At 45.5% G+C, this 68,137-nt stretch overlaps 5 protein-coding genes and 2 long non-coding RNA genes across 15 annotated transcripts; 4 read left to right on the top strand and 3 right to left on the bottom strand.

The window, feature by feature from the left end:
* Positions 1 to 562: 562 nt before the first annotated feature.
* On the bottom strand, positions 563 to 2,327 carry LOC100844101 (cytochrome P450 89A2). The gene has a single exon (XM_003575852.4). The coding sequence runs from the start codon at positions 2,255 to 2,257 to the stop codon at positions 692 to 694; it is 1,566 nt and encodes a 521-aa protein (XP_003575900.1). The 5' UTR covers positions 2,258 to 2,327; the 3' UTR covers positions 563 to 691.
* Positions 2,328 to 9,869: 7,542 nt separating this feature from the next.
* On the top strand, positions 9,870 to 17,107 carry LOC112268642. Its single transcript, XM_024454553.1, has 13 exons — positions 9,870 to 10,982; positions 11,110 to 11,208; positions 11,311 to 11,480; positions 11,601 to 11,650; positions 12,094 to 12,215; positions 13,556 to 13,683; positions 13,755 to 13,967; positions 14,755 to 15,027; positions 15,149 to 15,281; positions 15,623 to 15,756; positions 15,846 to 16,348; positions 16,555 to 16,641; positions 16,739 to 17,107. The coding sequence occupies exons 1-3, from the start codon at positions 9,870 to 9,872 to the stop codon at positions 11,416 to 11,418; spliced, it is 1,320 nt and encodes a 439-aa protein (XP_024310321.1). The 3' UTR covers positions 11,419 to 11,480; positions 11,601 to 11,650; positions 12,094 to 12,215; positions 13,556 to 13,683; positions 13,755 to 13,967; positions 14,755 to 15,027; positions 15,149 to 15,281; positions 15,623 to 15,756; positions 15,846 to 16,348; positions 16,555 to 16,641; positions 16,739 to 17,107.
* Positions 17,108 to 35,716: 18,609 nt separating this feature from the next.
* LOC100844818 (UDP-glycosyltransferase 72B1) lies at positions 35,717 to 37,628 on the top strand. Its single transcript, XM_003577342.4, has one exon. The coding sequence runs from the start codon at positions 35,896 to 35,898 to the stop codon at positions 37,357 to 37,359; it is 1,464 nt and encodes a 487-aa protein (XP_003577390.2). The 5' UTR covers positions 35,717 to 35,895; the 3' UTR covers positions 37,360 to 37,628.
* A 2,371-nt stretch (positions 37,629 to 39,999) lies between these two features.
* Positions 40,000 to 41,571, top strand: LOC112272522. The gene is made up of 3 exons (XR_002966491.1): positions 40,000 to 40,055; positions 40,266 to 41,122; positions 41,235 to 41,571. It is a non-coding gene; the product is annotated as an uncharacterized LOC112272522 (long non-coding RNA).
* Positions 41,572 to 45,365: 3,794 nt separating this feature from the next.
* LOC106866854 lies at positions 45,366 to 48,553 on the bottom strand. Of its 2 annotated transcripts, none has more exons than XR_002966490.1 (3): positions 48,010 to 48,553; positions 45,609 to 47,941; positions 45,366 to 45,539 (listed from the first exon to the last, which is right to left on the bottom strand). It is a non-coding gene; the product is annotated as an uncharacterized LOC106866854 (long non-coding RNA). The 2 variants fall into 2 exon arrangements; XR_001407909.2 differs by having other exon boundaries at positions 48,028 to 48,550.
* Positions 48,554 to 50,211: 1,658 nt separating this feature from the next.
* Positions 50,212 to 55,600, top strand: LOC100844508 (DEAD-box ATP-dependent RNA helicase 52C). Its single transcript, XM_003577341.4, has 6 exons — positions 50,212 to 51,067; positions 51,163 to 51,246; positions 52,304 to 52,546; positions 53,696 to 53,863; positions 53,992 to 54,105; positions 54,442 to 55,600. The coding sequence occupies exons 1-6, from the start codon at positions 50,360 to 50,362 to the stop codon at positions 54,952 to 54,954; spliced, it is 1,830 nt and encodes a 609-aa protein (XP_003577389.1). The 5' UTR covers positions 50,212 to 50,359; the 3' UTR covers positions 54,955 to 55,600.
* A 6,132-nt stretch (positions 55,601 to 61,732) lies between these two features.
* LOC100843492 lies at positions 61,733 to 64,276 on the bottom strand. 8 transcript variants are annotated; one of them, XR_002966489.1, is made up of 5 exons: positions 63,957 to 64,276; positions 63,355 to 63,406; positions 63,136 to 63,219; positions 62,668 to 62,710; positions 61,733 to 62,145 (listed from the first exon to the last, which is right to left on the bottom strand). XR_002966489.1 is itself a non-coding variant. In XM_024463606.1 (3 exons), the coding sequence occupies exons 1-3, from the start codon at positions 64,249 to 64,251 to the stop codon at positions 62,070 to 62,072; spliced, it is 414 nt and encodes a 137-aa protein (XP_024319374.1). In that variant the 5' UTR covers positions 64,252 to 64,271; the 3' UTR covers positions 61,733 to 62,069. The 8 variants fall into 8 exon arrangements, 2 of the variants coding, with proteins under 2 accessions (XP_024319374.1, XP_024319373.1); XR_002966487.1 differs by having other exon boundaries at positions 62,653 to 62,710; positions 63,957 to 64,275; XR_002966486.1 differs by having other exon boundaries at positions 62,653 to 62,710; positions 63,156 to 63,219; positions 63,957 to 64,275.
* Positions 64,277 to 68,137: the final 3,861 nt, after the last annotated feature.

Genomic DNA, 68,137 nt, shown 5'->3' with positions numbered 1-68,137 from the left:
AAAGAGCGCTCATTCGTCAAGCGTGCGGTTCTAGGACTGATGGCAGGGTAACATCAGTGCTACAGGCAAAAAAAACAAAGACACCTTAGGGCATCCACAGTCTTTAGAGTTAATAATACCTCTAAGCTAGGACCCACCTCTTGCCTCTAACCTTATCACCAAATGCTGCAGTCTTTAGAAGCAATTTCATCTTTAAGATGGACCCCACGTATCAGTACAAAGTACTATGATGCTCTCACATAATCTTTTTTCTTGCTTATTCTATTGGACTTTTATGGCATAGAGGCTGCCTCCAAAAAAAATAGGCATTTCTCATCTCAGATTCTTAGAGGTAGGAGATTGCAATGCTTAGAGGTTGCCTCTAATGGTTAGATACATCTATAGAGGTAGAAAAGCTAAAGATTGTGGATGCTTTTAGATGGTCATCGCTGCTCAAATAACACGCCCGGTAAAAACGGACGGAGGGAGTATTTGGCATTTGACACGCCGCGGAGGTCTTGCCCGGCAAAATTTGGTATTCCGCGACATGATCGATAAGCGGCAGGTGCAATAAGTCAAGGCGTGCATAAAGCGAGCCCAACTGTCGGCAGTGCAAACAGATGGGTCGAGTTTATTAATCGTGAGCATGCAAATGCAATGCATGCATAGGTACACAGCGGATGTTTCAACTTACACAAGGTAACGTAGAGTCTTACACCAAGCTGGTGTGCCTCCCCTGACATGGCACGAGGCGAGCACGCAAGGGGCGCTTCATGACAGTGAAGAACCCAAAATGCGGGCGAAGATCAACAGCCATTTCCCCCTCGGCATCCTTCCACTCGAACTCCCTCACCAGGTTAGCCACGTAGTACCCCATGTGGAGCATGGCCATGCCCATGCCGGGACACACCCTCCTGCCGGCCCCGAACGGCATCATCTTCATCACCTCCCCGCCGCACCCCGCCGCCGCCTCGAGGCTCACGCTCTCCCCACCCTCGCACGCCAGGAACCGCTCCGGCCTGAACTCCCCCGGCTCATCCCACGCCGTCTCGTCCTTGGCCAGAGACTCCAGCGGGAACATCACGTTGGTGCCCGCCGGGACACGGCGCCCGTTGTGAACCACGTCGTCTTCCTTTGATACTTGCCTGAGCACCAGGGTCGCCGTCGGGTACAGCCGGAGCACCTCCATGACGACCGCGTTGAGGTACTCCAGCTTGGGGAGAACCTCGTCGCTGACTTCCTCGGCGTTGGAGTCAACGGCGGCGTCGATCTCCCGACGGAGGGAGTCCTGTATCTGCGGGCGCTTCACGAGGTTCGCCATGGTCCACTGCAGCGCCGCGGCCACGGTCTCCGTCCCGGCGCCCAGGAACTCCGAGCACATGCCCACCATCTCGCCGTCCGTGAGCTTACGCTGCCGGGTTCGCTTCTGGGTACTAGTATTATTATTTCTTCTGTTGCCGTTGTTGTAGTTGTCGTCAGGGACGCGGAGGTCGATGAGCGTGTCCACGTAAGCCGGCGGCTCATCCCCGGGTTGCCGTTGCCGGCCGCGGCGCGCGTGGATGAGCGGCAGGTACATCTCCTCCTGCCTCCTCCGCAGCGCCACGAGCTTCCCCCACCGTTTCCAGTGGATCAGCCTCGCCACGCCTGGCAGCCTCGCGAAGACGCGGAGCTCCGGGAAGAACTGGACGAGGTCGTGCTGCGCGTCGGCCATGGCGCTTACGAGGCCCGGGTCGACCCCGTCACCGAAGCACATGGCTACGAGCAGGCCGAACATGGCGGCCCGGATGCTCTCCGCCGCGAGGACTAGGCCCAGTGGGCCGCCGGCATCTGGGCCGTCGGACGCGCACTGGTGGCGGCCCAGGTCGGAGACGAGCCCACGGAGAGCTTCGCGGCGGGCGGCGGCGTAGCGGTGGAGGCGGAGCGGGTGGAGGACCTCGGAGGTGAGGTTGCGGCGGGTGACGCGCCAGAAGGGGCCGTAGGGGGCCGAGGTGAGGTTGTGGAAGCGGCGGTGCGAGAGGACGGCGCTGGGCGCCATGGACGGAGGGCGGTCGGAGAAGGCGCCCCCCGCGCTGCCGCGGACCAGGAGCCGGTGCGCCGTGGCACGGTCCCGGATGACTATGGCTGGCTGCCGGAGCCACCGCGCAAGGGCCGACCGGACGCTCCCGGCCACGCGCGTGTACACCGGCAACACCGCCTTGCTTGGCGATGAGTGCCGAAGGAAGACGGCCATGGCCGCAGCCAAGAGGAGCGTCGAGGTGAGCATGAGTAGGTCTTGCATGTCTGATGGCCTTGAGGAACGGCTTGAGGAGCTGCCGCCTGCCGCAGTTGCTTTGCCTGCTCTCTGGAAATTGTGTGTGCCAGCCTATTTGTAGGCCTGGGCCGGGGTGCCGCTGTTACTGTCAGCACGCTAAGCACGCATCTTTGTTCTGTAGTGATAGTGGAGTATTTTGTTTGTTGCCGCTTGCTACTGCCAGTGATTGTGATGATTGTTATTATAGCCTCAAACAACTAGAGCAAATCATCACGGTATAAATTACGTTTCTTCTTATCGACGGATGAACTAACGGGCGTATCCCACGCTTTCGCTTGCAGTAGATTGTAGATCGGACGGCTTAGAGAGGAGATGTGCGCCCCAGTGTGATGCGCATTGCTTTGTGTTCAAGGAAGAAATATTGATTTAGACATTCTACCTACATATCCTGGCTGGGTAGAATATCTGACTTTTTCGTAAAATTTAAGGAAATCCATTCGAACACTTTTTCTCGTTAGGCCTTGTTTGACACGGGTCATAGGCTTGGTAGATGGTGACAAACCGCACCTCACTCAAACCAAGCCAATACAATAATAAGACGAGACTACAGCCTTCAGACTTCAGCCGTATTAGCCTGAGCCGGCAAGGCAGCGGTGCATAGCAGGAAAATACAAAATTAAAGTGCATCAGTGCAATACATAGAACAAGCATCGTACATCAGTGCAAGCATCAAAACCAAAGTGCATCAGTGCTTTGTAGCTAGCTGTTCCTTCTCTACAAATCTCATGCCTAGATTCATCACATTGTGACATCTAACTAGATGAAAAAGAGCTTTTCAGAAGGTGACATGATTGCTGGTCACACCCATGATGCAGAGTTGTATCTTTTTCGTCTTCCATACATAACGGAAAGGACAAACCAGCTAGTAAATCATACATAGATCGAACAAAATACAAATAATTTAGCACAAATGACAGCAAAGGCTTCATCATCATCTTCTTCTTCCATCTTCCAAAAACCATCTCACCTGGTAATGGAAAAGGATAACCAATGAGAAGCATACAAAATATAAGTGAGAATATCACAACATTAACTGAAATATGATGATAAATTTCCAGCCGAAGACCTAATGCAGTGACGACAAATAGTCCTTGTCAAGCTAGAAAATGACAGCATAGATCAAGACTACTTGAACAGAAATCATACCACAACATTTCAATTTATGCCAGTTGTAGGTATATGTGCCTGAACAGATCAATTTCTCAACATAGAAACAAACTAAAGGGGCACCCAATTTATGGACAGTCTAGTTGATTAATTAAACCATCCGCAAGCAGACACTGTGCAGGTTGGATATTAACTATCCACATTCCAAGTCCCAACCAGATCTAACCATAGAGGAAGAAACCTACCAGACTCCCACCTTCGAACACGTAAGAAATGAAGTAGAGGGATAAAATCTGATTAAAAGTATAACACCAGCCTCTATGAGAAGATTAAATTTGTCATACTAGCTGTAACATACAAGAATAAGACAACACTTCCAAGATCTAAAGAAAACACAGTAAATAAAGGACCTGCCATATTATCCATCAGTATTGCAATGTGCCATCTTTGAATGAAAATTCACTAAACTGAACCGAAGCATATACTTTCCTACAACAGAAAATTCACTTCAGTGCACAGCAAGCAGATAGATCACACACTGATCAGTTGATCACACACACGGCTAATTAACTGCATTCTTTAAAGTGATACCTAATGAACAAATCTGGTGGCTTAATTTTGTTTGTTCTGACAACTGACAACAAAGATTGATAACTACTTTCAGCACAAATTAAGGTACATGTGAAGATGAAACTGAGCTTGAAGAAAGCAAACTGAACATCTTACAAACAAATTAAATCTGAAGAAAGAAAGACTGTTCACCTGAAACAAAAGATCTTACAATACAGGTTTAAGAGTTGCTCTTTAGGAGCCCCTTTATTCAAGGTTCAGCAAGAGAACTAGGCAAGCTAAATAATGATGATGTAATTAAGACTATGCAAGCTGGTTCAGCAAGAGAACTTCAATCATGTCCACAAAAAATATTCAATGATTATGACTACATAACAGGAAACTAATCATCATACTTACCCACAAGCCTACGGGTAAACATTGTCAGGCCATCTCACTCACCGACGCTTGGTCAGCCAGTCCTTTCCACATACAAGGGCCTCAAGACTATCAGGTTTTAGAGAGGCTCGTGTGTCCCCAAGGATGCGACCACCAAGACTGAATGCCGATTCTGACGAGACTGTACTTAGAGGTATTGTGAGGAAGTCTTTGGCCATTGCTGCAAGTACAGGGTATTTTACTGTGTTTTGCTCCCAAAATCCCAAGACATCAAAGTCCTTCACAGTATGCAAAGCTGGTTCCTCAAGATAAGCATCAAGCTCTGAACCGGGCTCCTTCCTCGCTCTTCTCCTAGCCTTGTACCTTATAAATTCCTCATCAAGTTTCCTTTTTCCTAGCATCGGTGAACCCAACAAAATTTCAGGTTGACAAGGCATTGACTTCTCAACGGTTCTCTTCACATTTTCTGCATACAAGTCATAGTACACATAATCCATCTTTTGTGTTGGATCCAGAATAGCAGCAATCACAAGCGTTGTGTTCATTGAAGCCTCAGCCCAGTACTTGCTGAATTTTGTAGCCATACTAACAACCAGATTGTTCAACACATGATCGGTTTGCCATGCTGCATCTAGTAAAGCATTTTTTATACACAACACCATATTCAAAAACATATGGGCTGATGGTTTCCTATCGGTTGATACTATAAGTGTAGCCTCTTCAAATGCTTTAAGGACTTTCTCAATTGACATTGCAGCAGCCCATTCTTCTTCAGTTAGTGCAGCCACTTCCTTAGTTTCATCTGCATAACTATTCAAAACATTTTTGTACGGATAAGCTTCTTCGATCATGTCAAAGGTAGAATTCCAGCGATGTGGAAGATCAAGAGTTAAACCGGCCTTCTTTGGTAGTCCCTTCAGATCAGCAATAGAATTGAATGTTTGCAGGCGAGAAGGTGAAGTTTCAATATGTCTATACAACTCCCTGATTTTCTTTATTGCTTCCTTAACATGAACTAACCCGTCTTGGACTAAAATGTTCAGAATATGTGCAGAACACCTCACATGAAAGTCTAGTCCATCTACCAAAAGACCATGATCTTCATTCTGTAAGTATGATGTCACTGCCTTGGTGTTGTTAGATGCATTGTCCAAAGTGATTGTGAGCAACTTCCTTTTGATCCTCCAATCTGCAACTAATCTTGAAAGTGCATCTTCAATAGCTAAACCGATATGAGGATACTTGACATTTTTGAAATAAATAATCTTCTTATGAAGCTTATAGTTTGCATCTATGTAATGTGCTGTTACACACATATATCCCAGCTTCTGGTTTGAAGTCCACAGATTGGAAGTGAGACTGAACGAGAATCAAGATTCTGAAATTCATTGCGTAAATCTTTCTTCATGTTCTCATACAATCTAATACAGTCATCTCTAACAACATGATGATCAGAGACAGAAAAGGTAGGCTGCATTGAGGCCATCAACTCTTGGAAATACGGATTGTTGAACTTGTTGAAGGAAATCTCACCATCTATACAAAACATGGCAATAAGCTCACGTGTTCTTTCTGGATTGAACACGAACACATCTGCTGATTGTTTCTTTATTGCTGCTAAGAATTTGTGTCTCTCAACATCTCCAATTTTAGGACATGACTCCCCAATGTGGTTTCTGAAACTACTAGTGCCTGACCTTGCAGTAGCTTTCATCTTTAGACCACAGTATTTGCAGACAGCCATCGGCACATCATTAACCATTACCAACTCTTCCTCAAAATGCTGCCAAGCTGTGGACTTTCTACCACGAGGTGTCTCTGGAAGAACACCCGTTGATTTAGCAACATCTGAGCTATCCCCCATCTGTAATGACATCTTAGCTACTTCTGTTCTCTTTATATATAGTGCAGGCTGGTATCAATCAAACATCATATGACATCAAGTTTAACTACAGTTGGTACTATCACCTCTGGAAGTTGAACTATAGGTTGTAACTGAATGCATAGTATATAAAAATGCTGCTACCAGTCCATAACTCATCACATTCTAACTAGAATAAGATATGCTGCTACCAAGTACTCTAATGGCATAACTAAAATCAATATTTAACTACATTCTTTAATTAAGTTGGAACGGCTTATTAGCTGAGAACAACTACTGTTGGTATATGAGCATGAACATGTGACGTCAGAACCTTATAATCAAGCATTTCCTCCATAGCAAATTGTGGTTTTGATAAGCCAATGATTTTTTTCTGTCTTTCATAATACGGTTAACCACTATGTTAACTAATCGATTACGAAAAATTGGATCGGAATTTCTAACGGATTCCTTGGTTCGGACCGACGAAGTAATGGCACTCGATTATTATCAACCTGACTGCAATCTTTTTCTGTCAGTAAGGATTGCACCAGAGCACCTTCTACTTCTAATAGGCCATGAACTATAGATAGAGAAGAATCATTCTGAGCGAGTCCATAAGAAGCGATCCACTTTTTTTCATGGGTTCCAGGGGAAGACCAAAGATCTTGCGCGGCAGGTCCGCCATAAAAACACAAAAGAGAAAGAAGTCTTGTACGAATTCTTAACTACAATTCAGGCTGCCACTATTCACCTATTCTGTCATAGCTAGCTTGGTATGGCTCAAACAATCAAGCAGTAGGGCTTCGCATAGCCAATATTCAAAAATTAATCTGAAACATTCGAATTGGAGATAGAAGAAACAAATATTCTATATATCTTCAGTTTCTTCAAAGAGTGGTTCTGTCATTTCATAATTCTTGTAACTCTACCTATATTTCTGTACAAGGTATTTTTCATTTTATTAACCACAACAGCAACCTTGTGTTGCCAATCTCAGTAAGCCAGCAAGGTACAGCTAGCTAGCAGGAACCTAATCAAAACAATGATTATGACTACATAGTAAACATTGGTCAACACAAGCCACAAAAAAAGTTTACAACCTTTTTTTGATCATCTTAGTTATCTTTCAACCAATGTTTGTTCTAGCAATTCCCTTCCAAGAAAGATCTATTGGACAAGAATTATTGCCGCCTGTCACATTATGAGTCCCAAATGGTTCCTAAGTACATCACGGATTCATGACGAAATCCAACAACAACAAGGGTCTAATCTAATAATTCTAGTTCCTAAGTACATCATTGATTCATGACAAGAACTTACAGTGAGAGCCGCCGCCTTCCTGCTCCGAGTCGTGCTCGCTCTGGAGGTCGAGGAGTGCGCCCAAGCTCGACGGGAGGCAGGAAAGGATGAGAATGCGGCGGCCTTCAAGTTGGGGGAGGATGGGAGCTCGAGCTTCTACTGGTGCGAAGGCGAGCCGGCGATGGCTGTGGAGTAGGGCCGGGAGGCGGTGACGGGGAAAGGAAGGAGGCGGAGATGGGGGAAGTCGGCGATGGAGGGACCGAGGGAGGCGGTGACGGGAAAGGGAAGGAGGCGGAGATGGGGGAAGGCGGCGATGGAGGGACTGGCGGCGGCAACAGGAGGAGAAGGAAGGGCGATGGAGGCACCTGGCGGCAGAGGGAGACTACAATGGGGAAGCCGGGAGACCACGATGGGGAAGGGCGACCACGGGGTGAAACCACAGGTTGAGCCCAATTGGATCATTGTGGGTCCAAACCAAACCACACCGAATCCAAACCTCTTTTGTATTGTTACCAATCCAGCCCAGCCCGTTTTTCTCTTCCAACCATTTGAACCCGCGCCATTCCAGCCCGTAGCAAACTCCACACCGAAAAAACTATTTAAGTCCACACCATTTACCAGGCCTACATGGGTGCAAGGTTTTGGTTACCGGACGGTAATTTTTGTTACCGCCTGGTAAACCGCATTTACCGCCCCCCACCGTAAATGGTCTTACCAACCAAAAAACGGATTTTTAAAAAATATTTGAATTTAAATGCTTAATGAACAAATATATAGGTTCCTATCATACCGCAAACAGGAAACATATTGTAGCGCACTAGTATACTTGCTGCTTGCCTATACTCCCGTTCAGATCGCGGGTTCGACTCCGCCTTCCTAAGGAATTTTCAGGGCTATGTAGTTTATTTTTGAATTAGAATTCCTATAATACCCTCAAAATCCCATGAAATTTACTATGCTAGGGACCAGATCCTCTATTGCTCTTCCTATTTTCTGTTCGTGACAGATGATTTATTTACAAGTAGAGAGTGGGAACATTGTGCCAAGTGTGCTGAGCATATTTCACCTCCTCTTCACGAACGACAACCGGCTCTTGTTGAAAGCTGAGCAACAACATGCGCATAAGGTCAAACATGTGATGCACTTATATTTAGCAATATACATGACAATCTGTTCTGGCAACCTTTAAGCCGGTTGGAGTAGTGTTTCTTTGAGCCACAACAGCCACTTTCTTCACCGCAGTAGAGCTCTCCTTTACCCGCCAGCTTATTTCGATATACCGGCCTATCTCATGTGTCTATTCATGAATCGGCCATAGCTTTGCGTTAGTGTAAGAATAGGTTAGGGCAAGTTTTGGCTACCGAACCGATTTTTCCCGATAAAGGGAGCTTTATCTCACCCCTCCTATTTAGGGAAGACAGCCTGCTCTCCTTGAAAGCCGAGAACAGCCACGCATGTATATATTAGCAAAGGCAGAATGGACGATGGAGATAGGGCCCTAATTTTTGGGCCCCAAAATTGAGGTAATTATATGTATTAATTAGCAGGCTGAATATTACGTGAAGAGGGGCATCAGTATAGCGCACCAAGCGCGTGAAGCCCTTTCAAGCTCACGACTAAAGGAAGCTAATGCATATGTATGTTTCGTAATCGCTTCTTCCTTTCACCTATTCGCCGGTTAAATCTCTAATCTAAGTTCTTCACCCACATCGGCCTACGCAACTCTCCCAAACCTGAAAATCAATCTAACGGACACCAATCTCTACTCACCAGTGTCTTTTTTAAATTTCCTTTTGATCATTAGGGGATCCCAAACATGGGGCCTCATTTTATGTTAGCGCCGCGGCCTCCAAATTCTAGAAATGGTCCGGCTACAGCATGCGCACAATTAAGGTCAAACAGGCGAAGAACTTATATTTAGCGATATGCAGGCCAATTTGTTGCGGCAACCTTTTAGCCTGTCGCCACGGCAGCCACTTTCCTGCCGCGACAGCTTATTTGAGCTAGCGGTTAAACATCTCATGAAACCGGCCATAGCTTGCTTTGTGCCAGATTAACATGGAATCATTTTTCTTCTCTGATCCCACAACAAATCTTCTCCTCGACGAACAGGAGAACAGCTGGCGCCAGCAGTAGCACCACCGCCTTCCAGAAGCTCGTATATATATCGCCTCCGCGCCGCTCCTCCCTTCCCCACCGAGAGACCAGAGACCCAAATCAAACGAAAACCACCCTGCCGTTGCGGCATTCCCGCAAACACCTCGCGCGCGCGCGCCCACACCCCACCGCCGCTTCCTCTTCCGTGCCGCACCGCGCCGTGGCGGTGATCCCACGGGACACCTTCTCCGCTCACGCTCAGCGATGGCCGAACCAGCTGCTGGCTATGGCGCTGGAGACGAGTCAGACGAGGAGGAGCTCGCGCTCGACGACGAGGAAGGGCCCACGGAACACCTGTTCGATTGGGGGCTCCTGAACGAGGAGGAGCTCGCGGCCGACGGCGCGGACGCGGCCAGACACCTCCACGTCGCGGCCTATAAGTACCGCGCCGCTGCCAAGCGCGCTAGAGCGGCGGGCGACGAGGAGGTCGCGGCGCGCCGCCTCGCCACCGCGCAGGATTACCTCGCCATGGTCAACCGGATCGTCCCCAACTGCATCGAGACCTCCATCCTCCTCGCCAATGTGCTGTTCTTGGCATCGAAAGACGACGAGGCGAAGAGCGAAGTCCTTCGGGCCATCGGAATCCCCAACCCCATCGTGTCTAGCGGCCTGCCCATCATGTCCAGCGGCGACCCGTTCGTGAGGAAGACCGAGGACCAGAGAGCGGAGAACTGCACGCAAAGGGCTCGCATCTCCCTCCGTGTCACTCTGGATTGGATTTGCAGCAACCGGCCGCGTGCTACCGACGCCGTCTGGAAGGTACTTCAGGGTTACTGGAACTCCATGACAAGCGAGAAGCGGGGCAGCTTCCTATCAGTGAGTCTCGATGAGCTGCATAAGTACTATGATGAAGTTTACCAAGATGACCACTGGGCTGCAAGTACCATATCTGATGCACTGAGCTTTGTGAAGCAAACCGGGTCGTGGAGGTTCTGGATTTGCCCCTACTGTATTGGCGAGAAGTTACCAGATGCACTGTCCCTCTTGGGGCACATGCGCAGCGAGCACCCAGCAGAGGAAGACCTGCTGGAGGTGTGGTCACGCCCAGAACTGAATGAGGATGCATCCGTGGATGATGATTCTTTGGATGAGATAACTGTTAGTCAAGATTCAGAGGACCATTACTTCTTCCATTTCAACGAGATAGATCGTATATTTCAGAACTTGGATTTTCTGCCAAATAGAATTAGCATAACTGAAGAAAAGTCGTTTGTTAAGACACGAGATGAGAAATGCGAAGAAGGAACTAAACGCCTACAGGAGATGAATCAGAAGTGGAAGAAGAATTTGCACAACACAGACAACTCAAGTGCTGAGGTCTGACCTCTTACCTTTTGCATGTCCTTGCTTCAACTTACTATTTCTTCCGCAGGTTCATTTTCTTATTACCATACTTACAGTTTTCTTCGTCAGACTAATCTTCAAGATTTTCTTTATATTGCAGGCCTGTTTTAAATTCCCAGACTTGTGGTATGATTTCCTCGCGAATTCTACGTTGGATTATCGCGTAGCCGTCTTGCCCCTTGCAAAGTCATTCCTATGGGTTCGTTTACATCTTCCGTTGCTTGTTTATTAACTAGGGCTAGTTGTCTTTTTGTTTGCTCCTGCAGTGCACTGACTTATAAGCCTATAACCATTTTTGCAGGCTGAGTTGATAAAATCCATGATTGAAGACAATGCTGAGCCTGATACTGAAATGGTATCTCCTAATGTTTATGCCCCCGGCAGCATTGCCATTGGGGAACATATCTAAAGCTCTCCAATGGAAACAAGGCCCATAAAGGTGGATATGACCAGCAAGCAGATAACTTGAAGGTTCCTTTTGTCTATTCTTTCTATCAAATTTCTATGTATTTTCTGTTGAATAACTCCTAAGATGTATTGATGTTTTGTTGGTTGATCGTTAAGCACTAACACTTTGAAAATTGCTTATAGCCTTCCGGCTCGGATGAGACACTTGAGCTTCTTGAAAAATGTGAAGAAAGGTACAATACACGATCCTAAATTATTGTTTGGTGGGTTTACTAGTTATCTTTATGTTTTACTGGTTTCACACAGATGTTATTTTCAACAGACACCACATTATCATTTTTTTTAACATATCCACGTTAGATGTTGTAGCCACTAGACAGCAGACAGTGTCACTGTTCTGAATTTACAATAGGATTATCTGTGGGTGCAATAAACCAACAGTATCTTATGGTCGGCATTAGCCCCCTCCACACCCAAACCCACCCACCACCACCACGAGGAAAGACAATAACAAAATAGCGAGTCTCAACTATATGTATTTTGAAGTAAGTTTATGTAATTAGATTATAAAGTAATTAATTTAATTTAAGATAGTGGGCATGTCTTTCTCAACTTTTCATCGATATATAGACTCTAGAAGATAATAGGCACTCAGTGGTTTTGTTGTTTGGTGCAGCGAGGTTTGCTTTGGAGATAAAAATTCTGGGACCGTGGTAAACCAAAACTTATCAGGTCCACCAATCTACCATGACAAAAATGGGAAATGGAGGGTAGCTGCTGCTCTACTAAAAAAAAAAGGTGACAGCTGCAACTTCTTGTCCTAGAACAATTGGCCATGATGCTTTTGTTTTTTGTGGAAACAGGATCATAATTACTATGTAAGAGTAGAATTACAATAGAATTTGAGTACATCTTATGTCGAGATCGAATAATTTTCTAGTATTAGTAATATGCTCTCCATATCTGTTCTGAGATGGCAGGGTTTAGATCTAGTATCTGCATTATACTATTTATAGTTCCTTTCTACAGATAGCACGATGAATTCTTGAAATACTATTTACACGTTCAGGAGCTTCATTTTTTTTATGTTATCACAAACAAATAATATCTAAGCTACTAGATCATGGAAGAACAATAGAAAGCTGCTCTCTTAGTTTGCTTCTCTCAGAGATTGTTATGAGCACAATCTCTTAAAAAATCTTTCTACACAAACTCACTTCCATGTCTTAAGGCTTGATTATGGGCTTCATACCTGTACTGTGGCCTGGACACAACATGAACATGATGATGTTGCAACACCTAGAGTACAAGACCCTGTGGGCTCTGGCTATGTCTAGGATTGGTCCGACAAAACTATTCATTCGAGTGACAATTTTCTTTGATAGCACTGTATTGTTGTCAGTGAGACTTATTGCTATGATATACCATTAAACATGGTAATCACATCTGTTGTCAATTGAACCTGACTTCATTACTCTCTCCATTCCTCAATATAAGAAGTCCTAGCTTTGTCCCAAGTCCTATCTTGATAGGTTTGTGCACTTGTCAACCAGATATACAGCATTCACTTGATGCCCTCTTGCTAACTACTCCCTCCGTTCCATAATTCTTGTTGAAATATTACATGTATCTAGACGCTTTTTAGGAATAGATACATCCATTTTTGGGCAAATTTGAGACAAGAATTATGGAACGGAAGGATTACTTAATTAGCAATTTAGCACTGGACTTCCACTAAAAATAGTAACTAGTTGGGCTCAATTCAGATATGAAAAATGGATGTGGTACTTAAACTTGTAATTTATAACCTGCAGTGAAGCATGGCCTTCTACATTTTTGTAGGAGTTCACTCTGGGTGTTTGCAGTGTGTGTTTTTCATGAACTTGTCAGTGTTGCTTTGTTTACAGGGGAATTCTAAAATTTGCTATGCAAGAGGTAATAGTTTTTCCTTTATGGACTAACCAATCGTGAAAATGATAAACCTTTCTCAGTTGTATTTGCACCAAAGAATTAGTTTTACTATTACCACAGTTTTCTTATTGTGAGATTTACGAAGTCTAGTCATATGCTAAAACAAAACAATATACTCTCATTTTTAGATTGTGAAATATGTTCTGTAATGTTGTCTCGTATTACAGGCTATACAGGAACTTCATACCATTTTGTTAAGGAAATGGAAAGTACCTCCAGCTCTCAATTAATTGGTACTGTTTTCAGACGAAGCAATGTTGATGAAGACCTGTCTATCTTGCATCCAATCATGCAGGTGGTAGAAACTTGAATGTCGTTATGTGATATGTCATATGCATTTGCTTCTAATCCTATGAATGTATACAGGCACTGTGCAATCTGAGGCATTTCAGAGAGAAATTTCTAGCGGGACAACTTGTACGGAACCCATCTAATGACAGCCCTCCCTGCATTGCTGGCATATTTTATGGAATCTTGTATGCTTTGGAAACAAAAAAACTTCACCTAACAGTAGATGTACTGACTTCTGTGAAGACCATTCTTCAGGAACTTGTAGATGACAGCAGTATACATGGAAAGGTATACCTTCAATACCATCATGTAGATTTACATGGTCATTTTGTTGACATAAAACTAGCACAACACCCGTGTGCTACCATTGACTTAAAATATTACACTATACTTTAAAGAGGATGTTATACTACCAATTATTGAACAAGCATCTCAGATTAAGCCATTCATACCAGATCTCACCTTTGAGTTTTTTTCCAAAGCAAAAGGTGGTACAATCTCAAGGCGAACCGCCGCGACCATCAATTGAGATCTTTATAGGACCAATGAAAAGTTAGTTTACCACGTAAAACAGAGTCTATAATGGTTGTGATATTTTACTCTTCGTAGAAAGATACTACCTCCTTTCCTAAATATAAGATGTTCGAGCTTTGTCCTCCGTCAAACTTTTTTAAGTTGGCCAAGTTTATGGAAAAATATACAAACATCTACAATATCAAATAGATAAACTATGGAAATATATATAACGATGGATTTGATAAAACTAATTTAGAGTTGCAGATGTTGGTAGATTTTTCTATAAACTTAGCCAGAATTATTTATTTGTTCTTGCTATTTATTATGTGTACACACTGAATACTGATATCTCGTATATACACTAGAATGAGAAATGTTAGCTATGTTGTTGTTATGTTGCTCGGTTGGTAAGATCTATGAGTCTTTCTCATTGTTTTGTTTCTTTTAAATAATGTGTAAATGTTGAACTACAAACATCTGCATTCTGCTCCAGTCTTATTTGATTTCGCGTGCACATTTTGGAGTATTCACAAGGGAAAATCTGATGAATCAATTCCAGTTTCAGGTCGGCAGAAAATTTTCTTCCAAGATTGTGACCACAATGCTCAATAGATTGCACATGTCAGAAAATTCTTCGAGCTCTGGATTCAACAGGGAGATCAGTAGACAGGTAGCGAACCATACCTGTGGAGAATGCATATGCCCAACACATAATATTTTTGGGATCAAATTCGACGTGCAAATGAGCTGCCATTGTGGGAAGTCTTCCCACAAAGGCCTATATACTACACTTTTCCATAAACTTGATGCTGGTTCGCCTCAAACAAGTAAGGTATGCCGTATGCAGTAGACTTCCTGTCTAGCCAGACTTGTATAGGCGGATATATTACGAAAAAGTATTCTAGCTAGCAGGAAATGTTAACTAGTGGTTCTCCTTGTTCTTTTTTGTGCAGGTCAAGTCCTTTGCAGACCTTCCGGTTCTATTGGATGAGCATTTCTATAAGGAGAACTGCTGCAAGCATTGTGGAAGTCTGGACAATATTATTGATCTCTTTCTTTCAAACACTCCACACTTCTTTAGAATAGGTAAAGCTACTTGTATAAAATGATAAATTGCACTTTCCCTCTATCAAGAAAGGAAAAAACATTCGAGATATATAAGTCAACAAATTACTGCAACTCAACATATCTTGAAACCCAAGTCTGACAAGTGACGACAGTACGAGTATTCAATGGGTGTGATATGTCTTGTTATTCTCAAAATAGATTTTTAAAAATAGAAATGTCCCATCAGAAAAACGTTGTTTTGAAAGATATGCACTGCTGGTTGTTCAAGTGGCTGTTGCTGGATTCATTTATCTTTTTTGCTTGCATTAGATTACACCAAAATATTGATTATGTTTGCCTCTTTTGCTATTATGTTGTAGTCTTGAACTGGGAAGGCGGCAGCGAAAGCCAGGATACTCGCTATGACGTGCTGGCTGATATTACGTCTCCCCATCACACTGATTTTTTTTGCAGAAGTGATCATTCTGCAACCAAGTATACCGTGGCCTCAATGGTATGTGCATGGCTAACTTTTACATTTTCCAGAATCAAATTGTTAATGCAACTAAGAAAATGCTTCTTTCATTTAATCTCGGTGTTAAGGCAATGCAAAAAGGAGGAGAAAGGAATGAGCTATTTGGTATTGGTTGATATCCGTTTCCTGAGAGTTTATAAGTTGTGGTGCTATTTGTCACTTCCTTAGCTGGTACCTGGTGCTACATTCATTTGGAGATGACTGTGAGGCGTCTTAATTATCAGCATATATATATTGGATTATACTCATAAGCCGAGAGAAGCCAAGTTGGTATTAAGAAGGTTCCTGTTTTTTCTAGAATAAATTGGAGCATGGTAATAAGTGATTAATTGGCGTGCTCACCAGGTTATGATAAGACATTTTCTTGTATTTCTAAAGAAGCTGCTAAGGGAAACCTAATGATGCATCATACCTGAGTTGCTTCATATAGTACAGTGGGGATATTTGCAAGTTCTATTTGGGACACGTGTTCTCCTGTCTACTTCACTGGTACAAAATATATATGGAACAATGAAGACACGAAGTTGACAGTTTTTTCTTTCACATATTCTATTGATTGAACATTTGAGAGGTAACCTAACTGGACCTTGTAACCCCTGATCTTCTTATAAATATATCTATCTTGCAGTACTTTCCTTACCTCCATGTCTAATTGGAAGTTAGGAACAGTTCTCATCAAATCGCCTGGAATGGTTGCAGAACATAATCTGCAGTGACCTTTTTCTGCACATTCTCTCTCTCGATTGTCTCATTCCTTTGTAAACATAACTCTTACAGATCTGCTATTGTGATGATCGCTACGTCTGCGTTGCTTGGAACGAGGACAAGGACGAGTGGCTCATTGACGACTACGACACTGTTCAGGTGAGTAACTCCTTATTCTTGATCCTGCGCAGACTGTTCTTGTTCAGAGTGATTTCATTATCAACTTCTTGAATTGTTGCGAACATCCTCCATACAGACAGAAGATGACTGGGAATTGAGAGAACGTTTGAAAGAGCGCAAGCTACGGCCAGAAGTTATATTTTTTGAGGTCGACGAGTAGCCTTCCAGAACTCTGTCATAAGATCAGTTTTACTTGTCACCATTTCGAACCTGGTTCGGTCGTGTCTGGACCAATACTCACGCCAGCATGTAAAGCGGCAGCTTAATTAGGCTAGGCCTTTTTCCGACCAGTGGACCCAACAGTCCGAAAGACTGTCAACTGCGCTGAAACGCAAGATTTTGGTCGTCTGTAATTGTTCGCTCCAAAAGTTGGCGTTAAGGGAAGAAAAACGAATCCAAAAGTTGTGGTGGTGTTCTGTAAAACCTTCTCCTAATTCCTAAAAGTTGTGGATTCTTGATATTCACTGCCCCCTCCGTCCCATATTAAACGACTTTCATGTATCTAAACATATTTTAGTATATAAATACGTTTATATTTGGACAAATTTGAGTCACTTAATATGGGACGGAGGGAGTAAAAAACTTGATAAAGTACTGTCTAAGGATGAGATTCTATGGGCATGTCATGTACTCACGTCGTTAGTAACTAACATTCTATGGGCATGTCATATTCACGTGGTTAGTAACTAACAAATAACCACACGGAGTTAGCAACTCTATTCTTCTTAATTAATGGACGAAAACCATTTAAGAACAAAACCGCCGCCTAGAACATTCATAAAAGCCAACAGGTTCCAACTTTCACGGTGACTGTTCTGTAGCTAAAGGGAAACAGTGTGCATACATTTTTGTTGGCAAAAGATAAATGATATTATTCTCAATTTGCAATCCCGTTAAATTGTAGAGGCTGCATATACTTACAAACAGGAAAACAAATGAAAAAAAACATAGGCTGTGCACGGCGCAAAAATCAGATAAATTTAAGCCAGCAATGTCATGAACTTTTACCTCTTATTCAGATTTCTTTCTTTTTAGAAGAAACTCCTTTTCTTTTCTTTTCGTTTTTTGGAAAAGGAACCTCTTATTCAGATGCATGGTACTTGTCAACGGTACCATCAGTTGAGCTAGATGCAAATTATAAGAGAAGGAGTCGAGGACAACCATCATGGGCCTAACCGATTTCATTACATGCCAATGGCCCATAAGAATAAAGCCTTTGTAGCAGTAGTCAAGTCCAATGGGCCGTCCACAACACCCTCTGATTGGGCTGGAGGCAAAGAAGAGAAAGAATTGAATGCTTCCTGCAGTTGATTTTTTTTCCTATGAAGAATTTACTTTGTTCTACTCCCTCTCACAAGTTTAGTTCAAAACTGAGACGTTTATTTTGGATCGAGGGTAGTACAATACATTCAAATAAAAGTACAATATATACTATTAAAAAAAGAGTACAATATATACGTGCATGCGTAGAAAAGTAAATATAGTGCTAGTTTTGTTTTTAATATTCCCACGGTAGATAATCCAGCTCTAGGATCGGATCAGCAAATGGTTAATACAAATTCATTTCCTTTGATTTCGTGGGAATTCCATGAAAATCTAAACATCCACTCACGTCTCATTCTTTTCGCTCGCACGTGTGAGACCGAGGCAACAATGCCTTGAGCGGGGTCAGGCCGGCAAAATCCGAGACTGCCAAAGTATAAATGGGGCCTCCTACCTCAATTGAAAAATGTTTCGTACTTAAAAGAGATGACTGATTACTTGATTAGGCTCAGATGTTGAAACACTACATAGGAAAGATGAATAAAACAGAACTAATACCTAAGACAATCCATTGAAAATTGAACTTGTTTTGACGATTAGACGGACAATTAAGTGGATTCCGCCATTGCGGCACTCACTGACACCTGTTTCCTGGTCGAATTGTTGCTCCTGGACTCCAAGCGAGACGAGATGTGAGATCGGGAAGAAATCAGAAAATGGCGACCGATCTGGCGTCGACGATTGGGAATCTGGGATGATGGGATCCGGCGAGCAATGGCAATCCCCGATTGCGTCCAGCAGTCCCGTGCGACGGTGCGATCGAAGACCAGAAGACGAGGCGCTCTGGAAGACGAGAAGACGGAACTCCCAAATTTCCGGCGCTGGAAGAGTCACGCTGACACGAGGGAAGATCGAAGACGGGGAGCGGCGGAGGAGTCATGCGAGCACTCGGCGCCTCGGCCTCGGGCTGGCTAATGCATATTGCCTAATGGGCTGCGGGCCCGGCACTGAATAGTTGGGATATTTGGGTCTCCTCCAGATTTGGGGCCCTGTTCCACCGAACAAGCCGCACTCCCCGTCGGACCTGGCGCAGGTTCAAGGCTTGGGTGACTTCGCTTCAAAATACAATACTTACTCCGTCTAATAAAATATGTTTTAACTTTAACTAAATTTTAATGCATCTATATACTAAATCATGTCTAAACACATTTAAATTTTAAAAAACTTTGAAACATCTTTTGTTAGACCGAGAAAGTATATTTTTTCAAAAAAAAAAGTACAATATACTTTAAAAGCTCCTTCTATAGGTTTAGGACTGTATTCATTAATTCAGACTAACTCGATGCTTTAAAGTACAATGTGTTTCACTCAACTAATACGGGAGGGAGCGGGTAGTAGCCGCCGGCTGCTCGCCTGCTCGAACCACCTCCGCTGTTGCAAAATTTTCTACTAGTAACATAAGGTTTAACTAATGAAAACCTTCTTATTTTTTCCTTCTTGGGTTCGTCCCTACCTACTCCGTATTCCGCAGGAGCACACGTCCAACGTACGTGGGCGCTGGCATCACCCGTGCCGCGTGGAATCTCCGACCTCTCTGCTCCATCTTGGCATCGGCACGATCGAGGAACCACTCCCGTCTCCATCGTCGATCTAGCACAATGATTTGACCATTATTATCGTCAACCAGCCAGCTTGTGGTCGATTTAACAAACCTATGCTTCGTGCGCACAAACAACACTTGTTAATTTGTTCCATATTTCGGCTCTGTTCCAAGTGCTAATTTTGCGTCCGGATGCATCGTGGTAGCAGAGTTTGGGCCGGCGTCGCTGTCATGCAAAAATGGATCGGAAAAGGATGGCTGGGTCGGGTGTTCTGTTCATGGATTAGAAGTTTACCAGAAGGCTGTCTGGTTCACAGCAACTTTATAGTTCCCTACTCTGTTCCACTGATCTCACGTTTGGTGCCCTTTGCAATCTTCTCTGTCACGCCTGCTCCAACCCATTGCACACAAGGGCTCTTGGCATCAACTCCATAACATCAAGTCATCACGACACGGAGTTTGATCGATTAATCCATGTAGCTAGGAAATATGCACCTTCAACCTGATGTCCTTTTCTTCGGGACACCGAAGCGAGATCGGTCCGGCCTCATCGTGATGTCATCCACGAAGATATGAAAGCTACCGATTTGGTCGTACAGTGACACATTCGTGGATAAACTGGCAAGCTGAAAGAGTCATCGTTGCCTGTTTCCTTATTGCTGTAGTTTTATCCTCATGGGACTGGTTATTCGAAATGTTTTTCCCTTATAATTTCGCTATTTTAGTTTTTGAGATTGAATTAATTGGTACTCCGTACATGTTATTAATTATATTTACGGTTGAATCCACAGTTTAGCCCTCTAAGAAAGTTTGGGACACATTTTATCCCATTTAAATAAAATCATTATTTTTCTTATTTTAAAACCTTTTGACACAATTTTACCTTTTTTTTATGATTTTTGCCATCATGACACATGCAGTCCTACGTGGATTTCAAAGATCATCGAAATTTAGAAAACCCCAAAATCTTTTTTGGTATTATCTTGACCAAAATTCATTGAATTAAACAAATTTTGGCTGAAACTAAAATTCGGGATTAAAATTTTGTTTAAGTGTAGTTCGAAATTACAAGGTAACAGAATTTCAGTACCCGCCAAAATCACCGAAAATTTGAAAATTTTGTTCAAATTACATTGAAATTTTGAACCTTAATTCCGGCTAGGCAGGGTCGCCTGCGCCCTAGCTGCCTAACCCACACCATCTAATGGACAACCGCACTGAGTAGCACCACGTCAGACACGTGGGACCACTTAGTCGGAAGTTTAAATTCTGAAATTTTAGTTTGGTTAAATTTCGTCAAAATTTATGAAGAAATAAGTCCATTTTACCCCCCTCAACTAATCAAGAAGTCCAAAAAACACCCTAATCTATGAAACCGGGTATTTAACACCCCGAACTATCAAAACCAGGCACCCAACCCCCCTGTGCCTGTTTCCTGCTGGTCTGGGCGGTTTTGACCATGTTGACCGCCATGCTGGCATGCCAGGCTGGCAAGTGGCTGTCCCGAGCCTATCTGCCCAGACTTCTCTCTCCCGTCTCTGTCTTCTCTCTCTCTCTCTTCTGTTCTTTAGCTCCCGTGACCAGAGTTAGCCGTTATTCGATTCAGTTTTCCTTCTCTTTTCCTCCGCCGGTTTCCCTTCTGATTTTTAGCCTTAATCATCTTCTCAAATCTGTTTGCAATTCTAGTTGCAGTCTAGGTCATCTTCCATTGCTCTGTAAGAATAGAAGCAAATGCAGCAAGCTAAGCATCGAGCAGAGGAGCAGAAGGAGAGGGAAAAAGAAGAAAAAAGCAGATGAACTCACTGAGCAGCAGCCGCCGGCGTCGGGGAGGAAGAAGAGGGGCGGGCACAGGTTCCAGTAGTCAATTAGCAGCCGCCCCAATGCCCAGTGTCTGCCTCCGCAAGGCCTGCGTCGTCCAGCCCCCGCCGACGCCAGAGCTAGGGTTCCCGATTTGGAATTTGAGAAGAGAGATAGAGGTCTAGGTGCGAGGTTAGGAGGACTCGGGACAGACACTTGTTGCCAGCGTGGCGGTCAACATGGTCAAAACCGCCCAGACCAGCAGGAAACAGGCACAGGGGGGTTGGGTGCCCCGTTTTGATAGTTCGGGAGGGTTAAATACCCGGTTTCATAGTTTAGGGTGCTTCTTGGACTTATCAATAAGTTGAGGTGGGTAAAATGGACTTATTTCATTTATGAAACTTTAATGATTTTCCATACATATGCGGATATGCCTTGGCATAACGTTGTGAACTCATGATGGCTCCATGCTCCGCGCGGGCTGGAGTCTGCAGAGTCGAAGCCGCCGCTCCCCCGCGCAACCATACAACGCAGAAGCTGCACGTGCTTCTTTATCCTTAAGATTTGTAAGGTCAAACTGTAGAGGGTTGAGACTAGAGACCAAGTCGACTAGGACCTGATAGCTTTATGACGACATGCATGACCCCGGATAGGGTCATAGCGACACAACCCTAGCCGAGATGACGAAGGCAAAGCCGCATAGTTATGTATGCCGACTTCGTAAAGTTAAACTAACACTAAGCCGGCATCCCGGGCGTAGCCGGCATGGCTATCTTGTCTTATGAGTTTGCAAGATAAGGACGAGCATTTTGATCTCGGCGATAGCCGAGATCCCTCAACGGTCTTATCCTGACCACGCGGTGCAAAGTAAAGCAGCGCCATCATCATCTCAGAAAAGCAGCCAGCGCCTGCGTACCGGTGTCAGGTGACCACGCTAGAGAAGCACCGAAAGAGACTCTATGACGGAAGCCGGCAGGGGATAGTTGTACCCGTTGCAGACTGGCAGGGAAAAATAAAGTTGTCTTGTCCCCTACGGTACTGCCTGGAGGGAACCAAGCCGCGTGCCTGGCGGATCCCATCAATTTCTTTTTTCATTGCATCCACTTAATTTCAATCAAGTCAAAATAAAAAAAATCGAAGACAATTCTTGACCAAAGAATCTATGGAGGGAGAAAAAATTAATATTAAGAATAGACTAAATGAGGTTAGACTCGGCCCACATGTCAGTGTGACATGGGCGGCCTATAAATAGAACCTTACCCCTCTGTAGGGAAGGGGGGCACTTAGGAGGAGAGCACTTAGGCATCTAGGGTTTTTCCCTTCTTCGTCTTCCTCAAGAATACAGCTCAAGGAGCGCCATTGTAGAGCTTGCCTATCTTGGCTAATACAACAAAGCAGGAGTAGGAGTGTTACCTCGACAAGAGGGCTCCGAACCTGAGTAAATCTGTGTGTGCTTCTGTGTTTTGTGCGTGTTTCCCTTCACGTCCTCCCTCATTCGGATCCTCCTGCGTCCATCGGCCCCAAGTTAAGCCATCCTATAGCGTCTGCCGTGACACCACCACGACAGTTGGCACCCACCGTGGGGCTAGCAGCGGCGCTGGCTGAAGTTTTCATCCGAACGGAAAGCTTCCTCGTCACCGGAGAGCGCGTGGTCTCCGGTTTGGTCCAGAGATTCGGCTCTCTGGGCTTCATCGACAACAACGCGGGCTGCTTCAACGGCACACCGCTTCCCTGCGCAGGCCGCTTCATCAATTTCGGCATGCACAAGGTTTATGTTGCTACTGACAGCCCTTGCAGGTACCCAAAGCAGGTGGTGATGGCTGAAGATCCCCCCGCCATCTGCATGGCTCGCAGCCGGCACTTCGACTGCCCCGCTGACCGTGTGGAGGTTATGGTGACGGCTCATGACACGGATGCGGGAAGGGACGCTGCAGGAAGCGACGCGGTCCCAACCAAGTTCGGCAGAACGACGAAGCTCCCTTTGGACAAGCCGGAGAACATCGCCGCTCAAGCCGGCACATCGGCTCTGCCGCTGAAGCCAACTCAGATCCAGGCCTCCATCGAGCGGCTGACCACGCCGGTGGTGTCGAATGCTAGCCCGGCCCAGCTGCAGGCGGAGTTGGAGTTGGATAGACAGAAGCTGCTGAAGGCAGCCGTTGACGTTGCCAACGCTCGACAAAAGCTCGACATCTCGCTCCGTGAGTATAACAAAGCTCATGGTCTCAGTTCTACCCTAGCAGAGTTGGGGAGGTGCGTAACCGTGGCAAGAACTTGAATGCTGAGATGACGAGAGATGGTCAGGGGTGTGCCAGCTGTGTCGGCAAGTTTTGCCTCGGCACTAAAGCCGAAATAAAATACCCCTGTCAAAACCCTCAAGGCTGCTGAGACTGCGGCTAGGGAGTTGCCGAATATAATGGGAGAGGCACTTCGGCAACAGCAGCTGCGCGTGAAAGAACTGCTCCAAACAGCCCACGAATAGAATGAGGCATACTTGAGAAAGCACGGCAAACCCGGTGCATCTCAGGTCATTCACTCGGCTGCAGATGCTAGTGGCCGGGTTGACAAGCAAGCGTCCTCACCTGGTGGCAAACGGGACAAAAGCGTTCACTCTAGCAGAGATAAGCAGTTGGAACGCTGTGACCCGGCCCTGGCCGAGAAACAAATAGTCAGAAGAGTTGATGACAGCCAAAGTGGTCTGGGTCCCGGCGTCAACCGCCGAGATCAGCAGGAGCGTTACTCATATGATCATGGGCACCGACCTCGGGTTCCGGCACCCAATACTGCCGTGGGACAGCAGGCTGTCGGGCGCAACCCCCTGTATCGAGGTGAAGATCGCCGTGATGACCGTTACAATGACGGATACTCGGCCATGGCTGACGAGGGTTATATCAGGCGAGAGCGCGACAATCTCGGTCCGCTCGGAGGCCGAATTGGGAACATGCATGTATCGCCCCTGGATGCAAGACATCGGCTTGACAGAATTTATCTGTCTGAGCTTCTGGAGGAACAAGGCCCTTCGGGACCACGTTGCTTCGCGCATCGGATCATGAGGGAGAGACCAGCCCCGGGTTTCCAGCTGCCCAAGGGTACAAGAACGTATGACGGCAGTACTAAGCCGGAAGATTGGCTGGAAGACTATGTCACAACAGTAAGCATGGCAGACGGCAATCGCAGATGGGCAGTACGTTGTGTACCCCAGATGCTCGTGGGACCGGCAAGGATATGGTTGAACAATTTGCCGGAAAGCAGCATCAATTGCTGGATAGACTTTGAGGAAGCATTTGTCAGCAATTTCACTAGCACTTACAAGAGGCCGAATCGTCCTCAACAGTTGTCCATGTGCAAGCAAAGAGACAACGAAACTGACCGGGATTACCTGACAAGATGGAACAATCTCCGTAATTTCTGTGAAGGGATAGTGGAATCGCAAGTCATAGCGTGGTTTGCCTAGGGATGTCGGCACGGCAACATGCTGTGGCAGAAGCTGCAAAGAGAGATGCCGACCAATCTATCTGAAATGATCAGGATCGCCGACATGTACGTGCTTGGCGATCCGACTCAGCCATCGCTGATGCCGACAGAACCAAAAAGGGAGCAGCCGACATACAATCTTGCTGGTGCATTCCGAAGGAATGATCATCAAGATCATCGCAACAAGAGAAGGGATGACAGGCCGGATTACTTGTATGGGCCAGCCCATATCGCTACAGTTCAGGACCAGCCTGACGCCGGCTCTAGTTGTCATCAGAAAACAGGAAATCAGCAGTGGGTCAAAAAGGGAGAACAAAAGAAGCCCTGGCAAGATAAGCCGAAGTATACTTTCGAGGTAATGTTGGATCAGCCTTGTCATTTTCACACGACTAACCCCAACAAGCCGGCGAACCACACAACGCGGCAATACAGCTGGATGCAACGGGCCGAGAATGGCGAGGCAAGCCGGTTACCCCCACCTCCACCCTTCACAGGCGCGAACGCACAAATCCCAGGACCCCCTCAGGCCAATAATGCAGTCAACCAGGTGGAGTGACAAGAAATCCCAAGGTATGCCGGGAGAAACGAGTACAAGGAGCATCACCAGAGCTACATGATTTCCATCACTGAGCCCGCTGACAAGCAAAGTCAGCGCAGGCGAGAGATGGAAGTCAATGCTGTTATGCCGGCAGTTCCAAAGTTCATGTATTGGTCGGACCAGGAGATGAACTAAACCGGGCAGACCATCCCAAGGTTATGCCCAACCCTGGTGGATATGCCCTGGTGGTCGACCCGACGCTCATTGGGCCCAACATTAACGTCAAGTTCACTCGGGTTCTTATTGATAATGGGAGCAGCATCAATATCCTGTACCGGGACACGATGCTTAAGCTCGGCAATACAGATAACATGCTTGAGCCTAGCCGGACTACCTTTCACGGTATTGTGCCGGGAGTGTCTTGTGCTCCGGTAGGCAAGATCCGAGTGGACGTCTTATTCGGCACCAGAGAGAACTGTCGGACCAAAAATCTAGTGTTCGAGGTGGTGGACCTTAGCAGTCCATACCATGCACTGCTTGGTAGGCCGGCACTCGCCAAGTTCAGGGCTACTACTCACATTGGTTATCTGAAGATGAAGATGCCGGGACCAATTGGTACCATAACTATCACTGGCCACTACAAACGCTAAATGGAATGTGCGGCGGCCGGGTCTGCTTTGGCCGAGTTGCTGGTCATCGCTGGCGAGAAGAAGAAATTACAAGAAGCTGTTGCGATGGCTCAGGCGGCACAAATTGGCCTGCCGGCTATGAACAATCCCCATGGAAGTGTGGCCTATCAGGCAGCCAAGGAGACAAAGAAGATACAGGTTGACAGCGAGTTCCCGGACCGCACCGTCATCATTGGTGCCGGTTTGGGGGAGAAATAGGAAGGCGAGCTCAGCAGCTTCCTCCGTGAGAATCGGAATATCTTCGCATGGTCAACTCAAGACCTGCCAGGTGTGTCGAGGGAGTTAGCTGAGCACTTATTGCATGTCAGACCAGACACAAGACCGGTGAAGCAGCCCCTTTGACGCTTTCCCGACGACAGAAGGAAAGTCATATCGGAAGAGGTATCCCGGCTTCTAGCTACCGGCTTTATCATGGAAGTGTTGCATTCCGACTGGTTCGCAAACCCGGTCATGTTCGAGAAGAAAAAAGACGACCCAACTACTGCCAAGGTGTGGCGCATGTGTATCGACTACACCAGCCTAAACAAGGCATGTCCCAAAGACCCATTTCTGTTACCTCGGATCGATCAAGTGATCGACTCCACTGTCGGGTGTGAGTTGTTGTCTTTTGTGGATGCGTACTCTGGTTTTCATCAGATACCGTTGAACCGTAATGATCAAATAAAGACATCATTTATCACCCCGTTCGGAGCTTATTGCTATCGCACTATGCCGTTTGGTTTGGGAAATGCAGGAGCTACCTATCAAAGGTGCATGCAGAAATGCTTACACGATCAACTCGGCAAAAATGTGCAGGTATATGTCGATGATGTCGTCATAAAAACCAAGAAGAGCGCCATGCTCTTGAATGATATCCGGGAAACATTCGCAAATCTGCGGAGATTCCGAATGAAACTGAACCCGGCCAAGTGCACATTCGGTGTGCCGGCAGGAAAGTTGCTCAGTTTCCTGGTATCAAGCCGAGGTATAGAAACGAACCATGTAAAAATTGCTGCTATAGAAAGAATGAAACTGCCAAAGTGCCTCAAAGATGTGCAGAAATTCACGGGATGCCTAGCGTCGCTGAGTCGTTTCGTTAGTCGGCTAGGTGAAAAGGCTATGCCCTTATACCACCTGATGAAGAAAACCGACAAATTTGTGTGGACGCCACAGGCGGACCTAGCTTTTCAAGAGCTGAAGAAGATGATTGCTACGGCACCAATATTAGCTTAGCCGATGGAGAAGGAGCCTATGTTGTTATACATTGCAGCAACAAATCGAATTATCAGTGCTGTCATCATAGTGGAAAGGGATGAAAACGGCAAATTGGTGCAGAGGCCGGTATATTACTTGAGCGAGGTGTTATCGTCGTCCAAGCAAAATTATCCCCACTACCAAAAGATGGCATATGGCGTATATATGGCGGCAAAGAAGCTAAAGCATTACTTTGAGGCACACCAGATCCGAGTTATATGTGAGGAGCCCGTCTCGGAAATCATGAGTAACAAAGACACGAGCGGCCGAGTCGCAAAATGGGCTGTCGAGTTGGCACCCTATGCGCTGCAGTACGACAGACGGGATGCCGTGAAATCTCAGGCTTTGGCGGATTTCTTGGTGGATTGGGCCAAGATGGAGTATGAATCACCGCCCCCGGAAACGAACTACTGTAAATTACATTTTGACGGCTCTAAGATGAAAAGTGGGCTTGGTGCCGGCATAGTTCTGACCTCGCCAAAGCGCGACAAACTTAAGTACGTATTGCAAATTCACTTCGCAGCATTCAACAATGTTGCCGAGTATGAGGCACTTGTGCACGGATTGAAAATGGCAAAAGAAATTGGAGTCCGCCGGATTCAGTGCTTTGGTGATTCCGACCTGGTCGTCCAGCAAGCTTCTGGTAATTGGGATGCATTGGATGCCAACATGGCGCTATAACGGTTCCATGTCCAAAAGATCAGTGGCCATTTCGAAGGGTATGAATTTCACCATATACCTCGAGTGAAAAATGAAGCAGCCGACACATTGTCGAAACTCGGCTCGACACGACAGGCTATTCTAGCCGGGGTGGCATCAGAGCATTTACGCAAACCGTCCATCAAACCCTCGCCAGAATCAGAGTTGATATTTATCCCGGCGAGATGAGAAGCCGACGTCACTCCCATGGACATTGACAGTGGCAACGGTTCCGGTAACTCGGGACTGAGCACCTTAACTCGGCAGAAACAATGGCAGTTGAGTCAATGGAGATAGACAAGCCGGATGAGCCAATCTTCACCACTCGTCCTGTGCCGGTTTGGGCGCGACCGATAATGTCTTACCTCAAAGATAAGAATCTCCCGAAGGAGGAAGTGTCGGCAAGGCAAATCCAGAGAAGAGCGAAGGCGTACACCATCATCAATGGCGAGCTCTACAAAAGGAGCGCCACTAACATCCTACAACAGTGCGTCGAGCCGGAAGAAGGGCAAGAAATACTTCGGGATATTCATCAAGGAGAGTGTGGCCATCACGCGTCTTCGAGAACGCTAGTGGGCAAAGCTTTCTGACATGGTTTCTATTGGCCGAGTGCACTGCAGGAAGCGGAAGACATAGTCAGGAAGTGCAACGGTTGCCAGAGATATGCCAGCAAGATTCATATGCCGGCGTCTGAACTCAAAACTATTCCAATTACATGGCCGTTTGCTATTTGGTGTTTGGATATGGTGGGACCGTTCAATCGGGCACGAGGAGGCATGACGCATATACTAGTCTTGGTCGACAAGTTCACCAAATGGATTGAAGTCAAGCCGATAAAGAAATGTGACGGCAAAACCGCGGTGTCATTTCTGAAGGATATCATCTTGAGATATGGGTACCCGCACGGTATCATCATGGATAATGGAACAAACTTCGCAGAGAGACCTTTCACACGATTCTGTGCTAAAAAGAAAATCCGGCTGGATGTCGCTTCCGTAGCACACCCTCAATCCAATGGGCAAGTGGAAAGAGCAAACGACATGGTTTTAGCCGGCATAAAACCTCGGCTAATCGAACCATTGGAGCGTACTCCGGGATGCTGGCGGGATGAGCTCCCGGCTGTGCTGTGGAGTCTCAGGACGACTCCCAATCGCTCTACAGGCTACACGCCATTCTTCCTTGTATATGGGGCGGAAGCCGTCCTACCAGTCAACATTGAACATGACTCTCCACGAGTAACTATGTATACGGAGGCTGAGGTAAAAGAGGCCCGAGAAAATGATGTCGACCTGCTCGAAGAAGCACGGGAATTAGCTCTATTTCGGTCGGCCATCTATCAACAGCACCTAAGGCGTTGTCAGAGCCAAAAGGTCAGCCCACGCGTGTTCCGGGTAGGAGATCTTGTCCTCTGACTTGTGCAGCGCACAGCCGGCATGCACAAACTATCACCTCCGTGGGAAGGACCCTTCATTGTGAGAAAAGCACTCCACAATGATTCCTACTATCTTAAAGATGCACAAGATCCCAAGGCGAACAGGATGGACCGGTCTGGCGAGGAGACCAAGAGGCCATGGAACGTAGCCTTGCTCTGTCCGTTCTATACTTCAGAGCTGAGTATTTGCATCGTTTTCTCCTTACGATTGAATGTTTTAAGACAATGAAATTATCCGCCGGATTCTCATATCGTTTAAGTGTTGTATTACAATTACCTTTTGCATGTCGGCATAGCTTAGTTGCGTGCTCTTATATCGGTTTAGTAGTGTCTCGGTTTTGAACATCCCCTCTATGACTTCGCTGTTGTCCGCAACCCGGCTTCATGGCAAGCTAGAGACGGGTATAAAATAACCGAACACATGAAAAGCAATGGTGGAAACAGGCAATGAAGCGATCCGAGAAGCACGTTCTTTTAACTCGGCATTCTTTCTTAACTCGGTTATTGCCAAACGAGTTCATCGAGTTACTTTCTTCAAAAAGGTGGTTTTATCACTTTGCGATTCATACGTCGAACGCCAACAAGGTAGACAAAAGAACCGAAGTCATAAAATTTCACTAAGAGAAAAAATGAACTCGGGGACTCGGTCGGGAATTCGATAAACAAAAGACTTAATTAAATTAAAAACTTGGTGCCTTGCAAACAAAGTATGGTATTCGGGTTATATTTGCAACCAGCATTTCGGGGATCTAATAATTTTAAAGTTTTTTTTCCTAAGTAGAGACGGAAGGGTTGTTGGTGCCGGAACTACGAGCATCCGTCGCGGTGGAGGCCGACTCGACGACGATCTCTTCATCCACTACCTCTTCCTCACCTCCGTCGGTCATCTCGGCCTCGGCTTTGGATGTCGGGCCCGCAACAAACGTATGCACGTCGGCATGCTGGATGAAGGAATGGGCCTGCTCCTTGCGCTTGGCGATCAGCTCCGGGTCCGAGAGGTAGGGGGAACCGGCACGCATCGACTGCAGCACGTCGAGGTTGATGCCGTCGTACCAAGACAGTATGAACGACAAGGCCTTATCGGCGCCGACACGCGCGGCCGATTTCCGCCACTCGTTGAGGCGATCCTCCACCTCCAGCACGCGCGTTGCCAATTCGGGGATGCCAGTCGGCGCCTCTTCTCCCGGCCACAGAGCCTGGAAGGCCCGGATGCCGGCATTCAACATGTTCACCCCGAACGATTTTAGAGGCTTTACCCGGCCTGAATGTCGGGGAATAAGTGTTTGAAGTTTCTAAAGCTTCAGGCCGACTATTCTAAACCCAGCCTGAATTTCGGGGAATAAGTGTTTGATGTTTCTAAGTGTTGCAGGGTGTTTGAAATTTTAAGGGTATAAGCTTTAGGCCGACTAATTCTTACTCGCCCTAAACCTCGGGGACTAGGAGTATGGATGCTATACTGGAGTTAGAAGTAAAATTATTTAAGAAATTCTTCATACCTCGGCACATCGGCTGGCCTCAAACAAGGCCACCCTTGCTTGGTACACCCGAGTAGCCACTGACTCGGGAGTCGCTGCAGGTGGAGGTCCCACCAGTGGGCTTTGCCGAGCCGACTGAAGGGTGCTGGAGGTCAGGTCACCTCGTAATTATCGGCGTTGTTCCAGTCCGTTACGAACAGGCCCAGTGACCCCCAGCTGTGGCCGCTCGTCGTTTGGAGGGGAAATCCCTCGTGCTTCCCGGAGGGCCGCGGGCCAGACGAACCCGGAGGCGCCGATCCCGCCGGGGTTGCAGAGCTCTTGGCATTCTGGGCCTTTGCCGTAGCAAGCTGAGTGGCTTGCAGCTACAATTGTGGCCCTTGGGTTTCTTGGGGCCCTCAGGGTTCTTGGGGCCCTGTTGCTGGCTGCTGCGCAGTCTCTGCGGCCTGCGGCTCCGTCGGCGTCTCGGTTGCGGAGGATGCGGATCCGCGGCGGTCTCAGTTTCACCCATGGCCAGGTTTGAAACCTCGACGCGGGAAGAGGGAGCCACCGGGATCTCGGACGCGATACACGCTCGAAATTGCGTGGCCGTTAAAGGCTCCCTGCAGAAATAAAAAACTTAGTCATTTGCATAATTTTAAAGAAGGAAACCGACACTAGAGGTTGAGGTGATAAGGGCCTTACCCGACGATCATGGGCTTGGGCTTAGGACCACGCGCCGCAGTCTTCCGCTTCACGTTCTGCGGAAGATCTTTCTCGACAGGGCGCTTTGTAACTGCGCGTCTCTGCCGAACGGCGCCGAGCAGCAGCCGGTTCCGATGCCTCAGTGGCAGGCTCGCCCGAGTCGGCTATTTCAGGGATAAAGCAGGAATAAGCATTTTGGTTACGAGTGTTATAAGGATTACGAGAAGATGTCGGAGATCCTTACATTCGGTACGGCGAGGACCGGCATGGGCGATCGGCATGAAGTCCTCCGAGTCCGAGTCCTCGGCGTCAACAGACCTGCGAGAGGCCGCGAAACGTTTGTCCGGGGACCTCCCGTCCTCGCTACGCTGAAGAGAAAACCTCTGCATAAAGAATTGAAGTTGAGCCGAGACAAGCCCGTGTCAGATAATTCCGGCATAAACATGTGTCGGATATGAACAGGAGAAAAATGAGAACAAGAATTTACCGCAGGAGCGTGGCAATCCCGGCTAAATGCCGGCATGCCCCATGTCCATTGCTTCGACATGTTTGTCTTGGTGATCGCTTTGACCCGGCGCCGGACTTCAGCATGAGTGAGCTTGAAGGTCGACACTCGGTCCGGGTCGAGTTGTCCGCCGTAAAAACACATCTTGTGTACAAGTCGTTAGCCGTCATCCCGCTATCCTTGAGTATAAGGATGCCGGCGTGGATCTCGTTGACCTTCGGGAGGGTCTCCTTCGGGTCGTAGGTCCAGTTCCTCTTCTCCTCCGGGGGGGCGACTTCGAATCCCGGCAGGTTGATTCTGTCGGTATCGGAGGTGTTTTGGACATGGAAAAAGGTCTTGAGCCATTTTTTACAAGACTCAAGACCCTGAACCCGGGGGAAGGCAGAACCCCGGCGAGGAACGACGGTGGCAGTGCCGCATTGGGTCATCGGCTTCGTGGCGCCGGGATTCTCCTTGTCGGGAAGAACCTGTGGCCGAAACATGAAGTACCGGGACCACAGGTCGATGGAGGGCCAGAGGCCGAGATAGCCCTCGCGGCAAGTGACGAATGCCGAAAGAGTGAGGATGGCATTCGCCGAAAGGTGGTGCGGCTGGAGGCCAAAGAAATCTAAGAAAGCCCTAAAGAAATCGCTAGCTGGAAGGGCAAAACCGCGTTCAAAATGCGCAAGGAAAACAATGAGCTCACCAAGCTTCGGAGTTGGCACGATCTTGTTGCCGGGAACCCGGCACTCGACCTCCTCCGGGATCCGCCGGGAGCGGCGGAGCCACTGGATGTCCGCCGGAGTCACGTCAGAGCCCTCCCAGGCGGCATGCTCAGAGCTGGTCCTCTCTTCCGCCTGAGCAGCAGGGTCGACGGCGGGGTTGCGGGAAGAAGACGCCATTAGAGGTGAATAGATCTGGGGTTTAGTGGTTTTGGTGAAGATGGTGCTTGTGCGAGGCTCAGGCTAGCAAGCTAATGCAGCGGAGGCCCAGATGGATGCGAGCGAACCAACGACAGCGAGCTCGGAGGCGAGAAACCACGGCGGCGGGTGAGCTTAGTGCTAGCAGTGGCGGCGGAGTGCGCAAGGAGCGGGAAGATAGAGGAGAACGAAGGGACCGAGGAGTGTGAAGGGTTTTCTGCCCACGCCCTCCTCCTCTTCTTGTACTCGCGGCACAGTAATGGGGTGTGGGTTTCCCGTGCCCACCACGTTAGTGGCTAACGGGAAAATTGCGCATGATTTGGGACAGTTATTCCCATCAAAGCGCACGCTTGGTTACTGCGCGGCGTGCCGCCGAGAATCCCGCGAGATCCGAGAGGATAAGTGTCTGCGTGGGAACCGAGATTCCTCCCTTCATGGCTCTGTCGGCTTTACTGTCCGACGGGACGGCACGCTGGCCTCAAAAAACGCGATGGCAGTAACTCATGCCTTATCCTCCCGTTGGCTTAAAGAAGTGTAGAATCGAAGTCACAAGTGGCGTCTATATCAGCAGAAGTGAATTTTCAACTGTCGGTCATGGAGAAGAAAGAATCCCAGCTGAGGGCTGGATGAGCGTGCCAACCCGGAATGTCAGAGTGAATTGATCTCGGTTAGGAGAACCTGGAGTTGTCTCAGCATCCTTTTCAGAACCCAAGTAGGCATTGGAGATCTGTGTATGGGAAACTGTCGCGGTCCGATATTCTTCTCTGCCGGATCACAACAGCTTCAGGGACTAGTGTCGGGGGGATGACCCCGGATAGGGTCATAGCGACACAACCCTAGCCGAGATGACGAAGGCAAAGCCGGCATAGTTACGTATGCCGGCTTCGTAAAGTTAAACTAACACTAAGCCGGCATCCCGGGCGTATGCCGTCATGGCTATCTTGTCTTATGAGTTTGCAAGATAAGGACGAGCATTTTGATCTCGCCGATAGCCGAGATCTCTCAACGGTCTTATCCTGACCACTCGGTGCAAAGTAAAGCAGCGCCATCATCATCTTAGAAAAGCAGTCAGCGCCTGCGTACCGGTGTCAGGTGACCACGTTAGAGAAGCACCGAAAGAGAATCTATGACGGAAGCCGGTAGAGGATAGCTCTACCCGTCGCAGACTGACAGGAAAAAGTAAAGTTGTCTTGTCCCCTACGGTACTGCCTGGAGAAAACCAAGCCACGTGCCCGGCGGGGCTCAAGGAAGATGACGGCCCACGTGTCAGTGTGACATATTCGGCCTATAAATAGAACCTTACCCCTCTGTAGGGAAGGGGGGCACTTAGGAGGAGAGCACTTAGGCATCTAGGGTTTTCCCTTCTTCGTCTTCCTCAAGAATACAGCTCAAGGAGCGCCATTGTAGAGCTTGCCTATCTCGGCTAATACAACAAAGAAGGAGTAGGAGTCTTAACTCGACAAGAGGGCTCCGAACCTGGGTAAATCAATGTGTTCTTGTGTGTTTTGTGCGTGTTTCTCTTCACGTCCTCCCTCATCCGGATCCTCCTGCGTTCATCGGCCCTCAAGTTAAGCCATCATATGGCATCTGCCGTGACACCACCATGACATAACTATTTCTTAGACAACCGAGAAATAGACACTTCCTAAAACTAATTTAAAATCATAGATTTGGTAGATTTTTCTATGAACTTGATAAAAGTTTAAGAGATTCGACTTAGAACAAAACTAAGACTTTCTTACATTTAGAAACCGGGGAGTAGATTTGCTACCTAAAATCCATGTGGCAGACAATTACTAAAATGGGAGAACAAAATTGTGGTAAATTCACCAACAATTTGTACAGAAACTCCAAAATAAAAAAAAACACGTTGCATGTGGCATATCAAGACCCTGTGTGTAATCTAGTTCAAGCTTAATTTAAATACCTAAATTTATCAAAAAAAAATGTTATTTCGAACAACTCTTTATTATAAAACCATCGTCGGGATATGTTACGAGTAATTTTTTTTCCTCGCCCAACAAGCCTTTATTTCCGTTTCAACATATTTTTCTTCCACCACCACATTTTATTAGCCAAATTGCTCATTGCTCTCGATGCGACTCAGCAATGGAAGACCAACACCACCTCTTCATCCCAAGCCCTTTGGCCATCTAGCTCTAGCAAAGATTGCAATTGGCGCCCCAAGCTTCTCCCATTGATCTGATATGAGAAATAATAACCTTGCCGTTCGATTTGCCCGCCATCCTCTGAGTCACGGTTCTCCTCCGTCACTCTATGGTGTATTTGGAAGGCTACAAATGGTAAACCGTGTTCTTTCGAAGTAATGTATTCAGATGGTGGACTGGTGGTCCTCTTCCGGTCTCCTCCCTCTCCCTAAAAGAGCCAGATTAAGTTTATTTCCTCTGTTTTCCCTATAAAAAAAGCTAAAATGTGTTTTTTTTAGAAAAAGATTTCAAATGACCATAAAGTGTCTTTAAAAACACAAGAAGGTGCTTGACATCATTTACTACCAGGGATCAGCAGATCCAACGGCCAGAAGTCGTTATCGCGCGCATCCCTTGGCGAGCGGTCACGGACCAGATTTCCCAACTATGTTATCCTTTCGATGATACCCATCCTCGGCTCTCATTCTCCACGTAGTATACGTACGTAGCCATGACACGATGATGACCTCACCATCATCACTCCATTATTGTCTGTCCAGCTCCATCCCGTCCCCACCACGACGGCATTCCGACACTGGCCTCCCCTGCTTATAAACCCCCACCCTCTCCCCAAACCCAAACACACACGCACACATCCAATTCCAATCCCACAAATTCCCAACCAAACCAAACCCACTATCCGCACGGCCACACCATCCACAAAAAACAAACAAAATCGCAGGGAAAACAAATCATCATCAATCCCGAGAAGGCGATAACCCCAAGGGCGAGCGAAGCGAAACAATGGAGTCGAAAGGCTGCTGCAGCTGCAAGGCCAAGACCGAGGCTCCCCGGCCGCCAACGCCGCACGTGGCGATGCTGGTGACCCCCGGGATGGGCCACCTGATCCCGCTGGCGGAGCTCGCCAAGCGCCTCGCGGCGCACCACGGCGTCACGGCGACGCTCGTCACCTTCGCCTCCACGGCCTCCGCCACGCAGCGGGCCTTCCTCGCCTCCCTCCCGCCGGCCATCACCTCCCTCTCCTTGCCCCCCGTCGACCTCTCCGACCTCCCCCAAGACGCCGCCATCGAGACCCTCATGTCCGAGGAGTGCGCCCGCTCCGTCCCCGCCCTCACCGAAATCCTCACGGAACTCAAATCCAGCAAGAGGCTTGTCGCGTTCGTGGCTGACCTCTTCGGGGCCGACTCCTTCGACGCGGCGGTGGCCGCGGGCGTGCCCAAGCGGTGCCTCTTCTTCCCCACAAATCTCCACGGCTTAACCCTCATCCTCAACTTACCAAAGCTCCACGAGTCCATCCCGGGCGAGTTCAAGGACATGGCGGAGCCCCTCCGGCTCCCCGGCTGCGTGCCCATCCCGGGGCCGGACGTCCTCTCCCCGCTCCAGGACAAGTCCAACCCGAGCTACAAGTGGATGGTCCACCACGGCGCGCGCTACCGTGAAGCCCACGCCATCCTCGTCAACTCCTTCGACGCCGTCGAGCCGGACGCCGCCGCCGCCCTCCGCGCCCCGGAACCCGGCCGGCCCACGGTCCACAACATCGGCCCGCTAACACAGACCCGCGAAGGCAGCACCGTAGGCGGCGGGCCGCGTGAGGCCTGCCTGGAGTGGCTGGACCGGCAGCCGGCCAAGTCCGTGGTGTTCGTCTCCTTCGGGTCCGGCGGCGCGCTGCCCGCGGAGCAGATGCGGGAGCTGGCGCTGGGGCTGGAGCTCAGCGGGCAGCGGTTCCTGTGGGTGGTCCGGAGCCCCAGCGACGAGGGCGCCGTCAACGCCAACTACTACGACGCCGAATCCAAGAAGGACCCGCTGGCGTACCTTCCAGAAGGCTTCGTCGAGAGGACCAAGGACACGGGCCTCGTCATCCCCTCGTGGGCTCCGCAGATCAAGGTGCTGGCCCACGAGTCCACGGGCGGGTTCCTGGTCCACTGCGGCTGGAACTCGGTGCTCGAGAGCCTGGTCCACGGCGTGCCCATGGTCGCCTGGCCGCTCTACGCCGAGCAGCGGCAGAACGCCGTCATGATGTCGACGGAGGGCGGCGTCGGGGTCGCCATCCGGGTGCCGGAGACGAAGAGGAAGGAGGAGATCGCCGAGGCGGTGAGGGAGATGATGGTGGGCCAAGGGAAAGGCGCCCTGGTGAGGGCCAAGGTGGCCGAGCTCCAGAAGGCAGCGCTGGAGGGGCTATGCGAGGGCGGCGCCGCCGCCGCCGCGCTGGCGGAGGTCGTGCACACGTGGACCGGCGAGGACAAGTAGGCGGCGGCCATGACACGTGGCGTTGCAATGCGCGGTTTGTTAATTCGTTTCTTTCTTCCTGTGTTTATCATTGTACTTAATCAACTTCTGTAGCTATTCAAGTATTCCCCATCATTGTTAGGTAGGCCGTGCACGTCCCACGCATGAAGAGAAGATATTGTTATTCCAGATTTGTAACTTTAATTTAAAGAAGGAGCATTACAAAAAAGGGAACCATATACGAAATGCATTCATGCGTGCCATGCGACTGGCATCTCCTTCGTGATTAAGCATCGGTAGTGCCGTTTATATATTGTTTGATTTGACTCTCGCACACTAATCAGACAATGAAGTCTGGCCAATCAGGTCTAATCAATGCTTTTGTTGCCTGGAACGGATCTTGAGAGCTGTTCGGGTGATGAGTCGATCAGGTCAGGTGTGTGGTGTGTCCAAATCCACGTGAAACGTTCTGGAATCTGGATGGCAAGTGGGAGTGGAATAATTAACTAGCTGGAGGCAGAGCCCTATCTATGTTATCTTGAGTGATTCTTCCAAATCTTCGTAACAAAATCGAACCTAGGGACGTACGGTTCCTACTGCTACTTGAGGGGATTCGTACTGTATAAAATTAATAATCTTGATATATGCCAATCGTGCCCACTTGGGCATAAACTGCTAACAGCAGAGAAGCTGATATGCCGTCAGTCACGAGGTACACAGGATTTGAATAACCTATCATCTGCAAATGGAAGTCAAACAAACTCGATCCTCAGCTGACAGTCGGAGGCCCCCACATTGACAGAGATATCGATTGCCGCGACATCCGTGCGTCGCTTTCTGGCCATCGGAGGGATGACGCCTCATTAGCTATCTCTAGAAGGTTTCCAGCAAGGAAACGGTCGCGAACACAAAGGCCACGGTGTGCCGGCGGACTCTGCAGGCTTGTGGCTGCAGGTCGATGCGTGTGGATGTAAAACGTTTCTTTTGGCTGCAGAGAACTCTAATACTGGTATTTTGTGCCTAAAAAGGAAAAAGTCTCAAGATTGTCATGTGTTTTCTCTCGCGCGGGAGAAGAGGGGTTGTATAACATCAAAATCCGGGTTTTTGCAGGAGAAAAGAGAGATCAAATCAGTGATTACGTGTTTGTATTCTCCTCAGCTCCATCCGACATGTACACATCTCGAGCTCTCCCTGACTCCCTCCAGAAGGTTTCCGATGCCTATGGGTGTCGCGACGGAAGACGAATAGTGTCGTCACTGGTGCCCGTGACACGCAGTGAAGCGAAACGGCCAGAACAATGGCGAGGAAACGGCCGGCCGGACGCAGGAGAGCACGCTCACAAGCCCACAGTAGGCCTGCGGCATGTGTCGGCTTGCGGCTCCGGGGTACCGAGCACGTGGAGGTGTCTTTTCTGGCCGTGCAGCCTGCTTTGGCAAACGCGAGAGCATGGCGCCTTCGTAAAATGACAACACGACTATATACTCCTTCCCTCTCACATCAGGGCTCATTTGGTTCCTCCAATCCCCACAAGGATCCCGGCCATTTCCCGTGGATGGAAACCCACGTGGGAATGCGTCCCTGGGCCGACCGGCGGCGCGTTTGGTCGCAGCTGGGTTAGGGATTTTTCGGCCCGTACCCCGTCGTTTTCCCGTGGATTTAATCCACGCCTCCGACCATCGGGAAATCTTTCTCGTCTCCTCGCTCGCTTGCGGCGCTCTGCCTCCTCCGCCTCCTCAAATTCCGCGACCTCTCCTCTGCAGACTCTGGTGTGACCCGCTGCCGCCGCACATCCATGGACACGCCTCCGTCACTCCTGTCCCGCGAGCGTCGTGGCTGGCGCCAGCAGCGACGCCGGCTGTCTCGTCAAGATCGTCTTCAGGTGAGGAGTTAGGAATTTTGGGTTAGAACTAATAACCAATCTGAAATTAATTCTTAGAAAATCTCAAAAGCCTATTCATGTGGTGGGATAAGTAAGTGAGAATAGTCCCACCTTACTGGTTTAGGGGGAGTTGGATCAATATATAAGGTATGTTGATTCTCACCTCTTGAGCAAGTAGGTAAGGGAAATCCCCACGCGCGCTCCTCCTCCTCCTCTTGCCGCGCCGCGTCATGCTTATCTTTTTGGCAGTCGGAATCCGTTGGGGACGCGTAACAAATCCCGATAATTGCGGAGTCGGTTTTGGTTTCCTAAACCGAACCGAAGTCCGCCTGCGTGCCTATATAATAAGACGACCGCGGCCTCCGGACGAAACACACCACAACCCTAGCTGTCACGCCCACGATCCAATCTCGTTGTTCGCCGCCAACTGCTAATCCATCCCGTCGACTGCGTGCACAGATCGCCGGGAGAGCAGACCTGCGAAACCACGACCTTCGAGATCCTACCCGGGAGACGGTCGATAAGGTTTTTGGGGAGCGTTCTCACGCAACTGCTCGCTTCTTCACGTCCCTGTTTCGTCGGCATCTTCATCACCAATGGCCGACGACCTCGGAGATCCCGCGGCTCAAGCTGCCGCTCTAGCTCAGCAGCAGCAAGCTGCACAACTCCAAGCACAGCAGCACGCTGCCCAACTCCAAGCCCAGGCAACTGCTGCTGCACAGGCGCTGGCTGCTGCTCAGGAGGTAGTCAAAGCTGCTGCTGCTGCCGGCGTGAACATCGACGCCACCGGACTTGTCACCGACCTCAACAAACAAACACAAGAAAAGAGTACAGCACCGTACGTAATCTGCTCTTTCTTGTTGATTTTGATTAGTAGTTCTATTATTCATGCCGTGAAATTAGATGAGTTTTATTGCTGTGCATTGCTCTTTAATTTGTCTAGTTTGCATGATATAATATGCTACATGTTTTACACATTGTTTTTCTGGATTAAATATTCATCGAAATTACCTAATTATTCAGCAATCCAAAAACCTTATTCGTGTAGGCAATTTTCGATGTCGCAATTTGCTGTCGCATTGAAACCTCATGTGTTTACTGGACTGCACTTTAAGAGATGGCAGTATAAATGTCATATGTGGCTCGTGGCTATGGGCGCATGATGGGCGGTACAACACGGGAAGACTCAAACAATTGCTTCTCAGTAGTTGTATGTTGAGGCTTGTGTTGTAGTCATCGGTGCGATCTGTAGTGTGCTGGGAGATAAGCTCGTTGATCCTGCACTATCAGGATGCCAAAGAGTTGTGGGATGCGCTCAATGCTAAGTTTGGCGTATCTGACGCTGGCAGTGAGTTGTACGTCATGGAGCAGTTCTTTGACTATAATATGGTTACAAACCGATCTGTAGTGGAACAAGCTCATGAGTTACTGACTATGGCTAAGGAACTTGAGCAATTCAAGTGTCCACTACCCGACAAGTTTGTCGCCGGGGGCATCATCGCCAAGCTTCCTCCCTCCTGGAGGAACTTTGCTACTTCACTAAAACATAAGAGACAAGAAATCTCTGTGGAGGACCTGATTGGAACTCTTGATGTTGAGGAGAAGGCGAGAGCAAAAGATGTTGGCCCAAAGGCAACACACAAGAGGATACGTCCACTGCCAACATGGTTCAAAGAAACAACCACAACAACAATAACAACAAGGGAAAGGGAAAAGCATTCAACAATGCTGGTCCAAAGAACACTACAACTTTCAAGAAGAAGAAGAAAGGAGGCAACAAGGACAAGGATCCTTGCTTTGTGTGCGGAGGACTTGGCCATTGGGCGAGTAACTGCAAGGAGCGCAAAGGAGGACAGATTCGGCAAAAGTTTGCTAATTTGATGGCAACAATGAAGATGCAGGCAGGTATGGTAATTTATTTACTGTATTTTCTGTATGTCAGTCCACCGATTGGTGGGTCGATACAGGTGCAACTATTCATGTGTGTGCTGATATTTTCTTGTTTTCTTCATATCAGGCCATCAGCTCCTTAGTGACGATGGGGAACGGCGCCCATGCTTCTGTTCAGGGTGTTGGCACGGTGGATCTGAAGTTTACTTCGGGAAAGATCGTGCAGCTGAGGAACGTGCAGCATGTGCCCTCCATTCAGAAGAATCTTGTTAGTGGATCCCTCCTGTGCAAGGACGGATTTAAGTTAGTGTTTGAGTCCAATAAAGTTATTTTGTCTAAGTATGGACAATTTATTGGTAAAAGTTATGAGTGCGGAGGCTTGTTCCGCTTATCCCTTTCGGATTTTTGTAATAAGGTCATGAACAGCGTCAATTTTATTAATAATGAGTCTAATGTTTGGCATTCACGACTTTGTCACATTAATTTTGGTTGCATGACACGATTAGCAAATCTGAGTTTAATCTCTAAAATCACTATGGCTAAAGGTTCGAAGTGCCAAACTTGTGTGCAAGCGAAGCAGCCTCGCAAGCCTCACAAGGCTGCTGAGGAGAGGAACGTAGCACGATTAGAGCTCATACATTCTGATCTTTGTGAGATTAATGGTGTATTAACCAAAGGTGAAAAACGTAACTTTATGACTTTCATTAATGATGCGACTAGATTTTGTTATGTGTATTTATTAAAATCAAAAGATGAAACGTTACATTATTTTAAGATCTAAGTCAAGAATCCATCGACGCGCCTCCGTCGCTCCTGTCCCGCGAGCGTCGTGGCTGGCGCCAGCAACGACGCCAGCTGTCTCGTCGAGATCGTCTTCAGGTGAGGAGCCTGACTCGCATTCTCGATCCATCGCAGTGGCTGGCTAGAGCTTCACTTCTGGATCCCTATCTTCAGATCTACCCTTTCCCTTGCTCCGTTTTATTTGATCTCTCCGTCTGTGGATTTGATTTGGTTGCAGTCGGTGTCTCGGTGAATTATGGAGTCCATAAGCTCTAGGAGATGAACAAGCGGTGGGGTAGTATCTTCTCTTCCTGCATCCTTGATTCCCTGTGGATTTCAATTTGTAATAGCAAGGCTGTCAACACAAATGATTGACTGCAATCCACTGATCTCTGCTGCTCCCGATGGCAATGAATACCATTTTCTAATCCGTTGTTCTTTTGATCAATGATTTTGATCAATGAATCTCATTTTCTAATCTGACATTTCTGGTGATTTTCGGAATTAGTTTTACTATTGTTTCCAATTATTTGTCTTTCTTCTACCCTCTTCAGATGAATTTCTCTGATTTTGTTCGTCGTGGAACTTCCTACAAGATCCCCTCTGTGGTTTTGCTTCCCTGGTTTGTCTACCCCTAACAACCAAATGAGTCCTTAAGTGCCGAATATTACATTTATCTACATAGTAGACGTTTTTAATATATAGATACGTCCATATTTAAATAAATTTCAGTCACTTAATATGGAACGGAAGAAGTACATATCTATTTATGCCCATCACCATATAGATGAGCCTGTTTGGAAGGGTTTCACTCCATCTAAACTTTACTTCACCTATAAACTCCACTCCACATTAGCTCCTATCCACCTGATAAATGTGTTCGTCACACAAATCACCTCCAGACTACCCTTTTTCTTTTTGAAAATTTATTTTTTGTTTCTTTCCATGATGGATCGATCTGGCACGTGGTATATCACACAAGTGTTTTTCGTTGGACTTGGCCGATTAATGCAGCTCGTGATAGATCGATTGTTTGCATGTACCTTTTTTTTTGTTCACGTTTTGTTGTTTCGTGCATGCGTCAAAGATGTACATCAGCTTGATGAATCAGATTTTTGTGCTCCCTATCGATTCTAGGAAATGAATCCGCATCAAATAACCGATCCGATGACGGTGTCATGGAGAAGCGGCGTCCAGGAGCTTGATGAATCAAACATGTACAACAACTTCATAAATCAGATTTGTTTTGCTCCCGATCTATCCCATGACGGCCTCCTGGAGATGCGGCCGCCGGCATCCCATGGCGGCGTCCTGTAGAAGCGGCCGCGGCTGCGGATCCTAGTGGCCGCGACGGCGGGGAATCGCGGGAAGCGGCAGCAGCTTGCCGGGGACGGAGCGCGGGCTCGTTGGAGGAGTGCGGACTCTACCTAGGGTAGAAGATGTACTGCCATGGTAGGGATTCGGGGGAGATGCACCGCCGCCATGGGGAGAAAGAACACACAAACGGAGGAAGAAGAGAGTCGGGCGTTCTATTCGGGTGGAAGATAACGGTTCGGTATCGCTTAAGTGGAAATGGTGGGTAAATATATCTAACCCCGGGTGAAGTGGACCATGTGAAGCATCCCATTCTTGACTTCAGTGTGAAGCATCCCATTTTTGACTCCAGTAAAATGAACTCCAGACATGTACCACTCCACTTCACCTAACAAATGGAGTTTGAGGTGTTTGGAACAACTTCTGAAACTGTGAAGTGTAGCTGTCCCAAACAGACTCGTACTCACATGAGGTTTACTGAACATCGTTGTCTAAAGCACCATGATTGTCGCTATTTCGGGTTTATAGAAAAATCTCTACAAGTCTAAATTAGTGTTATTGAATCAATCATAGCATATAGATATATGTTTCTATACTCCCTCCGTCCTAAAATAAGTGACGTGGATTTGTATAGATTTATACATTTATACAAATCACGTCACTTATTTTGGGACGGAGGGAGTAGTATATTTAGACGGAGATCTAGAAGTTGATACATTTTCTAGAAACTTGGTTAAACATCAAGAAATTTGTCTTAAACAAAGTTAAGACTTTTTATGTGTAAAAACAAAGGTGATACTTCCTCACAAATCCACGTCAGTTATTTTGAAATTGAGGTAGTACTATTTTTTTCCCCAGTAAATCGCTTCTCAGTTTTCATGGTTCAAACATCCTAATCATCAGCAGCATGACAAAGGTGATACTTCCTCACAAATCCACATCAGTTATTTTGGAATTGAGGTAGTACTATTTTTTTCCAGTAAATCGCTTCTCAGTTTTCATGGTTCAAACATCCTAATCATCAGCAGCATGATAATTGAGAACATTGAGACGTGTCTAAGTTAACAGGACATGCTCAACATACAGTTCAACATAGCCGGCATGCGGCCGGGCCCCCGCGCTACACGATATTGGCATGATTTAAGCTAGCAAAACAGGTTGATAGTACTGTATAACGTGGCTGCTATGTGTGTAAACAAAACATGGCTGCTATCCTTTAGAACCACTGATTGACTGATACTAATATAGTACAGTGGTTGTACGTAGTGTTCGTTGTGAGCTATTTAATACTACATACCTTTGTCCAGACAAACATATTTAATCAAACTTCTCTAACTTTAATTTTGATATACGAAGTAAAATTACTGTTCAGATGGTAAAATAAAAATAATATTATTGTGTTTTTCATCTTTTCTTATCTGTAGCAATGTAAAAAAAAGGGCAGCCTGGTGAACGTAGCTCCCGCTTGCGCAGGGTCTGGGGAAGGGTCCGACCATTTTGGATCTTTTGTACGCAACCTTTCCCTGCATTTTTGCGAGAGGCTGTTTTCAGGACTCGAACCCGTGACCTCATGGTCACAAGGCAACAGCTTAGCAATGTATTTATATAAGAATGGACAAACCCGTATATTAGCAAGGGCAGAGTGGACGACGGAACAGGGCCCCTAATTTTTTTGGGCCCCCAAAATTTAGTTAAGTGTATGTATTAATTAGGTGAAGATAGAATCAGTATAGCCCACCAAATGCATGCAGCCCTTTCAAGCTCACGACTAATGGAAACTAACGCATATGATTGCTAATCGCTCTTTCTAATTTCCCTCCCCTAATTCTCTAACCTGATTTCTTCACGCACATTCACTCAACACACACACACACACACACACACACACACCCCCTCACCAATCTCTACTCTACTTCACCAGCGTTTTTTTTCCTAATTCCACTTTCGATCATTAGGATTGTCCAAACATGGGACCTCAATTTATGTTTGGTACAGGGGCCTCCAAATTCTAGAGACGGCCCTGAGAATGGAAATACGTACTATTTTTTTTCCTTCACTTGTTGTTAAAGTCTATCTTTACTCTATCAACCGCAATACCAGGCGTATATGTAACTAGGTGTCCTTTTCTAACTAGCTGTCAGTGTGCACAAAGAATCGTCAGACAGGAGAAATCGCCTAAATCAATTTACCAGCCTTTCGCCTAAATCAATTTCCCAGCCTTTTTTCAACTCGCCGATTTATTTACACATGTACTCCCATGTTCAACTCCAGCCTTACATTTGTAGCATTGATCTTCAGAGATGAAATCAAGACAAGTAACGATCTCGCTTTACTGCCTCTAAGAAAAGGAGACCAAGAGTAAGTGCATATTGATACATCAGTTGATCAACTCTGTGGCGTTGATTACCTCCAGAATGCTCGTTGAGATCAGGACATCCGAATATCCGATGCAATTCAATATCGATTTTACACCAGTGCACTGGAGAAGATCTGATAGAGACAATTGCAAAGCCCAAACATGAGATCAGTGAAAACAGATAAGAAAATGAAGATGTTTTGAACCAGAGCCTTCTAACTTCTAAATCATGATCAGTGCAGCATAAGCATATTTGCACATCGGACAAAAGACAAAGTAAGCGGCTTAAGCTCTGCCTCTTAACAAGTCATGTAAAAGTAACTGCTACAGTCCATGCAAGCATGAAAGGAATAAAACAAGGCAAGATAGTACCTAGTCATGGACCATGGTATTCCACCAGTGAGAAAGATAGCAGAATGTTACAATGTTTACCAAACCACACTTACGATTCAAATTTTGATGCTGCAATGAACTCCTTGCAGCTGCCCAGAAGATCAGAACCACAACTGACTGACGCACTAGCTTCACTTGCAATACCAACAAGTTTTTTCAGCATATCTCAAAACCAGGCACTGAAGTAGAAACACACTACCGGTTTACTACATGCACTTTGACTGGATAGAAACAGGGACCGACTATAGTGCGAGTGTGCAACAGACACAATCCATTGTGTACCATCGTCCTTTCAATAATGGCCTTTGTTCATACCAGGCAAAGATGCAAGCATATTTTACATCCTCTGGAAATTTCCGCAAATAATTAACTGAACCTTAAGAAACCATAAACTTTGTGTTAACAATAATTTTTCAGTCGCTTGTTCGATTGCAGACATAGTTTATGTACTTGCTTAAGCAACCCAAAAACTGTTCCATCATTTGTGTTTCTGTATGCCTCTTTCCACCAACACCCAATTCTTGTAGAGTTCATCCCATCTCAACTTTCTATGGGCGCTTATTTGTCCCTCACACAAATGATGTTTCAAGAGATCACTAATGATACTTCAAGATGCGCATTGCCTACTTATCATATATACAGATTTTCAGACTTTATATCACTTCAAAACCCATCTGCTACAGATCATGCAAACAATTCCAACTCACAAAATAACATGGATCATATTCATGTGGCTCTCCCAGTAGAGTGCACAAAGAACATAACCTTGATAAACAAAAGTAAAGCATCAGCTAACAACTGCATTTTGATAAATAATAAATGATTTATCAGTTGGTGTAGTTGAAAGGTACAGAGGGTATAGATTTGCAAACAAAAGGTACAGAAGGTTACACATTGACATTTGAAGTATATAGGCAGAACTTCCATCAGCATCGCTCTAATCCAAGACTGAAAATCCACACACCATGCAAAAAGGGGTAGAGTAAAATGATCTATCAGAGGGATTAAAAGCCCAGTTTTCTTTTCATACATGATGACCTAGAATGCAGTAAGTGAGGACAATGACTTATCAACTATGAACATGCTTTATCATTTATTTGTTTATGTTTACTTGTTTCATATAGCATGCTATTCTACGAAACGAGGAGCATCTAGATATGCACATATTAGTACTTAAAGAACTCTACAAGCACTGAAGAAAGAAGGACGGTTTTTAAGGAAACACACAATATTGCTTGGTTCTCCAGAGCGATTGCTCTCATCCTCACTAAACCATGGGACATGCGATATCTTCAGTACATAACAACGCCCTATCTGCGGAAATATAATATAAACAGTCTTTAGTTAACAAGTATTATACACCGGATGTTTGATAAAACCTTATAACATCTTATATTAGAATAATACCAAGAAGTTCAGGGGACATGTTTTGCAATATTGCAAACCTTTACTTTTTTTAATAAACTTTTTTTGACCCGATTTTTCAATAAACTTACATCACCATTCCAGAAAAAGGAAGATAGTTTGAGCATCTAGGTTCCTTAGAACAGTTCTTGCACTTCATATTCACGCAATATTTATCCCAAGTTTGACAATGTGCTAAATACATATACCATGTACAATTGTCCACATTTCGGCTACATGCAACATCAGCACCCAAATCAAAACGCAAGTATGAGATATATGCAAGCTGCTAGGAGTTATTTCTAGAGCCTGAGAAGCAGCATTGTTTTTTTCTGCCAGCAGCAAAAATCAAAATAGTCATCGATTCAAACATAAATGGATGGACATGGTGGAACGTGCTACTTGCTAGACTACTAGGATAATAGCATCTTGATTTACCTCAGACCTCTGTAAAACTATGTTAATATGAAACAACTGCTAACTAATTGATACAAAGATAAGCAACATAACTTCACAGTAATCTAAAATCGAAGTTATAATCGATTTTAGCACCAGGTTTTGCTGTTCATCGTCGGACATTGGCAAACCTGCATTTTGACAGCTAGCTAGATCATGAAAACGACCAAAGGAAATTTTCAATTTACAAAAAAGGCACCTGAGAAATTGTGAAGACCTCTACTAGAGTCATCTATCGGAGTGACAGATGCTTCTGTCACATAGACATAGCTCAATGGCTCCTCAAGGTTTTGAAGGATCCAGCTGCCTGTTAAGTGTTCACGAGGCCTCTGTCATCCTCAAAAGGCCATCGGGCCTTAAAATGCTGGCACTGGAGGGACACGCCCGGCAGCGCCTCTGACCCACTGTATCTGTAATTCTGCATCTCTCTCTCGATCTCTCCCGGTTCAACCCAGCGGCCATGGCCGAAGTGCGCGCGAGCGGACGAGAGGAATAGGAGGTGCGGGTGAGGAGAACTGGAGAAGGATAGGAGCTCGGGAGGATGGGAGAGGCCGGCGCTTGCTCGGGAACACAGGGCGCGCGACGCCGGCTCGGGAGGAGAGGAAGACAGGGGGAGTGCAGCCGGGAGAAGAGGCGGCGGTGCGGCACGGCCACGGCAAAAGGAGGAACCGAGCGAGGTCGTGCGGCCTCGTGCGATGACGGCCCGGCCCGAAGCCTGACGTCCAGGTTCGGCTTGGGTTTTACTCTTCCGAAGACCAGCCCAGAAACCCAAAATCTCTTTTTTTGTATGGTTAATTAGACTACTCAGAGTGCAAATAATTTAGCAGGTAGTAATAATGATGCCAACAAGACATTTTTGTCACATGCCACGGTAATTAATGATAAAAAAGAATGACGTGGTAACTAGATATGTTACCCTCACAACACACTTTTCAAGATAGAATGAGTGTATAAGACAATTGATGAGGTTTATATGTTATCACAAATTACGGTCCTCTCATTATTGACATAGTAACATAGACTAGTAACATATATTCCATCTGTTCCATAATATAAGGCGTCCACACATTTCGAGACCCAAATTTAACCATCAATTAGACTAACAAAATGTGAATTATGTGTTATAAAAATTATACCGTCAGAAACTTCAAAATCTTGAAATGTGTGCGTGACTTATGTTATGGAACGGAGGGAGTACATGTTACTAGTTTATGTTACTCTCTACTATGACTAGCCTTGGAATGATTTGCTTGCACGCATACTTTTGTCCTATTTTCGTTACGAGCAATACACACACACACACACATACGAACTTGTGTGAATAAAATTTATGAAACAAAAGAGTATTATTTGAACAATACTCCCTCCGAACCATATTACTTGCTCAAATTTGTCCAAATATGGATGTGTCTATGTTTAAAAAGCGTCTATATAGGAGTAATATTTCGACAAGTAATATGGGTCAGAGGAAGCGTAGATTATAAGATTTTTAGACAAAAATATTGTCATTTAGGGTCTGTTTGTTTTGGTGCCCAAATCCACCTTACCAATGTTTTGGTCATTGACTAAAATTTGGTACTTGTTTGGAGTGTGCCAACTATTTGGTAAGCCAATGCCTACTCTTTCCGTTTTATATTAAGTGACTCAAATTTGTCTAAATATGAACGTATCTATATACTAAAGTACGTGTAGATGCATGTAATATTTCGGCCGGAGGGAGTATTTGCCAACTATAGTTCAATTTTTTGATTGATCAAAGTTGGACAACTCATGGACTAGTAAAAACATAACCAATTATTTGGCCAGGCAAATATTTGATAAGACAAAGTCGGCTCAATCCAAACATACCCTTAGTTAGATCCAGCCCGATCAAAATAACTTCCGTGAAATACATTGCTTCCTCTCTTTCTCCAAGATTGACATCTACGTTTCGAGATTTAATTTTGTTACTCTCTCCGGTCAGAATTATTTGTCGAAATATTATATGTATCCAGATGCTTTTTAAACATTAGATACATTCATATTTGAGACAAGTAATATGGATCGAGAGAGTAGAAAATTATTAATAAAGCAATATTAATCACGTGCATCGCTTGCATGGGCGCCCCCGTTCGACGTCTTTGGCGCGGCGTCCATCCGTCCACGTGCCCAGGAATTCCGCAAAACGACACTTGTCACCCGCTCATCACACGCTATCTGAGGGTCGCAGGAGAGAATCAAAAATCGAATACAAACACCATCTTGAACATCCCAAAAAGAGAGAACACGAGAGAAAGAGAGATATTTTCCCCGTCCTCCTCGTGCGGCCCGAACCGAACGGAAGCCAGCCAGATCCCCACCGACGTCCGTCCGAGTTCCCGTTGCTAGGTTTTCCTTCCTCCGTTCCGTTCTGTCTGTCCCACGCTTTCCTTTTAGCCGCAAACTCCGTCCCTCTCCTCCACCCACCCCGCCCCCATCGAAATCCCAAAAAGGTTTTCGCCCTCAAACGATCTCACAAAAAGCCTCTTCTCTTCCCCCACCTCGCCGCCTCCGCGCAGATCCAGCCAGCCATGGCGGCCCCCTCCATGACCTCCTGGGCCGACGTCGCCGACGCCGAGCCCGCCCCCGCTCCGGCCCCAGCATCCGACGGCCCCGCGCGCTCCGACCGCTCCTCCTACGTCCCTCCCCACCTCCGCAACCGCTCCTCCGCCGCGCCTCCCGCGTCCTCCGCTCCTCCCCCACGCGCTGCCCCCGGCCTCCTCGGCCGCCCCGCACCCGGCGTCCCCGGGAGGTTCGTGGGTGGCGGCGGGGGCGGGGCGGCCCCGCCGCCGCGCAGGTGGGACCGTGAGCCGAACCCGTTCGGGAACGACGAGCCGGTGCCGGCCGCCGAGCCCGAGGGGTTCGACGAGCACCAGAACACCGGGATCAACTTCGACGCGTACGAGGACATCCCCGTCGAGACCAGCGGCCGGGAGGTGCCCCCCGCCGTCAGCACGTTCGCGGAGATCGACCTCGGCGCCGCGCTCAACGACAACATCCGCCGCTGCAAGTACGTGCGGCCCACCCCCGTGCAGCGGCACGCCATCCCGATCTCGCTGGCCGGCCGCGACCTCATGGCCTGCGCGCAGACCGGGTCCGGGAAGACGGCCGCCTTCTGCTTCCCCATCATCAGCGGCATCATGCGCGGCCCGCCCGTGCAGCGCCCGCAGCGGGGCGGCAGCAGGACTGCCTGCCCGCTCGCGCTCATCCTCTCGCCCACCAGAGAGCTGTCCATGCAGGTGATGGTCGAGTCTGCCGTTTCATGTTATGCCTCCGGGTTAATTAATTGCCTGTGGTTTGATGGTTGTTGCGTTATGTTTGCCTCGTGCTGCAGATTCATGAAGAGGCGAGGAAATTTTCGTATCAGACTGGTGTGAGGGTAGTCGTTGCATATGGTGGGGCGCCTATTACTCAGCAGGTCTGTTCTTTTTCCATCTGTTGAGTCTGTAATTCAATGCTGCAATATGTCTAGTTATGAAATTTACCAGCTTCACATGTATTCATGTCATGGAAAACAGTTTAGGAGTGTATTATTTGCATGCTAGAATAGGTATTCAGTCAGTTCTTTAAGGAGGGTATGCAAGATCTCTGATGATAATGGTCATAGCATTTTTGTGTGCACACATGGTAAGGTTATAGTTAATTCTGCTGCAATGTGAAGGATGGATTGCATATAAACTGAGATAAAATGTTAGAATTTTTTATTCGTTTAAAGTACATGTAGCAGTTTTGCATTAGCAAATTAAGTATCACGCATGCACCATCATCCTTTATGCAAGATCTCGGATGTTAGCAATTTTGTATTAGCAAATAACTATTACGCATGTGCCAGTTCCTTTAGGCGGAGCTTATTACTCGGTAATAATTTCACATACCTTGGCAGGTACATACACGTATTTGGCCCTGTATTCGGTGTTAGTGCCTAGTTGATAGTACAATATCCAATGGGATTCAGTGTTCGTCCAACATCTGATTTCTTTTTCCAGCTACATGTCCCCTGTTCTATTTTGTAGTGCTAGCACTGAGTTGTCTTCTTCTGTTCTTTTGCGAATCATCCAGCTCAAGTCTGCTAATAATATTTAACCAGAATTATCTGGTTGTTTGGTTAATGTCCCAGTGTTTCCCAAAGTTCTTTTTTGGCTCTATGTTAAGAGAACACAGCCTGTTGACTGCCGTATTTAGCTTTGTTGTCACCGCAAAATTCGCCTTTGAGCATTATTAATTAACCCTTGGTTCTGGGCCTTGCGATTCAAGCCACCGCGAAGTCTTCCGAACGTAGAAGTTGAAAGATTTGGACCTTTCAGTATGTGTGAGCCTTCAAACTGTGCCAATGAAGTTCTTGGCATCCCGTTGTAGCATGTGATTCCTCTCACATGTCATAGCTAGCTAATTTTGCCGGGTATTTGGTTTGAATGCTTGGAGTAACCTTAGTTACTTATTCTCATACCATAAACTCTCTTTCATATTTTTTGCAGCTGAGAGATCTCGAGAGGGGTGTTGACATTCTTGTGGCTACTCCTGGTCGTTTGGTTGATTTATTGGAAAGGGCAAGAGTATCTTTACAATCAATTAGATACCTTGCCCTTGACGAGGCCGATAGAATGCTGGACATGGGTTTTGAACCACAAGTTAGGAGAATTGTTGAACAAATGGACATGCCTCCACGAGGTGTCAGGCAGACATTGTTATTTAGCGCTACATTCCCAGGAGAAATTCAGGTTAGCTTTTTATCTCACATTACTGTACTTCTGTAATAGCTATACATTCCCGGAAGAAGCATCTCGACTCTTCTAGCTAATAAATTTGTGGCCTGATTCTACTTCCATATCTTTTTTGTGGCTATGTTGGTATGTTTCTCCCCCATTGATCTTTATCTTTATACTGCTATAACGATGTCAATCGGTGGTGGCGGTCCGTCTATCTTTGGACCAGACCACCTCTTGGGTCTCACAGTAATGAGAGTGGGGCATATGGTTTGGTATGGCAAGACTGTAGCAGTATGTAGTATGGCTTCTATTCCTTGAATAACCTTGGTTCTATGCTAGATGAGCTTAGGCAAAGTAGATTTACATCCTTGAAAGATCATCATGGAATGTGTTTAATGTACCATGCTATATGTCGATATGAACATTGAGCGGGCAATGTCGTTTTAAATTAGAGAAAACCTTCAGTATGTAATCCAGGCATCCAGTGGTGAGACGAGAAGGGATGTCATATGCCTAATATATTAGTATGTGCATCGGAGAAGCTTTTCTGAAGTATCACTGTTACCATAGCAAAGCTTCATATAAATCTGATTTTGTTCAGCCTTCACAGTATTACCTCCTTGTACGTGTGTGAAACGAAGGTACACGGTACATGGCTACACGCATGTTTTTTCAATAGAATGTTAGGTCAACTCCATGAATCAAGCTATTGTACTTGTAACATATTTCAGCAATCTCGGTTCAAGTAATGATGAATTGTGAAAGTGTTGTTAGACATGAGATCAGAGACACATTTTATGATGAGAGAAGCTTTATGCATCTGATATGCTGAGAAAGCCATTTCTATTTTTGGTCCGTTCATATCATCTTCTCTGGACTGTAACTTGCTATAGTTACCTTGTTAAAATATCCTTCTTTACTTCCCAAACATCTATTCGTGATTATCATCCGGCATGGTTGTAACCCTGACAAGTCATGTCCTGGATTGACTTGTTTTGAGTTGTCCAATTAGTTTTCTTATGACACTGCATATCTTTTATATATATATATATATATATATATATATTGTAGTTGGTCTTGGTAGGATGTTTTCTAATTTTATTTTTGTCAAAATTTCAATTTCCATTTTAATGTTATTGAGGTGATTTCTAATTAACACAGAGAATGGCATCTGACTTTCTGGAGAACTACATATTCCTGGCTGTTGGAAGAGTGGGGTCAAGTACTGAGTTAATTGCCCAGAGAGTTGAGTTTGTGCATGAGGCAGATAAAAGAAGTCACCTGATGGATCTGCTCCATGCGCAAAGAGACAGTGCAGATCATGGAAAGGTAATAACTTGACTTCGTCTGCTTAGTTCTTCATTCAATCAATTTCTCTGATGTTTTTGTTGTTTACTTCATCTTAAGATCGATGTTGATTTCCTGGTGCTCATCTTTCATGTTCTCTTGTGCTGCAGCAAGCTCTCACACTTGTCTTTGTGGAAACCAAAAGGGGTGCTGACTCGTTGGAGAACTGGTTGTGTACGAATGGGTTTCCAGCGACTTCTATTCATGGTGATAGAAACCAGCAGGTTTGTTTCTTGTATTTTTTTTTCCTTTGGCACCTCCAGTTGAACATTTGTTTTGTCCTTGTTCTCCAGAATAATCAGTCAGTTGGTGCCATCAAATGACTTGTTCTGTTTGTTTTGTTGATGAACTCATTTATTTAGTGTCATTTCCTGCTGTTGCGATCAGATAGCATTCACCAGAGCTTATTTGTTGATTTCCTCATTTATCCTGTTCCACCATTTCTGTATATTTTTAAATCTTAAATACTTACCGATGGATATTTGTGCTAAACTAGCTATAGATGCTTGAGTTATTAAGGGCTGTTCTTTTCTGACATATTGATGTACCATTTCTTCCAGGAAAGAGAATATGCTTTGAGATCCTTCAAGAGTGGCCAAACTCCTATTTTAGTCGCAACTGACGTGGCGGCCAGGGGCCTCGACATTCCCCATGTTGCTCATGTTGTGAACTTTGATCTCCCCAATGACATTGATGATTACGTACACAGAATTGGAAGGACAGGGAGGGCAGGAAAAAGCGGTCTTGCAACAGCTTTCTTCAGTGACAATAATGCCTCGATGGCAAAGTCTCTAGCTGACCTAATGCAAGAATCTAATCAGGAGGTACCTGCGTGGCTCACTCGCTATGCAGCTCGCCCATCCTATGGTGGTGGTGGTGGAGGAAGGAACAGACGTGGTGGAGGAGGTGGGAGCCGCTTTGGTGGCCGTGACTTCCGCAGGGAATCTTCTTCCTTTGGCAAGGGCGGTGACTATGGTGGAGGCAGCAATGGTGGTGCTGGCAGTTACGGTGGTTCCTCTTCATATGGGGGTGGTGGCTATGGTGGTGCTGGGGCTCCCAGTGCTTGGGATTAATGTTGTAGTTGCTCTCTACTAGGGTCTATCAAGCCTAGGTTGCTGTTTACTCTAGTTCCTCATTAGATATACATTTTTGCTAGGAGCTGATATACAGCGACGGCACGAGGTGAACTGTGTCATCCCCATTTTCCTTCTGGTTACTACGGAGGTAGTCTTATCTTACAGATATCCATTATGGAGAGCGCCCTGAGGACTTGCAATCACACACTAGATTCCCAGTTAGGAATAGGATTTCCAAACTGAAATTCCTAGTTAGGGATATAGTAGTTGGTGTCGGTAGGCTGACATTTAGCGTTTGATGTGGTGTGTCTGCCATTTGTTTTTCCTTGGTTCATCTCGTTTTGGCGGTCGGCTGGTTGTAGAGCTTGTGATGAGGGGGCTTTTGCGGCTTGAATTTTTGTCGGAGATTTCATATTTGATACTCATGTTGAACAAGAGGTAAGAGGATGCATAGTCCTTAAATCCTGATGTAATGTATATACTGTGAGGTGAGGCTGGAATGAATAAGTTATCTGGATCTTTAAGGGGAAGAAGGGGGGGATCACGCTTTTCTGTTGGAGAGGCACAAGTTGTGAATTTGTTTTGGATGGATCTAAACCATTATAACAGTTATTGAAAATGCATGTCTTCTATTTTTGGCTTCGATTTTGGCTCATTAATGTTTTCTACATATTGCCATCGTATTGTATATTTGTCCAATTATTTGATGTCTTCTACACCTCAAGTGACACTTGGCCCCGTCTGCCCATTCCGTGGAGTTTGACTGCCTGGTATCGCTCCGGGAGCAGAGTTGCGGAGCGGATGGACGGTTGCCAAGCAGACCTGAAGTGGTTAAAACACGTACAAGGGTAATGCAGCCCGTGATTCCGATGACATGTTAGGTTGCAATAATTTCACACAGAACTTAGCAGTACCAAATCGTCTTTTGCCTTTAGGTGAACCTTTTTGGGGTGACAAAACCTGAAATACGGTCTTCGGAAATGGCAATGGAGTTGTTTGTGTCGACAAAATGTGAATGCCAATCCTTATGAATGCCGGGAGGTGCAAACACCCTCCGTATCTGTTTGTTGTCGCAACAGAATGACAACCTTGGTGTTGGAAAACGTTGCTTACATCCAAATGCATATGCTTTCCTTGAATTGGACAAATTCCCGATGCATTCCAAGCCTATATAGCATTCATAAAAAATGGCCTCGTGGTTTTACACCTTAGGATTCTCATTTTTACCTAGGATTTTTTGCAGCTAGAGCAAATACATGGTACATCTAGTTATATTTCCACTATGCTTGTAGGCTAGAGAACATTATATCTTATTGGATTTATATGACTTCCGCAATACCATCCTCAAGACTTGCATACATGGCGTATATCTACAACAACCATATTACCGGTCCACTATGCCTCTCTTTAGTCTTTACTCAGCATCAACTGAGTCATGCTTCATGTACACATAACTGGGAGGCATTACATGGGGTCCATGTCTAAATGCAAGAAGTACTTTTCCAAATGCAGCAAACTCCGGCGGCATGTGATTTTTACACATTAGAAAAAAAATTGATTCTTTTCTCGCAAAAAAATTGATGCTTAATGTAATTTTGTCCATTAATTTCCATTATTATACATATTTGTAAAACATAATAAAAAATATGATGATGAGATGTGAAGTACGATCTTCCGTGTTGATATGGAGCCATTGGCGACGGTGGCACTAGTAGTCTACTCTGTTGCAACAGGAAAACGCCAGCTACACTCAATAGATTTCACTTTCGTTGTGTTGGGACGATTCCCTATGCTTTTCAATTTCCAAGTCTACACATTATAGTTTTAATTTGTTTTGCGAATACACACTATAGTTTCAAGTAGACAAAATTCTAGTGGCAACACTGCTTTGTGGTTAACGTTGCACTCGAGGTTTTTCATTTTTGTCTAGGAGTATTCTTTCCGACAAGAAGAAATACACATCTTTTTTGACAAAGGCAATTTTATTGAAATGATATGTCGCATCAACGAGATACGTCAAACAAAGTTCGCATCTGATTTCTGTATAATAGGATGAATGCAGCCGTAACTAGTGGCATGTCGTCCTCTTGTTGAAGCAGCGACCAAGAAAAGAGTAAACTGGTAACTAACCTGCAAAAAGGAAAGAGATTTCCGTTTATTGAAAAACAATATTGTTCCTGCATAACCAAATCAGCCAACAAAAAGGCTCTCACCAAAATTTTAGCTTTAAATTTAATACTCCCTCCGATTCATATTAATTGTCTCAAATTTGTCCAAATATGGATGTATCTATGCCTAAAAAGCATTTAGATACATGTAATATTTCAACAACTAATATGGATCAGAGGGAGTATCTATATTGTTCAACCAATTGCCAAAAAAATACTTGACACGCTTCGTAGTAGGAGAAGGTTAGAAGCCATTAGAATGGTGGACTATACAGAACGAGCAAACTGTCATTCAAAAAAAAGTGTTTGATTGTCTTATCATGACAACAAAAAACACATTTACAACTTCCGTGCTACTTGTTTTTTAATTTTTTGTGCGCAAATGAAAACTTTTACCTTGAGTGTATATATGCACTATGCATGATCTGGATTTATATGGGTTCCTTAGAAACTATGTTGAAGATGTGCATATGTATTTTTTGTTGGGATAACTAGGGATTAGGCGACTGAGAAATAAAATTTCTAGTGGACCATTGTGTGTGCATTTCACCTGTGTCGATGATAAAACTTTTTGTCCAGGATAAACATGTGTAACTTCATATCTAGTCCGACAGCCCACAATGCAACAAAAGAATAAAACCACAACCCAAGTGAGGTCGTTGTTTTATTGGGCATATTGAAGTGCCAAAAAGCCTACAGTCAAACACACAATAAATAATAAGTGGATAAAAATATCCACATCAAACCGCCATGAAAATTAATTAAGGAAAAAGGCAACAAAAAAAATAATGATTAGTGTTTTCAAAATTGCACGTGAAATGTGAAAAATTGCAAGTGAAAATTTATGTGCAATTTTAAAAGTGTGTGTGAAATTTTAAAAATCGCAGGTGAAAATTTATGTGCAACTTTAAAATTGCACATGAAATTTTATATGCAAATTTTTAGGCTAAAACTATACATTGGGCATTTCTAAAAAGAATAGAGCCATCCCTTAGCATCCTCCTAAAACGGGCCTCCCATGACAAAAGGCCCATAACCCAGGCCCCCACATGACAAAAGTATGGGGGACAAACAAAACGATATATAATACATATCTTAAAAAAACAATCTTAACACACGAGATGTAAGATTCAGATGATCGACTGACTCAGGCGACTTAGCAATAGCAAATCCCATTTAAAATTATAGAAAACACATTTCTAGACCAAAAAGGTAGTACATGAAAATTTATGTGCAACGTTAGCCGTCCGAAGGTGAAAGATCCAAATGGAACATTTCAAAATCCAAATTTACACGCAAAAAAACATGTGCAATTTTAGCCGTTCAAAGGTGCATTATTCAATTGCACATTTCATAATCTAAATTTGCACACAAAAAACATGTGCAATATTATCCGTCCGAAGGTGTAATATCTCCAATTACACATTTTAAAATCCAAATATGCGCACAAAAACCATGTGCCAGCCCACATCTCCCAGTGCAAACAAAAAAGGCCGAAGCCACGTGAAAGGAAAAATGCCTAGATAAAATACAACAACAGAATAAAACAAAAGCCTAGCTCGAGGCCACAATATTAGCAGGCCCAATAACCTAAACACAACAAGGAAAAGGAAAAAGGGCTCAGCCCGTACCACGGCCCGGCGATCTTCTCGTACGAACGTACAGCCCTCTCCACGTCTCCATCGAGCGCTGGAGTCATCGATTGAGAAATTTGATTTCTCGGGTGACTGAACTCCAACAAATCCGTTTTTTTGTTTGTTTTTAGAGTAGAATGCAACCGAGGTTCCTATTCTTTCGCGAAGGTGTCAAGTAGGTCCCTAATCTTTGAAAATGCACGTTTAGGTTCTCACATTGTTTGTTAATTGGTTCATCCAAGGTCCCTCGCCTGTATGCGCAGCTCCGGTCGCACGATGTGGCTGCCACCTAGGCTTTGGGCCCACACGTCAGGCGACGACGTGGCGTTGCAGTTTTACAGAAAAAACCCACGTCGGCCGCATGACGCAGGGTTCTGGATACATGGGCCCACCTATTCTCCTTTCATTTCGCCAGAGAGCCGACGTGGGTTTTTTCTGTAAGATTGCAACGCCACGTCGTCGCCTGACGTGTGGGCCCAAAGCCTAGGTGGCAACCACGTCATGCGGCCGGAGCTGCGCATACATGCGAGGGACCTCGGATGAACCACTTAACAAACAATGAGAACCTAAACATGCATTTATAAAGATTAGGGATCTACTTGACACCTTCATGAAAGAATAGGGACGTCGGGTGTATTTTACTCTTGTTTTTAAGACTTGTATGTAGGCGAAGTGTAGGAATGTACATCCCTCTCCACGTCTTCGTCAAGCGCTGGAGTAGAAATTTGTTTTCTCAAGTGACTGAACTCCAACAAATCCGTTTTTTGTTTGTTTTCAAGACTTGTATGTAGGCGAAGTATCCAGTGAAATCATCTCTACGGTGCAAACCGTGAAAACTCTATCGAAAAAAGTTCAAAAAATTCTCACAAAAATTACATATGTTAAAAAAGTGATGTTTTATATATGTGCAAAATTTCAAGTCCAAACTCAATTATGTTTGGTAGCAGCGAAAAAAAATAAAATTCTGCATGAAAAGTCGTCTTTTGTGTTTGACACTATTCATTGTAAAATTTCTCTTTTCAATTTTTTTTACCGAAAACTGTAAGGGAGTCCCTGACAACACTTGTATTAATATAAAGAAAGTATGTACATGGTCAGGTATTTACTAAAGGGAAAACAACAGCTAATGTAAGTCAGTTAGCCAACTTTTTAGTTCCTTTCAAATGCTTTTGATTTTGAACTTGAAATTTTGCAGGTTTATAAAACATCACACTCCCAACATATCGTATTTTGTAGGATTTTTTTAAACATTTAAACATGATTTTTATGAAGTTTGCACGGTTTACACCGAATCAAGGTTTTCACCGGACAGGTCGAAACATTTACACATAGAAACTGTGGTGAAGATTGGCCTTTGTATGTATGGTCACAAATCCCAACGACCATATTAAGTGGTCATGACGGCTCTCTTTTACTCACGTCACCCGCATCATGCTTCATCTAGCTAGTACTCCGTACTTGGTATACTGGAGGCGGGAGGGTATGTCTTACTCCCTAAGACTATTTGCAAATGAAACCAAGTGAAAGCATAAGGTTCATGTGTTAATTAGTCTACAACTGTTAACTGTTTATTAGTACTTCATGAAAAAAATACCACTTTTCTGAATTCTGCACATGATCCAATTCTCGTATGATTTACACTTTATATCTCACTGTCCCGACTCACGGCATGCGTACATTTTCTAAGCTAATGCAAACCGCGTCATGATCGTTGCTGGCTTGTATACTAAGCAAGTTGGGCTTCGTCTGGCTTTGTACGGTTCAACTAGCACAGTGGGTATGTGAAGTTCTGAACACCGGTGAGTATAAATAGAGTAGTTGTTGAATTATGTGACTGTTTGTATGGCAATATGCTATATTAGGTCGCTGTTGAATTAAGTGCTTGTTCAGTTGTTTGCCCCGACAATATAAGTGTTATTATGGATTTTGTTGGATGGGTCTTACGCTTTTTTTTGATATGTTCCTGTGCGGTGTCCGCTATGTTCCACAATGCAAACATTTGATGCCGGCTTTAGTGCCTACTCCGTGGATTTATTTAAACTACAAGATCTTTATAGGACTCGCACCAAATAAAGTGAACAGCGTACCTCACGTGATCTGATTCATTATGGTGGAATCAGACCATCATTATGGTGGAATCAGACCATCGCATGACATTGGTGATCACATTTATTTGTATTTATTTCAGTATTTAACTGGTATTATATCAGTCAACAGCGAGGTATCTGTGACGAGTTCGTCAATATCTCAAAATCCTCCACAAAATAAAAGCACAGATACGAAGACTAAGCCAATAATTTCAACTACACTTCTGTTGAGGTATATTAGTTTCATGTGCAGCCTATAATTAGCTCGCATTGCTGTTGCATGGGTGGTATCTCAACCGATTCAGCGCACAACCGAGAGCATACGGGGATCACAGCTTCCGTGTGTGTGATTGCTCTAGCCTCCGAAATCGCAACATCGACATCCTTAGTAATCCATTCTGACTTCAGTTGTACCTCGAAGCGCCAGGGATCACTTTAATTGGCCCACTGGATGGATAGGATAAGCGCGCTTCGCCGCGCCGTCAACACTTCTGTAGTGATTTCTTTTTCAGGTTTTGCTTAGTGCATGGTTTTGCTGACTGTATGCATACATGTATATAAAGTTGGATTGACAGTCAGGTTTGTCACGTTTTCCCGAGGTCTGCTTCTGTTCTGGTCGGTCGCACGTGTGTGTTGCGCCGCCTCTGATCACATCTCTTTTACATTTGCCCGCTTTGTTATCATTATATCTACTTATTTTTCCGTATCATTTTTGAGGATTTCTTTGGCGTTAAATATATGGCCTGGAGGAAAACCTTTTCCCCAGCATATACTGCCAGCCACACATTATCCTAACCGTGCGTTTTCTGGAGATTGCTGAAAGGTGAGGTCGGTCACCATCGGCCGACGCAGATTCTCCTCTCATGGCCACAAATTAAAGACAAAATACTTAAAATATTTCTCTGCATTGGTTTGAAAAACTAAATCATACACAGTAGAAGAACCAAGCTAACGATTAACCTTCAGAGGGAAAGTAAATTATTACATGAAGTTGGGTTCCTTCGTAATCCTCTCAAAGCTCACGTCTCCAAGTTTTTGTTAGATGAAACAAAGGGAGAGGGCGGATGACCATGCCAACTGACTCTCTAGCACCGAGATAGCTTCAGTAACAATGCTAAGATAATACCTAATTTCCAACAGAAATATTAAATATCCATTAGGGAAATTTAAATACATTTCCCCCTATGAATTGGCAGCTAGATCCTGACCCTTCTGTAATTAACTTATGCAATCTGCGCCTTTGGTTTTGCTTTCTCAAATCTTGAGCACAGGAGAACTCCAAGTAGAGCAAACCAGTTCCTACAGGGAAGGAAAAAATAAATTTCAGACCTGATGATAGGAATTACCAAAGGAATTTATAGGTGAAATTGGAATTCTGGAGAAGTAAGCAGATGACACAATGACCACCACTCAGTTGACAGAGTTGGCAACAGAATGGGTCACACGTGATAATATAGCAAATAAACTATATGAAACCTGCCACTGGTGATTGGTTGATGCCATTCTTTCATGGTATACATCACCAAACATTCTGCCACACATCTAGGTTCAGTTTATTTTTCTCAGCTTGGGAACACATAATGGAATGGTATCCCCACTTCCATTCAATCAGCTCATTGTTTAGTGCACATAAAAAAAACCACTATGTGTGGGTAATTATAAACGCTTCAGCTATTTATTCTACAATCGACATCAATCTAGGAGGTAAAAAATGATGAATTCTGAAGTTCTGGCACAAACTGCCAAAACAACAGAGAGATGCATATGCACTGCCACAAATAAGAACAATAGGGTCCCTGAACTTACACTCTTACAACATACCGAGAAATGGTGTCATAGCCAAGGGCAACATCACGCAGATCCCCTGAGAGAGAGAAGCCACCGAAGTTTCAGTTAGAATCAATATAGGGCAGAAAACTCGAGAATCGGTAAACGTCTACTAATAAAGGGAACATTAAACGCTACCACGCCAACCAATATTCTACACATGTCCATACTATCGAAAACCATGCCATGATCTGACACAAAAATCAGATGTTTCACGATCATGTATGCCAAAATAAAAATTAAAGAGCACCCTGGTAAAGAATCACACCTCCTCCCAGGCTCCGCATCACATCATCACCACAAGAAAATTAACTAAACCACCGCACATGAACTAATCAAGGATCAGAGAGCAATCAAAGATTGATCAAAATGCAGTAGCGGGGTACGAAGCAGTCATACAAATGTGAAATAAATCATTAGACCATTTTTCATGTGTAATACTTATAAGGCTGCAACACAGACCCTATGCCATCAAAGATTACCCTTCATCTTACAAGATAACTCATCCCATATCCGCAAAATCACAATATTAACCAACCCAGGAACCTGCAGCAAATAGGACATTAATTTTTGCAAGTTTTATCTCTTCCATGCTCAACTTTATTCCTCGGCCTTTCGTGATGTGAGTTCTAACCCACAGAATAGCCCTAGGAAGCATATACTTAAACACAAACTACATACCACCAATCACTTGCCATCATGAAGTCCAGTAAGAGCATCGCCGCTGGACAATCTATGCAAAAGAATCAATAGAAAACCCATCAAAAAACATGGTAGGAACCTTAGATGTGGGCAGCAGCAAAACAAATAGGAATCAGTAATTTAGGTGATCCTGCCTTCACTCATGTTTATTTCAATGGCAGCAATAATACATGGGAGTCGGTAAATTTATTTGATCCTGCCCTCCACTCACGGTTATTTCGGTGGCTGAGAGGCATAGCATCATAAGTCAACACCTGAATAGATCAGCGAATGTGGAGAATCAAGACAAACAAGGGACACAAGATGGAAGAACCAGAAAAAGAAGACATCGAGACGGGAAGTGGCGTGTCGGCAAGCTTCCAAGGCAGTAACGCCCTTCCGACGGGTGACGGCAAGGCAAACCAGGAACGGAAGAGCCGATCCAAGCTACAACTACATTCACAGGCACGGCACAAACACATCGCCAAGGGCGCATTTTCACAAACAGGTGGTGAGCAGAGAGAGACCTAAGTGCGTATGGCCAGGGTAGGGGCTGATAACCAACATAGGCGAGAGGGACAAAGGAGAAGTGAGCGGCTCACCTGTAGCCACACGCAGCGCGCCCAGCGCCACGCCGGAGTTGTGCCATACCACGACGGTGGTGAGCGGCAGGGGAGGGACGTGGAACTGCCGAAAACTGCCACCGCGAGACGAAGGGGCGCCGGGGTCCGGCTTCCGGCGGAGGCGAATGGGCGGCGGCGGCCGGCGGAAGCAAACGGGCGGCGAAGGCGAACGGAAGCAAAAACGGTGACGCAAAGCGAGCAAGCGAGCAGGAAGAACCACGGGGAATAAAAGGAGCTTTAAACGGGACAGCGCACGACACACGCGTTCCTGCATGTACACCGACCAACCGACCAGGAATAATCGGGAAAAAAAAACATCTAGAGCCACAGTAACCGGCGGTGGCACTAAACGTAAATACACCGGATGTTACAGTCCCATGAAAGCGACCTGCAACTCGCTGAGAGAACGAGCAAAACACCGGCTTTAGGATTGTAGAGTTATTTACCGTGTTCCAACGATACATCCAGTACAGAGATTAAAGATTACAAATTAGCCGGTGTCTCTCCGCGGCACTCCGCCTAATGGAACTCTACCAAAGCCTGAATCCCACAAAGGTTTGGCCTCTCTTCACGTACCTGCCTCTCTACAAATTGGAGACAAGATGGCAGTGCCACTTGTCTGAGCTTCATCAGAAGCTACCTTGTTCCTATGTTTCCAAATGTTCTAGCAAACAAGGGTAGAGCTCGTAGCGAATTCCTTCAGATATTTGCCCGACCCCGAAGGAGTAGACCACCAATCTTGGAGGGCCGGCCTGGCAACGCTGGTGAAGGAGAATTACGCATGAGGAAAACACAACTTACATAGACCAGATCTGGTTATCATGGGATTTGACGTATTCCTGGTGCATCCTAATCCTATACATATCAATTTTAAGAGAAGAAGCAACTCAAAATATATAGTGAGATGCTCTTGTCACAACTCTGCATGCTTTTCATCGGAGGATTCTTTGCAACTAGAGCACATAAAGACCTTATAGTGCTCTACTATCTGTCTATCCTCACATCACATATATATTGCCATACTGGACATATCTGACTTCGTCAATACTATATATGCTCAATATATGTATGGTTGCAGATCTGCCACAAATCATATTCAGTGGCCCCTTGCTAGCTCCAAATCATATATAGTACTCATTCGGATCCATAATAAGTGTCTCACATTTATTACAAAGTTAGTACAAATTAAGTTGTACTAATCAGGTACACTTATTATGGATTGGAGGGAGTATAGGTGCTGTCTCCTCATCTCTCTCGTGTTTTTATCTAGCTAGTCGTAATATAGGAAGATTGGAGAAAATATGTACGGCTCTTGTTTCTTGTTTTACGAGGCCTTGCTACGGTTTTGTTATAATTTCGGTCTTTTTTTATTCGGACTCGAAAATATGATATCCAAACTTTACCGAGGAACATTGCTATCCGAAATTTCAGTCTTTAGTTCGGTCGTGACCAAAATTTACAGATGTGGATGATAGCTCCAGAACATAACATGATTCAGTAAGAATTTTGGCAGTAATTTGTCTACTTTTCTAACAAAATTTCCATATCAAATTAGCAGAGATAAATATATAAGCGTCTCAACATGATAATTCATCGTGCTTTACGCCTCTAGCCTGTGCGAGTGCGAGCGTTGAAACTTGAAGGGGAATCGATGATTCAATCGGAGTGGCCAATGGGACTAGGCAAGTAGAGAACCGTCAAGACATCAATTGATCCCTGACTGCGCTGGGATTTTTGGCCTAGGAAGTGGTATGTCGCCTTGATTGTGCCGAAAGAATGGGCCGCTGTCCAGAACTTCGGTCCAGCCGGTCTTTGGTCAACTGATACCTGAACTAGTAGAATAAATTTCAGTCCATAAATTTTTCTACCCAAACTTTTTGTTCGGTCTCTGTTCGGTTTCGATCTATTAAACCATCGGTTTTTATGCACCTGACTCCAAAGACTGAACTGCCTCAATGTCATGCTTGCTGTATGTTGTCATGATGTATGCGTACAATCATGTTATGACTCATGCATCTCAAGAGGAAGGGCCCGTCCGGTTCTGCCCCCACTCCGTGAAATCTTCCATTCTGCTCCGCAGTCTGAGAAAGTTCGCTTCGCTCCTGCGTGCAATATGAGGGTCATTTGACGTGTTCAGCAACCAACTCTGAAACTCCCGATTCAGCAAGACAAGAGTTTGGATTGTCTCCGTCTAACAGCATGCTTAGCGTTTCGAAATAGTACTCCCTCCGTACCAAAATAAATGACTCATTTATTTTGAAACGGATGGAGTATAAAAAATGCAAAAAAAAAAGAACAGATCGGGCTTTGGCTTTTGTTTTTACCTTGCGTGCAGCTGCGAGAGGGAGAAGCCTGGAACGGAGGTTGGGCTTGGGCCTTGGGGCGCGATGTGTTTCTGGGCTGTGAAAATAGTCCTATACGACCCAGACCCGTGCGACCTACAATCTGGACTGGTTACATCACCGTTTGATTTGCTGATCTAATCCCCAGAAAGTCTCAACTCCGGCCCGTGTTTTGCTGCATCTAATCAAATCGAACGGCCATCACATGGGTCCACTGTTTGGCACCGGTCGGTTCACTCTTGCAGCAGAGTTGAGGAGAATCCCCAGATCTGAAGTGGAACTTGCACCGGTTAAGCTCACTTTGGCTGATCAAACATCAGGCAGCTAATAATTCGCGGTGACATTTTTGTTGACATGTATTGATTTCAGGCGAAACATGGCAAAAGTTGATTCTCTCGCCAGGTGAACCTTTTTTTAGTGATCAACTATGAACGAAGGTCTTGGCAAATGATCGTCGCATCGTTTATGCCGACAAAATGTGAATGCCACTCATCATTGTCGTGACGTGACAACACTAGCCATCTCTGTCCCATCTTTTGTCATGGTTGAATGAATTGAATGGTCCTCGAAAATGTCCATTACATCGACATGCATATGCTTTCCTTGAATTAGACCAATTCCCGTTGCATCCCAAGCCTACGCATTCAAACTTCAAGCATATGCAATTTTGGTGGCAAAATTACCTCGCGCCCGCGGCTAACACTATCTACGCCCCAGGCTTTTCATTTTTACCTAGGACTCTTTGCAACCAGATCTAATAACACATACATTGTTTGTATATCTCCACTGTGCTTGTATACTTAGAGAATACTACTCCGTATATCATATTGGATTTATATGACTTTCTCAAGACTATATATCCTCAAGACTTGTATATATGGCAGTAAATCTTCAACAACCATATTAAGCATCCATTATGGCTCTCTTTACTCGTGTCAAGTCATGCTTCATGTAGCCAGGAAGAAGTACATGGCGTTCATGTGTTAATGAAAGAAAACCTCATTTCCAGATACTGCATATTATTCGATTCTACCTCCACCACTTTATGATTTACAGATCAGAAAATATTGACGCTTAATGTAAATTTGAGCATTATTTTCTATTATTTCAAACCTAATAAACCTATATTTTCTATTATATATCCTGTTGTAATGTATATACTGTGAGGTGAGGCTGGAATGAATAAGTTATCAAGATTTTTAAGAACAAGAAAGGGGCATGTGATGGTTTTGTTCTTACAGATGCATACTATTGTGGATTTATTTTGGAAGATCCAAACTATTATTAGAATCATCCAATGCTTTTCTCCAATTTCGACCATACGGTTTAATTTTTACAATTTTCAGTTGTAAGCTTTCTTTACGCCACGTGCTCTTTGTAGAATGAGTGTGCGGTTAACCTGGCACACCCTGTTCTTTCGTTGGGATTGCTCTTTTGTTTACGTAAATAAGGTTCAGTATGAGATGAACTGAGTTTTACTTTGTTAAAGTATATTACTTTCAGAGGTATAAGATTGCAATTACATTTATAGCATGCATTGTTATCTACTTAGTCACTAGTACATCCCTAGGAGTGCAGAGACAGAAGAACCAGTTTCTCAATGTTATACTGTGAGCGTATGCTGATGAAATGTGAAGTACGTTTTCATGACTGTCGAGATGGAGCCATCGGTGATATTGAGAGAGGTAGCCATCTCTCTTGTGCGTCCTATGACTCCTTCACTCCTATTTCAATAAATTTAAATTGGAGTAGGAGAACACTACCTATATCGAATAACTCTCACTTTCATTGAATTGGACATATTCCCTATGCATTCCA

This window comes from Brachypodium distachyon, chromosome 4 (assembly GCF_000005505.3).
Source record: "Brachypodium distachyon strain Bd21 chromosome 4, Brachypodium_distachyon_v3.0, whole genome shotgun sequence".
Taxonomy (NCBI): domain Eukaryota; kingdom Viridiplantae; phylum Streptophyta; class Magnoliopsida; order Poales; family Poaceae; genus Brachypodium; species Brachypodium distachyon.
Note: the sequence above shows the minus strand (reverse complement) of the source record. Positions and strands in the feature narration are given on the sequence as shown.

What these genes read in the sequence shown, in the direction of transcription:
- LOC100844101 (XM_003575852.4), bottom strand. Translation starts at nt 2,257, where the DNA reads ATGCAAGACCTACTCATGCTCACCTCGACGCTCCTCTTGGCTGCGGCC.
- LOC112268642 (XM_024454553.1), top strand. Translation starts at nt 9,870, where the DNA reads ATGGCCGAACCAGCTGCTGGCTATGGCGCTGGAGACGAGTCAGACGAG. An exon ending in CAGACAACTCAAGTGCTGAG is followed by an intron (nt 10,983 to 11,109) that starts GTCTGACCTCTT and finishes TTTATATTGCAG; the next exon opens with GCCTGTTTTAAATTCCCAGA. An exon ending in TTGCAAAGTCATTCCTATGG is followed by an intron (nt 11,209 to 11,310) that starts GTTCGTTTACAT and finishes CCATTTTTGCAG; the next exon opens with GCTGAGTTGATAAAATCCAT.
- LOC100844818 (XM_003577342.4), top strand. Translation starts at nt 35,896, where the DNA reads ATGGAGTCGAAAGGCTGCTGCAGCTGCAAGGCCAAGACCGAGGCTCCC.
- LOC100844508 (XM_003577341.4), top strand. Translation starts at nt 50,360, where the DNA reads ATGGCGGCCCCCTCCATGACCTCCTGGGCCGACGTCGCCGACGCCGAG. An exon ending in CATTCCCAGGAGAAATTCAG is followed by an intron (nt 52,547 to 53,695) that starts GTTAGCTTTTTA and finishes TAATTAACACAG; the next exon opens with AGAATGGCATCTGACTTTCT. An exon ending in ACAGTGCAGATCATGGAAAG is followed by an intron (nt 53,864 to 53,991) that starts GTAATAACTTGA and finishes CTTGTGCTGCAG; the next exon opens with CAAGCTCTCACACTTGTCTT.
- LOC100843492 (XM_024463605.1), bottom strand. Translation starts at nt 64,251, where the DNA reads ATGCAGGAACGCGTGTGTCGTGCGCTGTCCCGTTTAAAGCTCCTTTTA. An exon ending in CGCGCTGCGTGTGGCTACAG is followed by an intron (nt 62,711 to 63,956) that starts GTGAGCCGCTCA and finishes TCTCTCTCTCAG; the next exon opens with GGGATCTGCGTGATGTTGCC. An exon ending in TCTCGGTATGTTGTAAGAGT is followed by an intron (nt 62,146 to 62,652) that starts GTAAGTTCAGGG and finishes CCTTCCCTGTAG; the next exon opens with GAACTGGTTTGCTCTACTTG.